Here is a 72,089-nt window from a genome sequence, read left to right as displayed (position 1 = left end):
TACGCGGTCAAGGGGAAATTAGTAACTACAAAAATCATGTGTATGCCCTAAGAGACAAAGAGGGCAACGTCACTTCTATTATGAATAACACAATTCAAATTTTCGAGCACTTCTTCGCGTCTCGTTGCAGCAGTCGGTATATTCAGGATACTAATGGGGTCAATGGATCGGACATTCAGTCGGTAAGAAAAGAGGAAATAAAGAAAGCCTAGCATGCTATCCAGAAGAGGAAAGTGGGTGGTGAGGCTCAGATAACTGCAGGTTTGCTTAAATATGCGCAAATATTCTGCTAAAAAAATTGGGGGAGGCGATGAACTGTATTGTTGCGGTGAAAATATAATAGAATTCTTCTTTGACTCGCCAATTCATTCCAATTCATATTCTATTATAATCGCGGTTCCAATCTAATGCCGGGTCTACTGTTTATCCCTCCACAATCTACTGAAAATGAGATTATTTTCAAATTCCGACAACGCAACTACGTAAAATGCGTCACCTTGTTGATAGCTCCAAGTCCTCATACCAGGAAAGGTACCACTTCTCTGGCCCATAGCTGTTTCAAACAGAGCCATCGGTTGTGCTAGTGAGACCCTGGTTGCTCCTCATATAGGTTATTTTTGCACAAATAATTTTTCGAGAGGTTATTTATTTTGCACGCAGGCATGCTATTGTCTCAGTCGTTTTCTTAGAAATTTTCGTTCTTTGCTGATTCATTCTGGGTCAGGTGACTCCCTCTTCTCCCGTACATTGGAGAAAGGGAAGAAGAGAGAGGCAGAACAGACTGTTTCCAGGTGGCAGCAACAGAGAGGCAAATTCCCCTAACCACCATCCAGGAACGGGAGGCTTCACAAAGACGCCGACAACACCGGACAGTTTTCGCCTTCTTGACATTGCTAAAGCTATCGCATTATGTGATCACTCGTCACCTTCCCCATCCCGGCAGCTGGGAGCTTCACACAAGTACCGACACCAGACAGTTTTCACTTTCATGATCCCCCGTAATGCTATCGCATTCCAACTTGCCGCCCTGTAACTAAGTGCCTAACGACCTCAAGACTAACTGAACCTTGGAAGGTAACATCACCTCATTTGATAAGACGGAAGTCGTGAAAGACCTGAAGAAGACAGATCATAGCTTGCTGTCTTTTTTTGAGATGTTATTTAAAGGTTATTCACTAATAGAATTAAACCAAGTTTCGACGTCACAGACCATAAGGACAACGCTCAATTTCGGAACGGCTACTGCAGAAAGGATGATATCCACATAATCACTGCAGAGAAATCAGCACAATAAAAACAACCCTTTTATTTAGCCATCATAGATTGCGAGAAAGCGTTCTACTAAATGTAAACCTCCGCTGTTGTGCAATTATTGCGTCACTGAACTGAAGAACAAGCGAAACATATGAAAAAGTACTGAAAAACATCTATAGCGGCTGCACAGGGAAAATAGCTCTTCACATAAAATTGAAAAAAACAATCAAAAAAGGTGCCAGGCAAGAAGACACGATCCGTCTAGCACTATTCGTCTCCTGTGTGCAAAAATATTTAAATAACTCGAATGGGAGGAGTTGGGGGCAGAAGCAAATGAAGATTACTTCAGTAATCTGTTTCTTGGTCACACTGCCTTGCTAACTATAACTCGTGGGGCGAATGAAAACGATGATTGAGTAGCCTGACAGGCAAAGCAAACGGGTATGTCTCAAAATTGGTATGAAAGAAAACCAAAGTGATCAGGAATAGCCTCGACAGGGCACAGAAATTTACGATAGGCAGCGAAGGATTCTAGGTTACATTCAATATATCTACTTAGGGAAGGAAATCACCAGAGATCCGGACCTTAAGAGTCTTATAAATTGAAGAATAAGAATGTCCCACAGAGGAAAGTTTATAACAGCTGCATGTTATCGGTACTAATCGAAAGAGCATGAACGTGGAGGCTAACGAAAAAAGTTAAACTTAAATTGTGGACAGCGCAGCTAGATGTGGAAAAGGAACTTTCAGTTAAAAATGGAATAGTTTCAGCAGAAATTCAATTTAGGGGAAATGCTATGGCTTGTGGTAACTGGTCACCACGTGGGAGTCACATTAAGAGGCTGTTTTGTTTGATAGTTCTTGGAGACCTCCCCAAGTTGTTGTTTTTTCTATTCTTTCTTCCCGCGTTCTTTGCGGAGTATAGTAATGATGATCGCATACAAAGATGAACAGAACAAGAGTAAGCATGTTCTTTAAAATCTCGGAATGAACACGCGTAAGCTATTTTGTCTCCAGTGCATTTTTCTTATCGCGTTGCGTCCTTCTTCATCAGTACCTTGAAAAACTGCAACAATTGAAGCTCAGTGTCAAAAGACAGATCGTCTGCTGAAAGGCTGCTCCGGCCTTTCGTAATAGCTAGCCGTCGCTGCTTGCAGTCTCGCTTTTGCCTTGTTTGTAAGCACGCATACTCTCAGCCCAAAGTAAAATAATAGTCGCCTGCTAACACTGCCGAGTGATGAGCGTGGTAATCAAATCATGAATTTGATTCATTTATACTTGCGAAGAAAATGATAACGAATGAGCACTTATGACAGTCACGCTCAACGAAAACTTCCAGTCCATGTCTGTTGCTCATTCCGATGGCACTAACGGTGCAGTAGGGTCCGGAGAGGATGCGCTATGAGGCAAATGAGGTTGGCGGTACAGAGACGACCGGAACCGGCGGATGGAAAGCGCATCCAGCACAGAAGGGTTAATGACCAGTCCAAAAGACAGAGCTGAGAAGAAAAACGCCGCATGCGAAGCTTTCTTCTCTCAAGGTCCTGCTGACGTTGCGGACACGCTGCTATTGCGGCCCCGTAATTGCATTCACGCCTCGTCATTAGGGCCACACGTTTTACGCAAGTACATTCTTACTGCTTCCTTCTACAGGGCGCGGCTCAGTCGGACATCATTCCAAATACGAATTGCCGAGAGCAGTCCGAGTGCGTTTGCAGGGCAAATACTCATTTGGTCGCCCCTCTGATCACATTTACACGGTACTAAACATCGTTCCTAGCGCTGTGCTGAGAACGTTTTACGCTAGACATACAGCTGTTGCGCTTGTCATAATGGTCTTCACGTATATTGCGCACCATACTTCTTCAAGCTCCAGAAAGAAAGGCAGGTATGATAAATCGCAGGGATATTCACAAAGGAAGCAAAAATTCCATTAGTGCTTTTTGACTCTAACGTGAGACGTGCTTCACTAGGCGATTCTATTAAGTGTCGTTCTCAGCAGAATGACAGCATACCTCCTCCGAAAGCTTTCATCACACGAAGTGCAGCGATGCCAATGCAGCTGACTGCATTTGCGGCCCAAAAATTGTAATTGTGGCCATGCACGAGGCCTATTAAATATTTACTAGCCAAAGATTTCAGCTATCCCGTGAAATCTGCCGTTTCGGTCGCCAGAATGCGAGATTTCCAGGAGGTTGCTTTCTGTTTATGAGATCAAATAAAAGTATTTGGCGTACCATCGAAAATTTACCGCTTGGAATCTTGTAGCCAGAACCCACACCTACCGAAGCACTTGTGGTCTGACTGGGTAATGTACCAGGTTGGTCGACGAGAGTTAAACACCTAGAAGAGTGATGTTATTGGAACATTTTTCTGTGTTTGTCCTGCGTCGGTAGGCAGTGTTTAATGCACGCACCTGCACTTAGCTCTTCCCAAACATCTGTCACTTTAGTTTTCCAGACCAGGACGTGGCGTTTTCTCTTCCGCTGCTGTTTATACCTTGCTTTTAAAAGCGTGATGTCGTACTCTCTCACGGCGCATCGTGTCGACTGCTCACCGAACGTGGCCGTGGCTTCCTCTCCGGAGTGGTTGCCAAATTTCCTCGGTTGTGTTTTGTTCGGCTCCAATTCACCACGGTTTCTCACATTCAAATGAAAGGCTCTCCGGAATCCCTCCGCCGCAAGCTCATAGACATGTTCTTCATCTTCAAGAAGACGAAGTTGTTCCAGACCAGAACGCTATCTCTTTTCCTCTGAAGTTTTATCGTTTTTTTTCACAATCAGGGAGGCGCCGCTCCCTCTTCGTGACGGCGATGAAAGTGGAGGACGTCAGGCCTCCTCTGGAACCCAGTGGGTCGGCGGCAGCCGCCCAGAGGAAGCGCTTCCACCAATCGAGCGAGGCAAGCAGCCAGGCCACCATGCTGCACTCAGCCAAAAGCGAGGACTCTTCCTCTGACGACGGGTTCGTCCCAGTAATGAGCAAGAAAGCCAAGAGAAGACTTCGTAAGAGTGAGGACTCATCTTCATCAAGCACATCTACAGTCATCACGACGCGTGGTGTATCGGGGCATACAGTCCTGCTTACGCCTGAATCGCCCACCGACAACCTCAACCTGCTGAACAGACAGGCTACGTCGGTGTTCCTCGTGGCTCGCATCCCCGGGGGGATCAAGGGCGTCAGGATCAACAGCCGAAGGAACCTCCTTGCCATCGATGTAACGGAGCGGAGCGCCTTGGAAAGTCTAGCCACCATCAAGACTATCCGAGACATCCCCGTCCGCTCTCTTGTTCTTGAAGACATTGGCACAACCGCTGGCGTCATTTACGACATCGATGCCAACATCCCTGACTCCGACCTACCGATACTCATTAAACCTGCGGCGAACAGCATCGAAATAATCAAGGTTCAGCGCCTCGGCAAGTCACGGTGCGTCAAGCTCACTTTTAAGGGCGATTGTATTCCATCGCACGTTAAAGTTGGCAACATTCGACATGCAGTTCGCCCATTCATCCCGAAGCCGCTTCATTGTCGGAAGTGCATGAAAATTGGGCATGTAAGTGGTGTTTGTAATAACACCATAGCGTGCCCGCGCTGCTCTGAAGCACATAGCGGTGACAGCTGCCGCGCTACTGTCTTGAAGTGCGCCAACTGCCGTGTCCCTCATGACGCCTCATCGCAAGTCTGTCCCCGCCTGAAGAAAGAACGGGCGGTGTTGAAGCAAATGGTGCGAGACCATTCAACGCACAAAGAGGCCGCAGCTGCGGTGCGTCGGCGTCGTTCGCGTCGTCGACGATCTGCTAGACGAAAGGCCGACAGCGGCAGGGAAGCCCCCATCGCTCCTGCTACTTGTACTCCCCCTTCACCGAGTAATGTAAGCCCGGTGACTGGTGAAGCCGGAACGAGTGCCTCAGAGGTGACATGGCCACAATTGCCGAAGCCACGCTCGACCTTGGTGTCTGAGCATGCACCACGCCCCACTGTCCCACGCCTACAGCTGAGCGAGCCCAAGGCAGAGATCCAGCCCAAGGTGACGAAGTGCAGGTGTTCGCCATCTTGAGGTCTCTTATGAACGCCATGCGTGTGATGCTGTCTAGCTTTCACTCGCCAGCAGCACGGAATGCATTGCAGGTACTGGAGGCGCTAAATCCAGTTCTTTTAGCTTTCCAGTAGCAGACACAGTGGCTCTCCCAGCGTTGTCATTTGAAAGCCAAGTCAGAGAAGCGTCAGTTTTGCAGTGGAATGCTCGTGGACTCAATTCCCGCATTTCGGACATTCGCGAATACGTCTATAAACACAGATTTCCAATCCTTGTGATTTGTGAGCTCAATTTACAAAATCCCTTCCGAATTTCTGGCTATGAAGCGTTTGCATCCTCCACGCACAGGGGAAATAGCAAGGTCATCCTATACGTTCGAAGGGAGTTTACTTACGTGCACCATACGGGTCCCCCTCACGACCATAACCAGTACGTCTGCGTAACGGTGAAAAGGCGCACCCTGACGTTTACGCTTGCGAGCGCGTACTTATCTCCAACAACAAGGTTTGACGCCGACAGACTGAGGGACTTGTTGGCTGCAACACCTGGGCCTTCGATAGTCACTGGTGACTTTAATGCGCATCACGCCTTGTGGTGAGGCATCCGGATGAATTCGAAGGGAAGAAGTCTTGTCTGTTTCACATCTGACCACAACCTACAATGCCTTAACGACGGTTCTCCAACGTATATTCGCGGGCTGTCTTACAGCAGTTGTCTGGACTTGGCGTTTGTGTCTCGGTGCCTTGCGAGACGCATCCGGTGGTTTGCCGACGTGGAAACGCATAGAAGTGACCACATCCCCACATATATTATTCTTCCTGGTCTCGCTGGGTGCAGATCTGCCAAACGTTTGCAACGAATAGACTGGTCTATTTTTAAAACCTATATGGAAGAAGACTGCAGAAAAGACACTACAACATGCATTAAAGAGCGCATCAAGGAGGCTTTGAAACACGCGAGATGCTTCTTCACTCCAATGACAAAGTTCACTGACTTCGATGTGGAGCTGCAGCGCTTCCGATCAGTTCGGCGATGAGCAGAGAGAAGATACAGGCGCACAAAGTCGCCGCACGATTTAAGGGATGCAAGGCGCCCACGAAAGAAAATTCAGCGCAGAATTGAAATCTTGCAGGCTGACTGTTGGAAAGAATTCTGTGAATCACTGGATCCTCGAAAGCCTCTCTCACGCATCTGGAGTGCGGTGCGTGGTTTGCGAACATCTCCTCAGCAGCTCCAACCATTCAAGTCTCTCGCACTTCACCAAAGACATAGCGACGCGGAGATTGGTGAAGATTTTGCGCAAGAATAGCAGGTCCCAGAACCAATCCACAACTCTGAATTGCTGCGAAGTGCCTATATCTAGGGATTCACGAATGGACCTTCTTTTCTCCATGGAAGAACTAGACGCCGCCATGGCCTTTTGCAGACGGTCTTCATCGCCGGGGCCCGATGGAGTAACATACTCTGCACTTGCAAACCTTGGGCAGGAGGCTCCACGTGTTCTTTTGGACCACTTCAACGCATCATGGTGTGTGGGTACAGCTCTGAACGTGTGGAAATCAAGTCGTCTGGTTCCAGTCCTTAAACCTGGAAAATCTCCGCTTGACCTAGCATCGTACAGCCCCAATCGCATTGGCTAGTTGCGTGGGCAAACTCATGGAAAGGATGGTGCTTACGCGAATTGAGTGGTATCTGGAGCGCTATCAAATATACCCAGATGTAATGCCCGGGTTTCGGCGGGGACGTTCTTCTATTGATAGCGCGATTGACTTGGTTTCATCAGTTCAACATCAGAAGCATCTGAAGCGCTTGACCACGGCGTTGTTCCTGGATGTTAAAGGGGCGTATGATAACGTCACTCATCAAGCTGTTTTGGACTCTCTGGAAGCTGCCAAACTTAGTGGTCGCATGTTCTGCTGGATACGCAGTTATCTATCCAACCGACCACTATTTATGCAGACTGAGGACAGACCAACATCTTCACATTACAATTCCCGTGGGGTCCCACAGAGTGGAGTACTCAGCCCAACGCTTTTCAATCTTGCCCTTGTCGGCGTTGTCGATGTACAGCCACAGTCGGCGAGAGTCTCAGTCTATGCAGACGATATTTGTATCTGGGCATCAGGAGTTACGCGACCACAAGTTCGAGCAAGGCTTCAAAAGGCGGCAAGCATTCTTGCGGCCTACCTCCTCCTGCAAGGCCTGAAGATTTCTACTGAAAAATGTTCCGTTGTTGCTTTTACACGCAAGGACATGCCCCTTACCCCGTACGCATAAATTGGTCAACAATACCCTATGAAAGAAGCCATCGCTTCCTCGGAGTAATCATCGATCCAAGTCTAACATGGAGCCCACATGTCTAGTACATAAAAACGCGACTGACATCGATCGTTCACGTTCTATCCTTTCTCGGAGGGAAGTCGTGGGGAGCATCAGTGCACTGGATGCTCCAGCTGTACACCGCATTATTCATGGGATTCCTTCTGTACAGTATCCCTGCACAAGGAAACTTGAGGAAAACTAACATACGGTGTCTGCAAAGTGTTCAGGCTCAAGCTCTGCGGACGTGCCTAAGACTGCCAAAATGCGCGTCTACAGCCGCAACAGTACTCATCGCTCAGGAGAATCCAGTGACTGCCTATGTCACAATCGAAGCCTTGAGAGCGCATATTCGTCACCTCTCTCGGATTCCCGCACACCATCTTGCCAGTCTTCCCGCTAACGGGCCGAGTACATCGTTTGCGAAAATTATTGATGCCCATCGAGATGTCCTACCTACCCAATTTACACCAGCCTCTAGACCGTCTTCTTCATTATGGAGTCTGCACCAACCTTTTGTGCTTCTTTCCATACCAGGCCTCAAAAAGAAGGCTGATTTATCGACGGCAGCACTAAAACAGACAAACTAGAATATTTGCATGAGAAACACGGACACCGACTGCACGTATACACCCATGACTCAGTGACCCCTTCCAGTTCCTCGGGCTCCGTAGCCATCCCCGTAAGGACCATAGTTAAGAAAGTGAAAACATCACACCGTACTTCATCGACTGGCGCAGAACTTACTGCTATTCGTGTCGCCATTGGGCATATCAGTGAAGAAACACCCCAGCAATGGTCTATTTTCACTGATTCAAAGGCAGCCCTCCAAGCGTTACAATCTGCTCTTCGTCATAGGTCCCATGAACAACTTGTCGCCGAAATCTGAGAGCTCCACCACACAGCCATCAACAAAGGGCACGATATTGTTTACCAATGGCTGCCAGGACACAGCGGCATCGCAGGAAACCACCACGCGGATGAGGCCGCGCGAACTGCTCACCATGAGGGTGATTGCGTGTTCATCCCCATCTCGAGAGCCGACGCAGCAGATAGGCTTAGACCACTGTCGCGGGACATCACGCTTGCCGCATGTAATTCAGGCCAATTCTCGCATTCGCGTTTAAAAAACTTAGACCCAGATCTGAAGCTTCGGCTTCCATCCGGCCTACCACAACGTGAAGTAACTTTGTTGTGTCGCTTGTGGCTTGGTGTAGCTTTCACCAAGCACTACTCCTTCTTAATGGGTATAGCTGACAGGCCTGCATGTGCCATCTGCGGGCGTGATGAGACAATAGCCCACATTTTTTGTGAATGCTCTGCCTACAGCGCCGAAAGACAGTCTCTCTGCCGTTCACTGGAGCATCTCGACCTGCACCCACTCACGGAAACGAAGATTCTCGGCCACTGGCCGCGGTGGTCGTCGGCGGTGAAGGCGTCCAAGGCACTGCTCCGCTTTTTGAAGACTTGTGGCCTGCACGATAGGCTGTGATTTTAATGAACGCTGTGACTTTACATAGTGACTTTAATTTCCTGCAACGGTCTTTTCTCCTTCATCTTTTTCTCCCCTCACCCCTTTCCCCCCGTGCAGGGTAGCAAACCGGCTATTCATCTGGTTAACCTCCCTGCCTTTCCTCCTCCTCCTCCTCCTCCTCCTCCTCCTCCTCCTCCTCCTCCTCCTCCTCGTGTATGCACCCGATGATGGCCAAGGTTGGAAAATTAGCGCACCATTTGTGACCTTCGCTCATAACTCTTCTGGCAATTACGCCACATGGTACTCTTCCTCCTATCTTCTCTTTGAAGGACACCCGGCATGGCCCTTCGACTTCTGACATCCCGCCTAAGCCAACTCCATCACTATTTATACTCTTGATGTCGTCACCAAACGTGACACTAGCTGCCATTTGCTTGCTTGTCATAGGCTGCCTGCCTTTCGATAATCTTAGGAACGCCGCTAAAGCAGTCACCACTGCGATGTCCACTGTTCTCCAGGACCTTCGTTTTGCTGTGCCTCCCGATCCGCCGTGTGGGCCTGTGCCGACAACTTCTGCCGTGTTGCACGGGCCCTTACCGCGTTTAACGCGCAGTGACCCACGTCACTTATGAGATCGAACTGCTCCTGCCCAAGTCTCTCCGCTACAACACCTCCCGAAATATTGAATGTGACACCTCTCAAGTACTATTATGCCCACTTCATTTCACCAACCTAGCACGCGCCGGGATGATGGCTTTTCCGAAGAAGCAGTCTAAACTAGTGGAAGAAGTAACTATCTGTGTTCATGAACTGAACCCTGAAAGTGTTTTTTTTTTAGGATTCTTCAAACCTCTGGCCTTATAGTTTCACACAGGGCAGCACAGGCCTTCGCAGAAACATCACCCTACCGATATTACGTTAAGACGATGCTGAGAAATGCCTGATAGCTCGTCATTTTTGGGACTAAAATAATTTCGGTTGCACCTACAAACGGCAGAGAAAATATCCCATGGCTGGGATTAAAGATAGCTATAACCGTATTATAACCCCGATCACCTGCAATTTCTGTTTTCATATGTGCGCATGCCACTTCCTGCGCTAAATGACAGAGTGTCTATAGTAGCTCTGTTATGAAAAGGTGAAGTAGTGAAGGTTGTTCTATACCTCTTCATTATGCTCCGCTTGTTGGGTTGTAAATAATATTAGTATTAATGCTCACGCCGCAATGCCAGAATAGGAGCATGGATAAATAAACAATAATTGGAAGGCAACGAGGTTAAATAGGCACTGCCCGTTTTCCTTCACGTCACGAGAGTGGAATGAATACAGCGAAAGAAAGAGGTAGGAAATGCCAAAGAACAGCACAGTATTAAATGCACTTGCGTGATCTACGTTACTCGATGAGAACACAGGATCCGCACAGAGAGTCTGCAACATTCTGGTATTCACGAGCGGAGGATTAGTAGACACTTATTTGATTTCTAATTTTTTTTAAACGTTTGAGGACGAAAAGCCCAGTGTTTGAATTTTCGTACGCGCCAGATACCTTTCGTTGTTGTGATGTTTCAATGAGATTGAACACGACCATCGCATGTGGTCAGAAGCGCAGACGCAGAGCGCGTCTCTTCTTTCTTGAAAGTTTACCCACGAGCACAGATGTGTTGCTAAGCTCCGCGGCTTCTGCACAAGCTATTCTGTTAAGCGGCACCACGAAGTAAAATCTTTCCAAAAAGTTACGATGACTTCCGTCTGGCTTACCAAATTAAACCATTGAGGTGGGTCTAAATATTGTGGCCACTATCTGCATAGGCAGTGTGTATAGCCCGAAGAAGCCGTGGTCACTGCAAGCATAAAAATAGAGTAAGCAACAACACTCAGTTGACAAGAAAAATCTGTCATAACCCACCGCAGAAGAAATCTTAAGAAGGCCGAGCCTCAGCCATTTAGACTAGACGAACTAAGAAGTGCTGAAGCACTGCACTTCTCGTATCTGGCACCTCGTCCTAGCGTCAGGATTCACAGCAGCTGTCGTTCCGCGCCTGGATGCAAGCGTCGCACAAAAGCTGAATAATTCCCTTCGTTCCACTTTGCAGTCAAGACTGGTGCCGCAGCCGTAATTAATAAAAAAAAGAGCCAACACGACTTGTTAGCAGCGGACAGGTGCGTCGCCATGCAGAAGTGACAGGGAGACGGGGAACAGCCGCACGGCGAGTGAGCGTCTTTTCGGTCGGCGTCACGCCTCGGGAAATGCTTCCTTCGTTGCATATGCGCGTGAAGTCTTTTCGCCTGGCTGCGATGTACAATTCCGAAAAAGTTTGAGATGGGAAAGTTTGGCTGAAGCCATCGCGCGTGTTCGCCTTTCGGCTCTCACTGTCGAGAAAAGCGTAGGCGTCTCGTAGTTGAGGCCAGTGAATAAATTATTCCTGAAAAAAATGAAAAAAAAAATAACTCCGAGCATCCTGTTTCTTGTATTTAGTGCAGGCTACGCTTAATGACATAAAATAAGAGGTCAGGTTTCGATTGATTCTGACTCTTGTCAGAATAAATTTTTATATTATCTGAGAACAAGAGAAACAAAATTGCGATCAACCGCACTAGCGATTCCACATATGCGGAACACCCCCCACCAAACACGTTTTCGTCGCTCAAGTGTGGCGCCGCCTCCTTTCTAATTCATGCATTCATTTCTGAAAACCAGCCCACCACATGCATGTGAAAAAAGACAAGAAAAAGAGGCATATTCCGCATAAAACTATTCCTGCTAGCGGGCGTAGTAGTTGTCGCTGTTATTTTTTTTTATTAGCCGTGTTTAGAGGGCGCAAGGTTACTGCCTCCTCCTTACATTCTGCCATCATAAAGAACTCAGCATGAGCTCCTTAATGATCCCGAAAGAGAAAAAGCACGCAGGCAGAGTACGAAGCCAGTTATTCATCATATCTATCTTTTAGAAACAGATATTACCGACGCCAAACGAATAACGAGCAGCCACGGTTAGTGTTCGAAAAACAAGAATAAGTTCATAGATAACCATAGGCATCGTGATGTTCAGTGAATTATTATTTTTTATTAAAAAGGGGTCGTCACCCTGACGAGCGCGTAAACATCGTAGGTTTTGAATGGAACTACACCACATGTGGAATAGACAGAAGCGTTAAATGATAATAGGTTGCTGCGATGGCCGAAACGCAATCAGTGCGAAACGGATATTTTATCAGTATCTTCAAAACACAACGTAAATTATGCCCGGGCTTTGTAGGAAGTAAACTTTATAACAAATTATTGTGTCACACAATGCTTTAAAGTGATGTGGACGTGAGTACCGTGTGCCAAAGGCAAAAAGTTATTGGACAGTTTAAGAAGAAATCTTCCATCGAAACCAAAAGAAGAAGTGCTTTGCAGTAATATGCGTGCCTCAACAAATGCTCTAGGAAAACATTTGGTATTAAATATACTTGTCTCGAATCGTATGCTTGAACGAATATTAATATCGGAAAATAACACGTGGCATTCTGCCATACCAAATCAGCATCCTCACAAGCCTCAATTAATACAACGACGCATCTTTACCAAACTAAAAGCAGCTCGTTCCTTTCTACGGTTTTGTACTGTTACGCTCTTGGTATTGTAGCAATCCAGGGTAGCAGATCTTAAGAAAATTATATGTTGAGTATAGGACAAACAAACAGCACTAGTTCCGGAGCTTCTATGTAGCTCATTGCCGTTCGCTCGTAGTGTTTATCTGAGCGTTCATGTCCAGTAATTCAGGTAATTTTGCATGGTCTTTTTCTGAAAAATCAAGTCAACCTTTATCCCCAAGCATGTGAAGTCCACAAAGAACGCACGTGTATTGTAGTCCATTTGACTTTCTCTTGTTGTTTCGCGCTCAAGTTTGTCGCCACAGATAGAATACAGCGATCACATTTATCCAGTGCTTTCTTTTGCTGCCGCACCTGTTTGCTTCCACAGAGAATATATAAGCACGCTTTCTTTCCTGCTAAAACAGAACAATTGAATATAATTCCACTCCGCATGTAAATGACTCGGCACCATTCATTTAGTAAACCAGACGCTAAGGCATTTCTTCACTTTTATAGACTCTTATGTCGACCCTTAGACTCTTATGAATAAAATGTAGTGCGTAATACAAATTCTCGGTTTGTTGGTTCAAAATACTTGTAAGCGACGGTGCGTTTACGAGCACACGGCGCAAAAGACTGAAGAATATTAGCAAGCGGAGGATAACAACTCCGTTTTTATTCAAAAGGACTGAAACTTTAATGCTCTACAATGGTACCCGAGAAAAGTATGAAAAAATGCACAGAAAGTATACCAAATCAGTTCAGAGAAGGATAATCTGGCCCGAATATTCCAGTCAATATTTTTGTGCACTCTCGACGACGCGTACAACAATTCGAGGAGATGTTTGTGCCATGGGTTGCTATGGCATGATATTTATTTCTCGCAATATTTTTACATTGTTTTGCTCCTCTCGCAGTGCATGTAATCACGGTAAGTGAAATAAACGTACAGATTTCGGTCGACGGTTTTGGTAGAGTTAATCGCTCTTTCGTTTCTTGAGTTGGCGTGCGTGTTGCCATTAAGAAAAAACTAAACGATCAAGCTGCACTGTAAAATGAAATCTTACAAAGATGAAAAAAGTGAGAACTGTGATTCAAGAGCGTGCAAAACGTAAAATACAAATAAATAACGTTGGGATGGTTTTTATCAGACAAGGTTCGATGATTGAGCCTTGCAGGCCACCTCTCCCTGCGGTTTTTTTTTCTCACAAAGGTTTCTCCCGTGTATATCTAATAAAAAATCTATGCTCAAATCAATATTAGCCCTTTGTAGAGAAAAATTTCTATACCATATATATTTCACTCACATGTCATACTGCGGAGATGATAAGCGCAGTAGCAGACTGGTAGACAAGACATGAAGATGAATACATGAATGCGTATATATTACTAACGAAAGAAAATAAATTGTTCCACTATGGCACCGACACACGTGATTGGCAATGTATTCAGTACTATAATGACAATCCTTCTACGCCTTACTTTATTAGAATACGACGCATACCTTTCCGCGTAAAATGTGCCTTTGGTTTAATATTCCCGGGATGATCGCCAAAGCACACGCGCATGGCATCGATCAATCCTAAACGCATAGTTAAACCATCGAAGCCCAAGATTACACCGAATTAGCATATTTTACCTTTAAGTGAAACTGCGCATGACAACCCCCTGAGCCTACTGGAATAACTAAATTAAACAAGCTTAATAAACCGTTCCGCAGACATGGGCTCCTCTTGTTACGCACACTGATGTCGGGAGGCAATTCAGTCGGGAGGCACTTGGAGCAAATAATATTTTTGCTAATGTGTTTTTAAAAGTTGTCTTCCATCATGAAGTCACAAATGGACTTCTAATATCATTTTATATGACGCAAAATATTGGCTATATGCTGAGTAGTGCGCTGTCACTGATGTTTTCTGTTCCTCTTTTTTTAGGGAATAAAGAGGCATTCAGCTTGTGTGAATAAGTTCAAATTATATTATAAATCAAGCATACAGGGTTATATTATTTAAAATCGTTGATTAATGAATAATCTTCGCCTGCTGAGCCCCGGAACCCAAGTTAAACCTTGGTCAACGTCGATTCCTATCAGTGAAATTGTAAGAATAAAAATTCGTATATTGAGGTTTCGGTGCGTATTGATTAACCATGCAATTTGAAAGTTATCTAAAAGCTCTTTCTACGACTTGCATTTGAGCCCAGCGTTCTTATGTCACGTACTATTATTTCGCCCGATTAATAAATGACTGAATTTTTAAGCAGTTATACTGCTTTTTTTGTTTGACTTCTGCAAGTGGTCTCTATATTATCACGTGGCAAGTCGGCAGGCCACGTTTTATATATAAAACCCAGGAACATCAACAAAACAGAACCTCTTCTAAAGACCGAAGCGTGGCGCACCGGCTTTGTGGCGAGCAGCCACAAAGTGGCTACGTTTGCAGACGCGGCAAAATGCCCCCTTATGAAGTTACTACCCCACTTTATATTTTTCCAACGGCTATAATAGATAACGAGAGAAAATCTGAGGACTATTATCGTAAATCTTTACAGCTGCCAAATATACCGTCCGTTCGTTTCTCTCATTTTCTACTTGACACCATAAATATCTTGAGACGAGCGCTATACTCCACCTCACAAAACGTCGACATGGGAAAGGAGACTATGGCTTCCAGATAGGTGACATTGACTCACATGCGCAAGGGGAAGACACACTTGCGAATGCCATCTCAATGCCGTGCGCGCATCTCCCACCACGCTTGGACCAAGTTGTGAGATGGGCTGTAGTTTCATCACTCTCCGTATAAAAGGGACATGAATCCATGCTACCTGTATTATGACACCAGCAGTTCCGCAGTTTTCTTCTAACGCGACCGCGTTTAGGAACCCATGTCGCAGAAACGTCGGCGTTGCCGTCACAGGCCGTGAGCGACAAATCCACAGAAATACCCTGAGAAGTGGCGTCATCACAACGTGTCTATCGTATTGCGGGCAAAGAAGCCAATTTGATAAGTGGCAGTTAAATTAATGAATGGTCGCAACAGGTTACTCAGGAAGAACAATCAGAGTCGCATAAGTCTCGCAGGTAGCCGCATCTGCAATCGTATGGAAGTGGTGTATCGCTTACAATCCGCACCACTGGGCCAGTGGGAGTATGAGGACCCCCAGGATCAAGAAATTTAAATTAGAGTATGACCATTTCCGCGCAAATGGGCTTTAAGCAATGATTGCGGTCCCGTCATTCATTAAGGAGGATTTTAAGCGTCTCCTGCGGTTTCTGTTACTTCGTCTCACCACCCACGCGTTCGAAATTTTATCGATATGCGGACGAAAACATGAGAAGGATCAAAGGGAGGCCTAATGACACGTGTGCTGGTGAATCGACGCGGGGAAAAGAGGCAATGAGGGAAACCGGGAAAAAAAAGGAATTAGTGCAAATACACAACGCGCACTATTTAATAAGTGCGGGTAAGAGTCCACATCGCATGCGTTCCTCCCGCAGGAAACTCGGTAAGAACAAGACGGCGTTGTGCAAGCAGCTTGCGTCGATAAGAACTAGCCTACAGGATGGTCCTACTGCCCGAGAACTCCTATGCAGCTAGTATCGGTGGGCCCGTTAAGCGGCGTAGTACTATACCTAGGCGAACCCAACACGCAAAACTATGTCCATTGCCAGCGTTAAGATGTTGCGCCAGAACTTCCTTTGGTTGCAGACAGCACTAGTAAGAAGCAATGAAAGCGCAGAGACTGTCGCATTGAGGTGGTAGCGCGGAGAAACAAGGCGGCCAGCCGCTAATTAGCGCCGATGGCTTTGGCACTGCGCTGAATGCTGCGCGGCGAGGACGTCCGGCTCTAGCCCGGCTGTTTTTGGCACAGCCCTAGACGAAAGCGAGTGACTTCGTGCCGGAAGGAAGGCTGCCTTTGACAATGCAGAACTCGTTAGGTGGTGGGGAGTGTGCAGTGTAACGAGCGCGGCTATTCTGCTCAGCGCAACTAAACAGCATGCCGTCTATGACGCACCGCAACAAGAGCTTATTGGCATCCTTGTCTTTTCAAAGCAGAATGCTTGTCGGTTTCTGATTTGGTTCTCCAGCTTTGAGTTAAATTATTGACGGTCTTCTTCCAGGATTTTCAGTGTGCATTCATTGTTCGTATTTTTGTATGTGCTCTAAATTAGAACAAATTTTTGTAATTGCTTTGGATCGTTTTATCTGAAATGCATGTATTCTCTAATACAGTTTGAGCTAAACACGGTTTTAAAAATCGTCTTTGGGGCTAGCTATATTGCACGCAAATAACAAGGTTTACTTTTGAGACATAAAAACATGTCTTACGATTGTAAACGCACTGCAACGAAATGATTTCAGGAAGCAAAGGCCCCGTTACAGGCAGCCACTCTTCACCGCTTGAAGCACTTTTGTATGTTTGCTTTCCCCAATTTCTCAGGCACAAACTAGTTAATATTTTTGTAGCAAGCGAAGCCACCACAATTACATTAATGTTCATATGTATGACCATCCGCAGCGTCGTGGCATTATTAACTGCGTACATAATGCAAACGGAAATTCAAACAAGTCCAGGTTTTGCGGCATTTCCTTTAACTGTAAGGCAATTATGAAACAAATAAAGTACAGTTATAGATATGTTTATGATAACGGTCTACTCCTGCGATGCATATCGAAATCCTTCTCCTAACGTTTGTGCATCACTCGCATCATGTACAAACAAATGGAGAACGCTTTTGACAATAACCAAAATATTAATAGCAAAACATTCAAGCCGGCGGATAACGAAATCTGTGGCTATATTCTGCTGTTATGAAATTTTACGATGTATAAAAAAACTGGGCTCGTAAACTATTTCACGCTGATAAGGCGCTTGTTTAAAATCTCTGGGTATGTGGAACATTCTCGACTCCTATAAGAGAAGTATTGCTCAAAATTTGAGAAGACCATTGTACTGAAACGCACTCTTGAATACTCATAACTGTCCAGTCCATAGCCACCTCAGAAAAGGACTTGCCTAAGGTTCTTCTTTCATAATATGTATGAGAGCTATTTCCTGCTGCAGTATACGTAACCATCTCTGAGCATTCAATCGTAAGACGTGCACTCGTGAGAATACGCCAAGAGTAAGGATTTCAGGAAAGCATGAGTCGTGTTTTCAGATATTTTAAAGAGGCAGCAGTATCGACGGCGAATGTTAACATCAGTTTGCACGTACGACTAATGTCACAGTTTCAAGAACGAAGTTAAATGCCACAGTTGCTACCAATGATTGCGAACATATAGTTAATCTCTGCCTCGTTGCTCTAGCTGACCTACAATCGATATAGTGATCAGACAGTTAAGTCTGATTATTTATCAGCATATCGAGAAAGCGGTAGCTATTTCTTGTTCACATCCTTCGCGTGCTTTGGTTCAAAATAAATTTTCACCTTAGGTTAGGTCTCCTGGATGTTAAGTAATGGTGGTCACTCGAAATAACTCGCAATGAAGACGCAACTTAATGAGCACATCTCATGGCGTCGTTCTTGCGCACGCCTGAAGTCTGACGTAAATCAGAGCCTATCGCATACACTGACACACATTCCACACTCGTTTTGATTGCACTGGTTCGCAGTGTAGGCACCGAGTCTTGTAGTCGATGGTTGTTTTGGTACAGGAAGAGGCCTAACTTTACGCATTTTTTCAAGCCGCGCATCTTGTTCTTCAGCGTTTTTTTTTTTTTGTAGCGCCGCTGTCAGACTGCTTGTCTCATTTCTGTGCTTCGCTTCGTATCACGGGTTCGGAGGTCGAACGTCCACGCTTTAACGCTATAGTGTTAAGGAGCTCGTGTCGCACAAAAACCGGCCTCTCCATCGGCCTCGAAGCAGTCGGCGTCATCGGCGCCGCTTACCATAAGCGAATACTCCTCCAAATATCTCCAGAGAAACAACCTAGGAGGTAGGTGGGCTACCTAGGTCACGTGACCTTGCGGCGCAATCGCAACCTGCCTCTCGGATGGTGAGCTAACTGCCCACCATTGCAGGTGGAAGTCAAACTAACGATTGATCGCTTGGGAAGAGGAACCAGGGTCGCACTAGGCCCACAGGTGGGATCATCTGCCACCCCAGAGCAGTGGCGGATCGCTTAACCGCTGCACCACTGCGCCAGGAGTGCTATAGCAGGATTCCCAGGGATATGTGAATTTAAAGTAGAAAATGGCCAATTCTGCATAGATAGGAATTGACCTATTAAAGCTAACGCGTTATACCCTTACGGCGGAGCTTAAGTGGCACTTCCAAGTTTTCTTTCGCCGCAAACCGACTGGACGAACGCTAGGCGAGCAAGTGCGGTTACGCGCCGGATACGCCGCGAAATGTGAAGGATGTAGATTAAGATTGCTTCGCGTCAAAATTAGTTGCGCGGAGAAGACTGTCCAGGAACTGTCACTTTCAGTGGATAACTGAAGCGCCCTTTGAGAGGAGGTGAAAAGAGCGAAGGGGAGTGAAAGTTGGAAGTAATCGCTGCGGTAGTGAACGGGTCGGAAATAGTTTCGAGCATATGGTCTTATCTGACGTGTACCCACATAGTGCATCATGCGGGCGTACTTTGCTGGTACGATATAGTATGATATGGTGCGGTATGATGCGCTATCGTACGGATGGTATGGTATAGTACGGTACGGTATGATATGGTATGGTATGGTATTGTATGGTATGTATGGTTTAGTACGGCATTGTACGGTAAGGCATGGTTGGTATGGTTTGATATGGCTTGGAATGGCATGGTATTCCATGACATTGCATGGTATGGCATTTTATGGTACGGTATGGCATGGTATGGCATAGTGTGGAATAAGGAGTTTATTGTTCCAAAGCAGCCCTTTGGCTATGAGCGACTACGTAAGAGTGGGCTAAGGATTACTTTTGGCCCCCTGGGGCTCTTTAACATATCTTACATCGCACAGCAAACATAGTTTTCAAGTTTTTCCCTGAAATGAAACGCGCACGCTGCTGCCGAGGTTTGATCGTGTATCCTGGTACTCAATAGCTGTACGGAAAAGGCACTGGGAAACAATGTCGCATATTTATGCGGGAGTCCACAGTCAGAGTGACAAACGTGTTGCAGGTCGAGCAGAGGACGAATGCTCTAGAGACGCTCCTCACAGCCGACCACACGACAAGTAACACATGTCCTTTCTCACACATTTATAACAACATAAAGTACTCCCTTCTACCTTTCCTTAACCTAAACACAATCGTCGTAGCGTGTTGTGTGCTGTTATCACCGTGGTAATCATTTCAGAAACATGTTATCATTCATGACTAGCCATGCCCTTCGAGTAAAGGGTTTTAAATTTTGCATCAAGGCTAACAACCGCCCTGGCATAAATGGCCCGAACTCCATGGTCATTTATACTGGACCATCATTTTGTAGCGATAGCTACATTTCGATCCTTCAGCGCGGCGGCGCCGCCACGCTGTCACGTGATTAATCACGTGGTGCGAAGCAGCTGCCGGCGGCGCGGTGCCGTGGCTGATCACGCGGTTCGTCACGTGGTTGGTCATGTGACCAAGTTCCACTCGGCCAGCTGTAGCTATCGCGTCACTTCATGTTTAACCAGAGCTAAACCACCGCTAATTTTTTTATTGTTTATGTTTCAGGCTAAACGAAAGCCACCGCATTATTAGTGTAGACTACATATGTAACAAGCGTTTTTTTCACGTTAATAGTGATTGCGTATCTTGAACACTATTGCAGTGCACTAATGCTGGCCCGTCTGGCTTTCCTATGCATGTGGAAAACCAGGAAATTCCTTTAAAAGACAAGCTTTAGCGTGTTTCCAATTAACAACCCTATACCTGGCTGTGTCAGTCGCTTGTGCTGTTTGCAGTCAAGGTACCGAACATTAAGGGCAGTTTGCTGCTTTTTTTATCTCAGGTACGTAGGCGCTGGATGTGAATCACTGCGCAAGTTGTTCTTTGTGTCATAAGGAGAAGCGCCTGTTAAATAGTCCCTTTCTCGCTTCGGCCCATTCGATGCAGATTCTGGTGTCAGCACAAGGCTTCATGCTATGCCGCGGCCGTTACTGCTGGCGACACTGGGCACATCTGTTGGGTCCCAAAACAAAAAGCACAAACGACTAGTAATCATCTGGCGCATTAGGTAGTCTGCACCTCACTTTGCATGCGGCCTAATCATAATATTATGTGGCCGGACTACTTCTCTCGTTCTTATGGAGTACCAGCAGCTGTATCTGCGACTCATAGATAATTCGCTGTCAGTAAAATGCGTTGCCAGTAGTTATACGATGCGTTCTTACAGTAGAGACTGAGAAGATCTGCAAAAAAAGGGAGTAAGAAAAATGAATCATTTTGCTTGATGGTTTGTCTGCCATCATGAACTTCACATATATATCATGAACTTCACGCGACTGTAATAAAGAGGTAAGCTCTATGCTTTATTGCCTTTCAGGAGTTCGATTTCTATTATTTTTTCGGAACCTTCACTTCGGATGGCTTGGTGGGGTTGTCCAGAGAGCCTGAAATGTTGAACGTTGAAGGTAGGCGCAGCTGCGGTGGAGAACGAGGGATGTTTGTCTCTTGAAAGCTTGTGCAACAGTGCACACAATTTTTAAAAAATTAAGTTAGCCCTTTAATTTTTTAGTTATGATGGATAAAATTTTGGACTCATTTTATCGAACCTTCACAAATTTTGACAGAATTCACCACCAGCTGTCGTACAATATTAAATTTCAAGAGTCAACGCTGGCAAGAACAGAAAATTGGCGAAGTAGATTGTTGCATTGTTCGGTGAGAATCAGTATGAATATTAGTGTCTATAGTAAAACTCCGGCTGAAAATAAGCGCTAGCTGAACCTACTTCATCTTCGCGTCCTAAATTTTTTTGCGCTTTTAAAATGGTTTGTGAGACGGAAGCCCTCATGACCATAAATATACGCGCGTTCTTAAAAGCGTTAATTTCTTAACGAGAGCTTCCGGGCGCTCCATGCACGAGTGTTTCTTCTAAAAATTTCTCCTCACTGCCACCAATTACAATGTCAAACACGGCGAGTATTTTCTTATTCCCGTTTTACTGTATAAAATGAAATCCCTTTTAACGCAGTGAAGTGAACGGTGACGTAGAAGCTCTGCAACGACAATGCGTTGTCCATCACATCTCGTACGACCATCAGTGTGTTTCCTCCGATAGGATGCACTGAAAACCTATGGGGCAGGAAAAACAACCTTAGAGAAGGCAACGGCTCTAAAAACAAGATTTTTCAATGTTTTTGTTCGGACTGGTATTGAAATAGGACAACTCTGAGCGTTGTTTACACGAATGAAGCCACAACAAATCAGAATGCCTAGAAGATAAAAGGACTCGTGGCCTAGAAATTCTGCCAACGTGAATGCACCTTCTGTTAGTGCTAAAACCTTGAAACGTGCAGGTAATTTTGAAGTGAATGCAACACTGTGACAAGCAGGCCCCCCAACAAAACAGAAACAGTGTACCCGGGTTTTTATCAGTCGTAATTCTCATCGCGTTTTCCCCATCAGCGTCTCTGTTTTCATTGTCATTCTGAGCATTTGAGGAACGATTATAACACTCTTTCGATTGCTAAAATAAAGTGCCATTCACGCACTGATACTTTTTCATAGCATCGTTCTTTCATCGCGCACATTCATTATTCTCGAACTTCCCTCAAAGGGGACCGTTAATTATCAATTAGTCGAGCGTCGTACTCCATACGCCCTTCATTCGGCACTGCCAAAGAAAAGCGAACGTCGACCCACTCGACTGAGTACAACACTGCGACCTGCCGCAAGGTGCCAGACGGCAGCCTATGAGTGATGAGCTTCGCTATTGGCTCGCCATTATCGCTGTTGTCATTAGGAGGGCAGCACTGAAACTTTGAACGCGAATTTTGATAAAGACATGACGTGCAAATCTCTGTTAGAACAGTCAGCGCAATATGCAGGAAAACAAGCATTAACCCATTATTTGTCACCCATTGAAAACGTCATGCAAAAGTTATGAATTTCCAGGAATTCATCATTAGTGGTTCCTTGGTTGTAAAAATGGAAGAAACTTTGAGATCTGTTAAGAAAAAGTTAGATAAATAATAATTGATTTATGCTAATTTTTATAATGTTTGAGTGCCTGAGGTCCACAAAATGATCTGCTAACACGCAGCCCCAAGCAGGAATGAAAGTGTGAAATTCAAAACTCCTCTACCACCTGTGAATGCAGCATTACGACCACATAAATTTTACGCTGTTTTGTGTTAGGGCTTGATTTTGCGTGAATTCATTCCTACTCGGACCTCCTACATATCTGGCAGCTTACACTTTGTCCTTGAATTGATAAATATGTAAGAGAAGAGCGTTACTTGAAGCATGCTAGCAGTTCAAGTAAATATGCGCGCAGAAATTAAATTTATTCAACTTTTGCGCTATCTATCATATACGCAACATTGTGCGTTAGAAATAAAATGTTACGTACGACTTCAAGTGTAAAATTGTCGCCTCAAGCTATGATGCGCATAATGCTTACTGGCGTTTGTTCCTCTGGTTGAAATGCAATGCACATGAGGGCACTGAATATCGTAGAGATACTAGTATCAAACTGGAGGGAGCATTGACTTCTAGGCGCCGACAACGTTTCATATGAGTAATTAATGGGTGTTTTTTACCCATAGGCACCCTGCTGAAGGTCAGTGGCAATAAAGCAAACACACTGCTCACCTATAGTCACACATCTATGGAACGTGTAAGCTCATCATGCATAAATAGGAGCGCTTTCTATTAATTGTGCGCCTCATATCTAACGGTAACATAAGAAAAAAATGGGGCTTCTATATACTACACAGTGAACCGGCCGCCACGTTGGCTCAGTGGTTATGGTGCTCTGCTGCAGACCCGAAAGACGCGGGTTCGATCGAATCTTCGGTGGTCGCATGTCGATGGAGGCGAAATGCTAAGGCCCGTGTACTGTGCCATGTCAGTGCACGTTAATGAACACCAGGGGATCGAACTTATCCAGAGCCGTCTACTATGGCCTCCCAGATAGCATGACTCAGTTTGGGACGTTAAGCTCCGTAAAATCATAAAACAAAACGGACAGTGTTGTGAGCTGCGCACATCCTCTATCATAACTCAATAACGTGAAAGCGTGCGGATTGAAGGTACATCTGTATACTAGGTTTATTGTGAGCCATAAAACCGATACGCACCAAGAAACAGTGCTCACAAAATGCGAACGATCCCTGCCTTCATGCGTCGCAATGTCGATTACCTTAGTAAAATCATAAATATTTCTATTACAGTCCGCAGTTGGTGTAGATAAAAGAGGACAAACAAGATCTAGACCATTTTTACGGAAATGATAATAAGACGCATTGTTTTTCGATTTTGATAGAGAGGCACAACGGATTTATTGCACATAACTCAACGAAGACCTATCAGTAAGGACAGTGTCGAAGAATCAGAACTGAGAATTGCGTTGTTGAACAAAGAAAGCATAGAAACCACTTAAGCAAATAAAAAACAAAACAGCAGATGCCACATAACTGTCGCGTTTCGCCGTCGGAAAAATGCTTTGAATTCTGTTCATGCAAACTAAAATACTTGCATATCGTAAGCAAGGTTCTTCAGTAAAGAGTGGCTAATTGCTTCTGTTCAGTCGAGATTGATAAGTTTTGAAAGTACGTATGTTTTAAGCAGTTCTCTGTTTCAAAATAAATGTGATAAAGTGCAATGTTGACCTGCTGGAATTATTCTAGGTGTGACCATTTCCTACAGAAATGACGTGCTCCTTTCTACACCCAAGAGTTAAGCTTAACTCTTTCGATGTTAATAGACAAGTGTGGCACGTAAAATTATGCCACATTTCTAACTTCTGAAGCTCTGCAGCCCTACTTTTATCGAACACCTAAGGATCTGTGTAGTTTAAGAGAAAAAAATATTTATATACTCTTCTTCACTGCCACTTTTCAATAATATTTTTATAGTACTGTAATAATGAAGCTAGAAATATAAAAGCAGTTAAATAGAGGAAAAAGTATATATTTTTCGATCAGGAGACCGGATGCTACCCTGTCTGGTGAGTTTCCTGTGCAAGATGAATCCTGCCTTGTGCTTACTCTCGCATGTTGAGTCAGGATAAAAAGCAATCACTGTGAACTTTAAATAAACAGAAAAGAAAAGCATTGATGTAAAATGTAAAATATGCAACACAAATATGTTGTTTTAAAACACGGGGCAGCGAAGCAATGCGTCACTGATGTTGATTTATTGCAAAAGTGCAAAGAGAAATCCATGGCTCGTCCAGTTTTCACAGAACCGTCTACTCGAGTAAGATGAACATATACCATACTTAAAGGTTTTTTCTTTGTGTTCTTGGTCGGTGGTGAGATAACTGATCGAGGTGTTTGAATTTCCGATGGTTTTATTTGCCTGTAACACCTTGAAGCTGTGGCGTTTATCGCGCCAACGGGAGAACAGCAAAGTAAAACTACAAGGTTATAAAAGTACATTCAACTCATAAACGGTATTAGGACATAAACTGTATAGAGTAACTAAATCTAATATACCCAAAGACACAGCGTTCCCAGCAAAAAGCATGATACTATGAGCTCAGCCAGTAACCTGTAAGATTCGCTTCGTAGAGCGTACCGCCATTGGCCACGATTTATTCGACACTAAAAGTAAACGTACTCTACGAAGAGAGCTGTCTCAGAACAGTATTGGAGCTGGAATAAGGCACGAAGGAAAATGAAATTGCCTGCCGTTCTCATTTCAGACCCCGAAATAACGCTTCCACCATTCACAAAAAGACAGTTCCTGGGGCTTATCCTTCGAAGAGAGCATCGTTGAAAACGAATGGTTCTCCTATGCCACCAAACAGTTGAGCCATTACCGAACAAAAACTGTGTCTCTCTATGAAAACGAAAAGGCCTGCGCGCAGCCCATGAAAGGAATAACGTGGTCCTCCTACCGAAAATTTTGTTTGGAATGAGTGCTCCTAGTATTGCTCCGTCCTATTTTATGCTCCTCCACAGCATAGAACCGTTATTATCTCTATATGTAATACGACGTTCGCACGCCACATGTGAATAAAGGGCCACGTTTGTGAACTTATTTTAACGCTGTTTTGAATCATATGCCCATTCCTTCACTGCCTCGCATTTCTACGACGCGGAGCAGTTCTTCGGTCTCTGCATATCAGCTGCAGTCTCTATTAGGTTCCCCGACAACCATGCCTTATCCGGTTTGTTCAGTAGAAACCCTCCCCCTACCCTCTCTCCCCTTTCTATCTCTCGCTCCGTTCCCCTTCCCACGTGTAGGGTAGCATACCGGGCGTTGCCTAGTTTACCTCCCTGCCTTTCCGTTCGTCTCTCTCTCTCTCTCACTTGCACGAAGATCTCTTTCTGCTCCTCAAGGAGCCTACTTTCGTACCGAATACCGTAGGTTGGTTAGTATCTCTTCGGATATGTGCCTCCGTCAATGTCGCTGTTTATGTTTGTCACTAATTAAGGGCTGCTTTCATGGTTTTCACGGCTGGTCATTAATTAATACGAATTTAAGCCAGCAATGTGTTTTACAAGTTGTAAGTTTCGTCTTTTCTTGTTAGTGGGTTATATTTCGGAAACCTAAATGAAATTACGTATTTGGGAAGCACTGTAAGAACTAGATGCGCAAAACTTTGTGTTGAAAGGTGACAACGAATGCAGCACTAGCGAGTTGAGACTGGTGAGGCGGCTCAATTGTTTCGCCAGGCAACAAATGGAGCGAAAAGAATACTGCCTAACCGTAGCAAATAACCTTATCTACGCTGCGCATGACCATTTCGGCTATCAAGGCGGCAATTGTGGTTATCAAACTTTCCTGGGTGCCTTCATGTATTATTCATATGGTAGCTAACAAGTGCATACAATCCCCAAATGTGGAAATTCTTATGAAGCACTTTATTTCTAACTTTTACCACTGATGGGGACGTACTTGTGTTCAGTGTTCAGTTCATTGGACTATCAGAAAAAAGTAGTTTAGGTATAAGCTATTTTCTCTTATTGTCTATACAATGAGTAAATTTAATAAAAGTACTGCTCACGAGCTGCAGCATAACAATTTTGTAGTAAATTGCCAAGTGAGTAAATGCGAAGACCTGTCACCTGTCTGTAAGACTCTATAATCTAAGAGTTTAGCGCAAACAGATTCATTCAGAAAGAACCCGCCATATATGACAAGAGGAAACGAAGATGAATTTGAATGGACGCTATTGAATGTTGTACATCTGGAGCATAAAATAAATTTGAAGCTATTCAGTTCGAGGTTGCCCGATGAACGGGAGAAGGCTTCGGGGAGTGTCGTTTCTTGTCTTAAAGATAGCGTTAAGGAGCGCGTGTCGCAGAAAATCCCGCGTCGCCGTTGGCGCCTTTGAGCGTGAGTGAAAAATACCCAGAAAATCCCGAGTGAAGCAACCTAGGAAACAGATGGGCCACCTAGGTCACGTAACCATGTGGCGTCATCACAAACTGACCACCGCATAGTGAACAGACTGCGCACAGTGTAAAGTGGCAGTTAAATTAACCTTTGTCACGAGAGGTCGCTCGGGAAGAGCAACCTGCGTCGCACAAGCCCCACCGGTGGCAGCACCTGCCGTCGCAGGGCAGTACCGCATCGCTGAACTGCTATACCACTGCGCCAGGAGTAGTAAGTTTCATGAGTAAGTTCCTCTAAACTTTCAAGCGCGCAACGTTGCGCAACAAATGCTTTTGACACTTGTAACCACATTTCTTGTTCTGTTTCCTCAGTAGTCTCTTTCTTGACTGCCGACTATTTATTGCTCTACACCGCAAGAGGAACAGCACTTCCTTACCATCAATTTTATTTTTCTTAATGTTACCTTAATGTTTTTATTTATTCAGTGACAGATGATCCTTCTGAAAACAAAGCATTGCTAAAGCCCTGCGTTCAACACGCATGGCACAAGTTGTCAGAAAAAGTACCCAGCGTTCGCTTTACTCTGGCCTGTGAAAAAATAAAGGAAATCGAGGTCCGTAAACTATAGAAAACACACATTTAAGAAAAAAAAAGAAAAACGTAAATTAAAATTTGTGGTGGTTAACCTCCCCATGCGACACATGCGACTTAAGGGACACCGTGTTGGAAGGCTCTCTGTTCATTTAAACATAAACATAAATATCGACGAGAGCAGCAGATTGGACAGCCGTCGCCGTAGCTCAGTTGGTAGTGCACCAGACGCGATATTCTGAGGTCGTGGGTTCGGATCCTACCGGCGGCATGGTTGTTTTTTCTGCTGCTTTATAAGTAATTTTCTTTAAGCGATAGATTAATCGAAGTATTATTATCCCACCACTGATCAGCACTACACATTAAAAAAATAATTATTAAAAGCATTCTCCTATGCGCCTTGGTTTCGGTGACTGTTAGCTCCCTTCATACGTGTATATATATATATATATATATATATATATATATATATATATATATATATATATATATATATATATATATATATATATATATATATATATATATATATATATATATATATATAGTAACGGGATAGAGCGTTCGGCAGACAGCCTACAGAGTGCGCTGCGTCGACGAAAAGGAGGTGCGGAGGGAGCGAAAGGTCCACCTCGGGCGCACCGAGTCCGTCCGCGGCGCAGCTCACGGAGCCAACAGCCGTGGCCGCCCAGGCGTCGCCGTTTCTCGGAGGCTGGCGGCCATCCTCGAGCGCCTCGACCAGCGCCTGTAGCGGCTGTTCGGGCGGCTGGAGAAGTTGGAGCGCGATGTCGGGTATGACGGTACCCCGTCTTTGAATGACGGCGCCAAAGCCTCGGCGCAAATGGACGCCGCGGGCGCGAACGAGGAGACGGGTCAGACGGCCGAAGCCAAGTCAAAAAACAAGAGAAAAGCAGAGGCTGGAGTCCTGGAGCAAGAATTTGTGACGATGAGTCAGCGCCGAACTACTCGAGTACGCAGAAGGTTGTGGCAATGGATGAGCAAGTGGCAAAGACCAAGCTGGCTGGAGGTGGCGACGAGCGTGAGCGTCAGCGGAAGGGTATGGTGCGTCGGCCGGCAGGTGGAGGTGAATCGGTTGCCTGTGACTGTTCCCCTGCTGCGCCCAGTTGCAACGCAAACACCTACAGCAGAAGTTTCTACTTGGCCCTGAAGCTGCCTAGGGGCGCTGCCGAGCGGTGACGTGACCACCACTAGGATGTAAATGAGGAGGAGCGCGCGTGCTCTCCGCGATTCTTTGGAGAGCTACACTTTCCAGCTGTCACTAGTGTCGACGCAGCCTGCTTCAAGGTCGGCATGGGGTCGGTTGTCCCGTACCATGTGATGCTTGCCGCCTCGCTCACTGGATTGAACCGAGCCGGTGTGGGACGTTCTTCGGCGACTGCAGACGCCTTCACCCGGGCCATAAACTTTAACGTCTACGCTCAGTCTGACCGCTTCATCTCTGTGGGCCCATGTTGCATCATCCCACGTGACCCTGAATCAACGACCAATATGACATCGCCGCCTAAAGGTGAGTGGCGCCATCCAATGCACGGCAGTCTGTCGGTCTAGACTGCCGATGTGGAAGCACCCCGTTTACCACGGGAACACAGGAAGAGGGCACGCACTGCGGTGAGCCTCCAGAAATAAACACGAAGAAGCAACAGGAGACACAAGAGCCGGGGGCAGAGAAGGCTGTTGAAGACGATCAGTCGATTCACCTTGAGATGATAGTGGTAACTGATAAAGTATCCTGGACGGAACAAGTCGTTGAGGACGACGTGTGCAAACAAATTTTTCAAGAGGCACGTCGAGAAGAAGAGGTGAATGGGTGTCCTAGTGTGGATACTCTTGCCGGAGATGCGATATATATATATATATATATATATATATATATATATATATATATATATATATATATATATATATATATATATATATATATATATATATATATATATATATATATAAATATATATATATATATATATATATATATATATATATATATATATATAAATATATATATATATATATATATATATATATATATACGCACACGCACATACATACATACATACATACATACATACATACATACATACATACATACATACATACATACATACATACATACATACATACATACATACATACATACATACATACATACATACATACATACATACAAGCACACACACACCTAAGTGCCGATGAAGGGGAAGTACAAGAAGTCAATGTACTGTGTGACGTCAGTTCACCTTCAAGAACCCCCGGTGGTCGAAAGTAACCAGAGCCCTTCACTATGGCGTCTCTCATAACCTTAATAGCTTTGGGGCGTTAAACTGTACAAAACTAAGCACCGGTGCTGCTTGCCCACAATTCGATGGATCAGTGAGCAGCTTGCCACAAAGCAGGCGTCAGACCATCAAACACGCAGTGGCTAAATGCGGGCTATGGCAGCTATAAGTGCTTACGCTCTGAAATCAGCCTCCGAGGTTTAATTAACATTTATCTGGTAATAAAAAATAATAAAGGCTAGCATTCGACCCAGTTTGCAATATAGAAGCCTTCTCTTCTATTCGACCTGCACAATTAAGCGGAGGACAAAGACCTGATATATTTTTTTCCTCATGCCCTTGGGGTCCAGCCAAAGTGCACCACTGTGCTTCTAAGCCTAAGTGTAGAATGTGTCACAACTCTCCAATCTGGGTAGTTATGGGCTGCACCAAAATCGGCTCTTTTCTCGAATATAGATCACTGTAAACTTTTACAGCTGACAATTATGCTCTGATACGCGTCTGGCCAAATCACGCTGCACACGCAGGCGTTCATGTTACAGTTTAGGTTCTTTGTTAATGAATCGACATATCTGCACAAGATATCCCCCCCCGAACACAAGGTTTTGCTCTCATATGATATGAATAACCTCATATATTGGCCCAAGAGGATTAGGTTTTTTCGTACTTTTGCTGCCAACACTATTTACGTCATCCTATACACTACTGATACCAGTCTTTCAAGGCGGCTTTGTCTGCGTCGTTCAAACTGATCCCATGCAACCTCCTTCCTCAAGTACACATCGTACACCTAGATTGCGTGCCGAAACTCCGCTTCGAAGTATCATTTACGTATTCTTTAATTTAGCTGGGGCCCGATAAAGAAAGTTCCAGCTAATCCTTTTATTGAAAGGGCGCTGGACAGGCCAAACTGGCTTATTGAACTTGACGACAAGCACCTTGACGGTGACTGGCGCGAAACATTCTTTTAATCCACCCGATGTAGTTTTAAGACTCCGCTACCTAGGCAGCTTTAACATAACAAAGACACGAAAAATTTGTAGCTGCATACCAGACAATCGCTTGTGGCGTTTCCAATCTTACATTTCTTCATCTTGTTTATCTATTTTCCTCCAGAAGGGATGTCAGCTGCGGTGACTTAAACCGTTTTTTTTTATTGTACAGTTTGGCATAGTTAGCCGCAATTGTTAACAGTAACATGGTAAACTTACAGTTGCAGCGAGAAATTGCTCATTCGGTGCGGATATTATCTGGAGGGTCCAAACCACCTAACGTCAAAAGATAAGAATGACGTGAACTAACGTGCGTTTCGCACCGTTTTCTCGGCCCGCGCAATCACTATCTCCAGTTAACTAGCCTGTGGTCGCGAGTAAGGGCACCTGTTTTAGATCTATTCTTTCGAAATTAACAGCGCGGAAACAGACAGGGACACGAGAAGAAGAAACACTGACGACAGGACGGGCGCTGACTAACAACCCTTTATTTTCGGGGAAAACACAAAACAATATATGCCTAAAACCGCGTGACAGTCAGAGGGCCAAAGATTACAACCTAATCCACAGTCATCAAAGGGCGGCCAACACACGTATGAACCAGAAAGAACCCCCCCCCCCCCTTATAAATGAAAAAGGGCGTGAATCTTCATGAAGTGACCATATCAAAAAAGCACTTTAATCAGCAAAAAAAAACAAAACAAGGAAAACACACGTGCCAAACAACATCGTGGCCAAAGGGCGGTGTCAAGAAAACTTTAACAGCAACAACGAGCGAGCCTAAAAGGGCACAAGAAAGCGAAGCAAAATCAGAGTCAGAGATCTAAAATCAGATAAAACGTCATACAACCCTACGGATGCCAAAAAAGCTAAAAACAAACGAATACCACCTAAAATGAACCAAAAAAAAAACTTGTCAACGCTAAGAATGTAACAGGTAAAAAACAGTCTACATGCAAAACACAATTTGGGACAATTACAACTTTTGAGCCGCACCAAAAGCGCGAGGAGAAGAATGCGCACCGGCTAACATAAGAAAACTTCATGAGCAGACGGGAAGTGGCAGGCGAACATGCAAAATCAGGAATCTTTAGGCATGGTCAAGGAATAGGCATGGCCAAGGTCATTTCTTTCTCGCTCAGTGAAATTGAGGGCGTGCTTACGCAACTGTCCTCTGCCTTAGCAATAAAGTAGGCCTCTATGGCCTCTCTTTGTTTTGTTTTTTGATGTTGCTAAGAACCTTGTATCCTCTAATATAGGTTTACACTCGTGGCGCGGCTGGTTGCAGTGGTCTGCTAGATTACCTCCAGACCCTCTATCTACGTTGAGGAAGTGCTCCCTGGCCCTGACTTTAAAGCATCTTCCCGTCAGGCCTATGTATACACACCGCACGTTAGGGGTATCTGAGAGACAACCCTAGTCCGGCAGTGTTTGTACCGTTGCCCGTGTCCCGTAGTGCAGGTCGCCTGTCTTGCCTTGTTGTTCAAGACACATGTCTTCGAGAGCTTGCACGGTGCGGAAAAGACGGGCTGGACGTTGTACCGCCCTACTATCTTTCTTACGTTATGGGACATCTTGTGAAGGTGTCCCACAACACGCTTCTTGAAAAGGTATTCTGAATGGATGTCCTCCTTCTTGGTAATTATATTCCGAAAATCACTCGTAGCTCTTTCCCTGCCGGAAGACAGGTGGTTTTCCACGCCAACCGCACAGTCATGAAACACTACCGGCCTGTGTCACTTACTTCAATCTCCTCTAAGTTTATAGAACCTATTATTGCGACAAATATTATCTTTTTGTTAGAAACAAACGGACTACTTTCTGAATGTCAGCATTGATGCTGTCGAGGGTTTTCAACAGTGATACAGTTAATTGAGACAATACATGACCTTTCTAAAGCTATATGACCGGGGGCAGATTGATGCTATTGATGTCGATTTTGAAAAGCCTTTGATAATGCTCCTCATGGTAAATTACCCTTGCAACTGAAAAGGGCTGGCATTAAGGGAGATGCCCTGAAATAGATTGAAGAATATTGGCTGATCGCAAACAGGTGGCACGTGCTGACAATTGCGTGTCTGGCTTTTTGGATGTGTATTCTCGTGTGCCGCACGGTTCTGTGCTGGGGCGACTGCTGTTTCTAGTTTACATCAATGACGTATTAGCTGCTGTTAGGAATCCTGTGAAATTAAAACTATTTGCGTGTGATTGCCTCATTTTTGCTCCTATCACCTGTGAAATCTATCAGATTAACATTAACCAAATCTTGCAGGCTTTTACACTTTGGTGTGAGAAATGAGAAATGAAAATTCACTTCAATAAGACCACATTTACCCGTATAACTAACAAACTAAATAGATTTTTAAGTATGATACTGCACGTCATAATTTGGTTGATGTCAATAAGTTAGAGTATCTTGGGGTGTCAATATTCCACAGTCTAAGTTGGCGCAATATTCTTGAATATGTCTGTGCGGTGGCAGATAGAAAATTTTGTTTCCTAAGAGGAAAATTGGGGAGAAAACAAAGGACGTCAGAATTTTAGCATACAAATCTCTCGTATGGCCTTCCCTAGAATACGCGTCTGTACTATGACCTCCTTACTAGAAGATTCTTTCAACCGAAATAGAAAAGGTTCAATACTGTGCGGCGAAATTTATTTGTTCAAAATATAGAAAAACAGATTGGGTAACGGAGTTGTTTAAACTCGTGCAGTATAGAGACATTAAAAATAAGACGTAACAAGCAGATATTAGAAATACTTTACCAAATCATTCAACGTGAAATTAATATCAATAAAGAAATATATCTGCAGCCTCCAGGCAGACATAGGTTCCGCCTTAATCACCACAAAGTGATTCAGCCATTCTTGACCTGAACTGAGGTCTTTCGCTGCTCCTTTCCGGATGCTATTCAACACTGGAATAAACAGCCCGCTCATGCTGTTGAGTCTGCAGGTGTAGCTGCATTCGTGAATGCACTAGGTGACTCTGTCTGGGCACGGGATCCCTGTGGATGTGCACGCAACTGACTGTCAATATTTATTTTTAAATAGCAGGTGGCAGTACGGTGGTATGAATTGTGTGGCGTTTTTATGCTCTCTTGTATTGAATGCTCGAAGAGGTTTGTTCAGTCTTGTGTATGTTAGGCCGCCGCGGTGGCTCAGTTGTTACGGCGCTCGGATGCTGTCCTGAAAGACGCGTGTTCGATCCTGGCCGTGGCGGTCGAATTTCGATGGAGGCGAAATTTTAGAGGCCCGTGTACTGTGCGTTGTCAGTGCACGTTAAAGAACCCTAGGCGGTCAAAATTTCCGGAGCCATCCACTACGGCGTCCCTCATAGCCTGAGTCGCTTTGGGACGTTAAACGTTTAATGAGGGTACCCTCACAAACCAAATCATTTTTGTGTATGCATGCATTTTTTGTTCTTCATTTTCCTTCCCTCTAATGACCCGGGAGTGAGAACTGACGGCATTCATAAATAAAAATAAAATAATACTGTATTTCATGCATTAAACTAGAGTCACGGACCCATCACGTTCACTTGTTGATTGATTTTGAGCAAAAAAATTGACTACGAAATCTCTCGGGAACTACAGACCATATAAGGAATCAAACCTTTATTTTTGGCTAAAAGCAAATCAAGTTTTCCGCAATGAATTTATTTATCAGAAGCCTCCAGGGAATGGTAAATGCGTATATGACCACCAACTTTATCTTCAAAAACTTTGGTGCAAAGAAATACTCCTAAAGACGCTTGCCCCGCAGGGGGGCGCCTGCAGCTTGCAGGCGTCGCGACGGTGAGTGGCGACACCGCGGGTTCCCAAGCATCCGCAGGGACATCCCCGCAAGGGGATGATGGTGAACTGTGCATCACCACGGACCCGAGCACCCGCGCCTCGCCGTGCGTGGCATCGCCGTGTCCGGGGAAAAGGGGATCCTGGTGGTTGAGCCGATGCCGAGCGTTTGGACCCTTAAGGCCCCTTGGAGGAGGCAACACACCACTTTGGCCCCAGCTTCCTGCAGACGGCACCTCCGGCCTGACCCGACCAGGGGGAATCGGCAGTCGCCTTTTCCTATCCTCCTCTCCATCTTTCACTTTCCTATCTCTGTCTCACAACTCTTCTATATCCTACTCACTTCTTGGTTTTTCCTGTTTTCCTGGCGGCGAGGGTTAACCTTGTGTGACCAACTACCCTGAGTTGAGTCATATTTGGTTATAGTTAAGGTGTACAGCTGGCGTGGGCAGGACTTGCTTTCAAGTTCCTGTCCCGTCCCCTTGTTGGACTCCATGGTGGGTGGCTGGCACCATGACTGAAAAACTTCATTTTTTATGGCTCCCCCCCTTTCAAAACCCGATCGCTCTCTCAAGAGAGGGCGGAACGAAGCAGCTGATTTTTTCTCAAAAAAGAGACAAACATTTTCAAAGTTCCACGTAATCCACAGTGAAAGTGACAGAATACAGGCAAGAATAATATCCCCATTCCTTGTGTCAAAATGCTTAACCGATACCTTGGGCCCTGGCTACAAGGTCTCAAAAATGTCCAGCGGTGACTTACTTCTTGAGCTGCGCGACAGCATCCAGTGTTCAAAACTCTCCAACATTGCGTCTATAGGGGACATCTCTGTCTCTGTAACCCCCCACCGATCTCTAAACACAGTCCGAGGTGTAATCTCGGAATCAGACTTTATCCATATCACAGAAGCTGAAATGCTTGAAGGGCTTACCGACCAGAATGTAATCGATGTTCACCGAATCAAGATCCGCAGGGATAACAAAGAAATAGATACCAAACACATGGTCCTCACATTTAGTACCAGTACCTTGCCCGAAACGATCGAAGTTGGATACTTGAAACTCAACGTCAGACATTATATACCCAATCCCCGCCGATGTTTCAACTGTCAAAAGTTTGGCCACGGCTCACAAAGTTGCCGCGGCCGCAAAACCTGCGCGAAATGCGCTTCGAAAGACCAGCATTCTGAAGAATGTGACGCAGCACTGCGCTGCGCAAACTGCGAAGGAGACCATGCAGCGTACTCCAGGGCATGTCCGTCCTGGAAAAAAGAAAAGGAAATAATTACCATAAAGACAAAAGAAAACATTTCATTCAAAGAAGCAAGGAAGCGTTTTGCGCTTACGAACACCTTCTCTTTCACAGCAAAACCCAACTTCGCTGATGTGGTGCGCGGGGGCGTAGCACCACACAGCTCTACGGCACCTGCCGAGGCTGCTTTCACAGAGCCAGTGGCAGGGCCATCCACGCCCCAGGCAGGGACAGCGAAGGCTGCTCTGCCACCCTCAAAGCAGGGAGCGCCGGTCCATGGGTCGGCATCCCGCAGGACCTCCCCCCGTCGGGAGAGGCCTGAAACTAACACAACCGCGGGCCCTCCGCGGTTCTCCAGCACCTCGGTTGAGGTGATGGATACAGCACCCACTCCGCCTCCACTACAGAGGCGGAACAGCTCTCTTGAGCGGAAAAAAGACAGGCCCCTCATAACGGGCCCACCTCATAAGTAAATCTCCTTTTATTTTCACTCAAAAACACAAGCATGGCTTTTTTAATTCAATGGAATTGCAGAGGACTTGTGCGGAATTTTAGTGACATAACACATATTTTAGGGTCAATGTTACCCATATTTTTATGTCTTCAGGAGACCAATCTTGGTCCACAACATGTTCATATCCTGAAACATTATCAAACTTTTAGACGCGATCGCGAGCAGGCAAATCGACTTTCAGGAGGCGTCGCAATTGTCGTCCAAAGCGGCGTCCCTGCTCGAGAAATCAAGCTCAATAAAAAACTTGAGGCAGTTGCAGTCAGCATCGTCAGTTATAAAACACTAACAATCTGTTCCGTATACATTCCTCCACATTTTACACTAACAGTCCATGATCTAGAAGAATTAATAGATGAACTTCCAGAGCCATATCTAGTAGTTGGGGATTTTAACGCTCACTCCCCTTTTTGGGGAAGCGAGCGCTGCGACTCTAGGGGGCAAACAATAGAAGATTTTATCTTCTCAAATAACATCTGTCTTTTAAATACAGGAAAAGCAACTTATTCTTGCCCAAGCTCGGCAAAAATGAGCTTTCTCGATTTAGCTTTCGCATCACCATCGCTTTTTACCGATTTTAAATGGGATGTTTTAAATGACCCTCTGGGAAGTGATCACCTTCCTATTATCATCAGCCTCTCATCGTCTACTGCAGTCATCCCCACAAGACCACGGCGCTGGAAACTTCACCTCGCCGACTGGTCACTTTTTACAGCAAGTGCCACACTAGAAAAAGAATTTTGTGAAGATCTCAGCATAGACAAAATTAATGGAAAATTTACTACATGCATAATATCGGCCGCTACACTAGCCATACCACAAACAACAGGACTCGTACACAAAAAACATAAAGTATGGTGGACACAAGAATGCACATTGGCAAAAAAACAACAAAATAAAGCTTGGGGCTCTCTGCGTCGGTATCCCACAGCGGAGAACTTGATAGCCTTTAAGAGGGCCAAGGCCAGAGCGCGATTCGTTCGGAGAAACGCCGAGAAATCCTCGTGGCAGAAATATGTGTCCTCTATAAACAGCTCAATAACCTCAAAAAAAATGTGGGAAAAAGTTCGAAGATTCAGTAGTGACCATACCCCTTTCACACTTCCTCTATTGACTACACCCGGGACACAAACATCCTTAGAAGAACAGGCCAACATACTAGGTGAGCATTTTGCTGAAGTTTCCAGTTCGTCCAATTACACAAACACGTTCCAGAAGCACAAAGCAATAGCAGAAAAACAAAAACTTCCATTTGCAGCAGGTATGAACGAGGACTACAATCAACCCATCACACTCCAGGAATTGATTAAGGCATTATCTTCTGGTAAAAAGACAGCAACAGGCCCAGATAATGTGCATTACGCTATGCTTGCCCATCTCTCTGAGGCTGCCGTGCAGGCATTGTTGAACTTCTTTAACAAAATATGGATGACTGGCAGAATACCTGAGGAGTGGAAGAAAGCAATAATAGTACCTTTTCTGAAACCCGGAAAACAACCAACAAGTCCTAACAATTACAGACCGATAGCCCTCACTAGCTGCATCGCTAAATCTTTCGAAAGCATAGTAAACATTAGACTGACCTTCACACTTGAATCTCGTCGACTCTTAGATTTACATCAATGTGGATTTAAGAAAGCATGCTCGACCACTGATCACCTTGTCCGCCTAGAAAACACCATCCGAGAGGCGTTCATCCACAAACAGCACTGTATCGGTGTCTTCTTCGATTTGGAGAAGGCATATGATACCGCGTGGAAGTTCGGCATCCTCCATGACCTAGCAGATCTAGGGATCCGCGGCAGGATGCTGAACTGCTTGAACGACTTCCTGACTAACCGCACATTCAGAGTCCGTCTGGGAGCAACTCTATCAACGACATTCACCCAAGAGAATGGCGTACCCCAGGGATGCATTTTAAGTACGACACTCTTTATAGTAAAAATGAATTCTTTGGCCAAAGTAATACCTAAGTCCGTAATGTATTCAGTTTATGTAGATGACATACAGATAGCATACACTTCATCCAACATACTGTCCTGCGAGAGACAAATACAAATCACACTAAATAAACTGGCTGCTTGGGCAGAGAAAAATGGATTCAAGTTCTCCCCCGAGAAAACAATAGCTGTTTTATTCTCATTACGACGAGGCCTACAGGTCGATCCCAATCTGTGCTTGAATCAAACCACACTGCCAGTCAAACAGGAACATAAATTTTTAGGCGTCACTTTTGACAAGAAACTTACATTTCTGTCACACATTAACAACCTGAAAAAGAAAGCATCCCAAGCCCTCAATGTATTAAAGGTACTCTCGCGAAAACGGTGGGGGTCCGATAGAGCATGCCTATTGCAAATATATCGCTCTTTGGTGCGCTCCAAGCTGGACTACGGGTGTGTGGTATATGGTTCGGCAAGAACATCCTACTTGAAACGACTGGACCCTGTTCATAATCTTGGTTTGCGCCTATCAACTGGAGCTTATAGAACATCCCCGGTAAAGAGTCTTTACGTTGAAGCTAATGAGCCCACACTAGAGGATAGAAGAGTCACACTAACATGCACGTACATCCTAAAAACCCGTTCTCTCCCTAAACATCTCTGCTATCCCATTGTTACCAAGTGCCCATCTAGGAGATTATTCAATAATAAACCACATTTTATCAGGCCACTAATAATGCGCTTTGAAGATAAATGTGAAGACTTAGCAGTGCTGGACGCCCTACCTAATATTGCACAAAGACATGAATATCTACCACCATGGTACAGCCTTCCTTCAGTATGTGACTTCACATTGACACACTTAAACAAAGAGAAAATACCACACGAGCACATACTGCAAGAGTTCTTTGCACTACAAGAAAAATATGACACTTACACCGAATTTTACACTGATGGCTCAAAAACAGAAAGTCATGTCGGAAGTGCAGTAATTCAAGGAACAAATGAAAAAATGATACGATTGCCACAGTATGCATCGGTATTTACTGCGGAGTGTTATGCCATCTTTGTAGCTGTAGAACAAATAGTAAAACAAAACATAAAAAATAGCATCATTTACACCGATTCACTCAGTATGCTAAAAGCGCTGCATTCTACAAACGCTGCTGAACCCATAATAGGAAAAATCATACATAACATAGTTAAAATTACAAAGCAAAATCATAACATTATATTCTGCTGGGTCCCTAGTCATGTTGGAATTTTAGGTAATGAGAGAGCAGATGCTTGCGCAGCACAAGCTAGAATTGGCCATATAAAACAAGTTAACATACCACAGAGGGATTTTTCTAAATTACTGCACAGTAAACTCAGGAATAAGTGGCAGATTGCATGGGACGAACAAACAAACAACAAACTACATTCTATAAAACCTGTTTTGGGAGAATGGAGATCATGTACACATTAGGAGCGTTTCATAGAAGTTATTTTGTGTCGACTACGCATTGGACACACACACCTTACTCACAACTTCTTACTGACAAAAAAAGGCAAACCTCTCTGCGAAATGTGTGGCGATGAACTCACGGTAAACCACATTTTAATTGTATGCAAAAAACTGGAACAACTGAGGAAAAAATATTTCACAACATTGTACAATGAATACATACCACTACACCCCAGGTTACTTTTAGGAGATCAAGCACTGGTTGATTTTTCTAGCATTTTTAAATTTCTCAGAGAAGCCAATGTTTTATACAAACTTTAGATATAAAAAGCGTAACCTTTAACAAAAGGTCTAACCGTGTGTTTGGCGCATCATAGCCTAAGTTGCTTTTGCGCCATTAAAATCAATATAACTAACTAACTAAAGACGCTTGTTTTTTTTTCATTGCTCTACCTTTTTTAACACTTCTTGCAGTAAAACAGACTGAAAAGCAAAAAATAGAGCGGATTTCTCAAAGCAGCCTGCGACATTTTTGCCTTTTATTTGATTTGATTTACATTTTTCATTCTGATACTGCAATAGGAGCAGGATTCAAACGCGAATTGTCTGACGATGGCTCTTGCCCCTCACAGATTTGGCACACGCACACTTGCATAATGCCGCGAATATTTGCAGTGTTTGTTCGCTTTTAAAATCTGCCGCGACACCACCTTATCACTTTGTTTGCGACGCAAGACGCGACTAGATTTATCTCGATTGATCGCAGCCAGGCAAAGCTGATTCTACGTTGTTCCGGAATGTTCTAGTAACTTTGCGCCCTTTATCTCGAATGTTCGCTATCAGCTTTAAATTGAGCACGGCCGACAGCGGCGGGCATTCTGTTCGACGACCGCCGAGCACGCTTGTCGCTTCGCCGCCGCCGAGTGATTCAGCCCGTTTTGGGTGCAAGGCAGCCCAATAAACAGTTTTCTTTTAGAAGACCCTCTTGTCCGTCTTCATCGCTGCTTCGACTGCCGTCACCACTACGTGACAATATACGCGCCTTACAAATTTCGATACAATGCGATATAATACAATATAAAAATACTAAAACGATAGTCTAACTAAAGAAAATACTAACTAAAGAGATAAGCACAACAATTAAGATCAGTTCTGAGCTGCTTCCAGTCAACAGAGCTGTAAGCATATATTTGGAGATATTGTAGTCATAGCTAAATTACGGTAGCATTTCGAGCCTTCAGCATGTGGTTGGTCACGTGGTGCGGAGCAGCTACCGGCGGCGCGGCGCCGTGGCTTGTCACGTGGTTCCTCACGCGGTTTGTCACGTGACCGGCCACGTGGTTGGTCAAGTGGTGCGGAGAATGTGCTGCTCTGAGCTGCAACAGCTGCAAACCAAGCTGCAACAGCTGCGCGCATGCGCCGTGTCAAGTGGGACGAAGATGAAGAAGGAACGCCCGGTGAAACGGAGCGACGAAAGACTGACTTTGCAATTCAAGTGAGAAAGTTCCACTCGGCCAGCTGTAGCTATCGCGTCACTCCAGGTTTAAGGGGGGATGCGGGGCTAAAGTACCAATTTTCGGAAAAAAAATGTTTTTAATTTTTAGTTCTTTTGGATTGCTGGTTTAATGAAGAATATTCTGATATATTTTAACTGTATCTGATAAGAAGAATAAGAGAAAATTATTTCTTTTCACGAGGTGCTGGCACGCATGTGCGTCGGAGGCGTCTTTGAACGGACTTTTCGAGACGCGGCCGCAGAACCAGAACGAGCAAGAAACTGAACGCGAAGTGAATGCCACCGATAGAAATCTTGTTTTTTCAAATTTTTTAATCATTAAAGAGCTTTAATGAGAATATTCAAGGACACTAATGAAAAACCAAAAAAAGAACGGCATACTTCTGGCTGCACCAACTGCATAGTTGATGGCATACCGAATTAGGGGCTCGGATTGGCGAAGATGTACCGCGTGACCACTCAACGCTATTTACGCGCTATTCGGAGTTGCTGCCGCTTTGGTTGTGTTCGACGCTTGCTATCTGTTACCTTTTCTTCCCTCTCTGAGTTTATTCCGATCAGCCGGTGGCTGGTGGTGTGACTGAAAGATGCTGGCAATGAAGGCTTCGACTCGGAGAAGCTTCAAGAAGAAAAAATGCACCACGAAATCGAGATCATTACACAGCACGTGCGATCTTCAGCATTTGAGCGTCTGCTTGTGCATTCGCCAGGCCCAATCCTGCCGCCGAAAACCGATGCGAACCCTCAGAGCTGCGATGATTGTTCATCACCCGAAGGCCGAATGTGCATCACTAAGAACCGTGGAGAGTGCGGCAGCTTTGGCTGTACTAGAATTTAATGAGGGCACAGGCAGCATCAAGAACGTTTTTGGCAAGCTAAAACTAGAACATGTAATCCACACGATGAATCATGTCGAGCAAGCAACCCATCAAAGTATTTCACGAAAGAACTCAAGGGTGATGGAAAGCTCTTAAGCTGAAAAAAAAAACAAAGAAAGCTTGAAGCATTAGCCACAGAGCAGCGTCGTGTTGAAGAGGAGGGCCCGACCTATGGAGCAGCGCACTTTGAATAATTTATTCTACCCTAAAAGGAAATAACATCTTCTGAAATCTTTGTATTCATTTTTCTTAGTTCGAACTTTTTGAGAAAACAAAACCATTAGGAAAACTATCATTTCCAAACTGCATCGACAAAAGCTGCTTTCAAGGTAATTTCTCGACTAAAATGTTCTCAGGAACAAGATAAGGTACTTTTAGGGTCGCTAAATATCTTCTAACAGAAAATACTTTCAGATGTTTGGCTTAAAATGACAAAAAAAAATTGAACTTCGTTTTTAGAGTAATGACATTTTTATAGAAATGGTAAAAAAAATATGCGACTGGCCTTATGCTGCACTATGAACCATGTAGAAGATATCTAATCACGAACAATTACCATATCTTCATTCTTTTTGAAATGATAGTTTTCCCAAGCTAACACACCTGATTGCTGAATAGTACAGCTATGACGTTTTTTTCTCTTTGAGCTAAGGAACTTAAATTTAGAATATAGTCTAAAGAGAAGAAGATAAACTATCCCTGAAAATTTTATCACATTTGGTGCAGTAACTCAAAAGTTGGCTCTTCAGCTTAGCATCCCTCCTTAACCAGCGCTAAACCACCGTCAATTTTTTTTTTCGATTTTCATTCCCTATAAAGCGATAACTTGCCTTTCATATTCCCTAAGTAATTTGAAAACTGCTTACTGTGCTATGTGTTCGCTTTTTTGCTTTTTAAGTAACAGCAATTTTACGCACTAAAACTGCGACTTGCTTCCACTTATTACTAAGCTATTTGCAAGGCGCAACAAATGTACTCTATTCCTAATTAATAAGAAAGTGATTGCACGCAATACTTGTGTTTTCACTCACGATAAATGCGACTAAAAAATTCATCTTGGTATGTGTGGCTTCCTTTTTTGTAATCACAATAAAAAAGTCAGTCTAGTCTTCCCCGTCAACTATCACTTACTTCGGCAGTACTTCGTATGCACCAACAACTCTCATCAATCAAGGATGCCGAAATTCTCTAAAAGTGAAGGCAATCATCTGCTGCAAAAGAATGAAAATATTGGGACAGCCATTCACCGGGAAGCCTTCGGTAGAACATATTATACCAAAATTTTTCTGTGCACCTATTTCACACCGTCTGCTCGACATTCTTGCATATTTTCGCCTGCCATCTTCTTATTTATTCAATAGTTTTCAGTGCCAGGCCTTTTTCTTACTCTGGCGGGAAAAGAAGTTACTTGCCTTTGGCCTCGTTCTGGAACTTGTGCGCGTGTGACTTCATACGCTAATGGGCTGTTGACTACATGTCAGAAAGGTAAAAATAAAGCAGCACAAAGAGGAGACGTACGGTAGCCTGCTTCGAATCACTTTATTGGCAGTTTTTTGCGGCATGCTGTAAGCCAAAAGCATTGAGCGGCTTGAACGCAGGTACGCGATACATGTTCTCAATTATGTACGACGAAGTGAACGTTTTGAAATAAGCGTCGCTGCTTAGTCTCCGTTTAGGTCACGTGCATTTAGTTCAGTTCTGCAACCGATCTTTTTAACAGGGGCTTTTCTTTTTTTTCTCCCCGACGACGCTGCTGAAATATGAGTTCAAACAAGGACTTGAACTTGAGTTCTTTTTCTTTTTTAGACTTGGCTTTAGGGCTTTCTTTTAATATTTTTACAAGCCACGCATATTTTAAAGCGTAATTCAGTGGTAGATGTTATCCGGTAATATGGATTTCGCCATTGGGAAACTGTCGTGAAACTGTTGTGAAACTGTTGTGAAACTACGGGGGCGTTGTATTAGAACGGGGCTAAGGTAGTACCAGCGCTATACTCTCCTGTCTAAAGTCCTCATTGTGAAATATTAATCCCTCAAACAGAGTAGCGCTTAAGCTTGAAAATGGGCATGAACTTTGCGGCTTACATTAATGGCATCTTTTGAGAAAAAAACTGCTACTTTAGATGTGCTTTTCCACAGCATATTTTTTTTTCTAGAAAATTTGGCAATAATTAAGATCCTATAACGTCCCGATTTTTACAATTATGAAGGTGGCGTACCCTCACTAGTTCCTAGGCATTACTAGAACTAGCTATGCCAATTACTATTATGATCGGTGGATTCACCTTTTCTCAGTAAAGAACACCGCCTTAACACTATGAAGACATTTGAAAGCAAATTCTTGAACAGCTGCAGGCACTCTTTTTTTTGTTCACTTTTTCTCGGCCCCGGAAACCAATGGGCAGCATGGCCAATAAGACACTACTTGTGGCGAGATGATATAGCCACTATAGCATAATATAGCATAACCGAACTGAACATCCCCGTACATTTCATGATTGTGATGTAATGATCACCATCTCTCAAGTATATGTTTCAGAGATTTCTGGGCACCTTACGGTCACAATATTGTCAATATTTCGATTGCTGGAATGTGTACATGCTCAGTGTATAAGTTCCAATTCATAATCCGGTCTTCAGTGAATTTTTCCAATGGCTGTCTCGTTGTCACTCTGGGTCCTACCTCGGACACGCGATCAACGCAACGTATTAAGGTACACTGGGCTGTACAGTGTGACTATTGTGCACGGTCTTCACTGCTACTACCCCACATCAAGATCTACTCATTAACATGTATCTTTAGCTAGTTTGTTATTTAGGTGTAACTTTACGCTAAGAACATAATTTGACGGAAACTCATTTTGCGGGAATATTTGTTTCGCTTACATGTGTAGTAGCTCCATCTTACAACGCACATAAAAAAATCTCAAGCCGAAATTCAGTGGACTGCAAAAGAAAAAATAATTGACCAAATGTTTTCCACACTGCAATAGTTGTAGCTAGAACACTTCGCTGGTCCCAAATCCAGACGTTTAAAAACATGTTCTGCCGATGTTCTACTGTCAGAAAGTGTTTTGATACGTAATCAAGCGGCCAACAGTTGACTTTTTGATAAACTCTCATCTTGGGAGAAAACAATGCTGTTTTATCTTTCTTTTTTTTTGAAAACCTCACGGCAGCACCGGCGAATCGCAAAATCGCGTTAGTGATCACTCCGGAAGAAGCTGCTGACACTTTGAAACAGCTTGCAGGTGGAGCTTATATTATCACATATCTGTCAACATCGGGACACGCTGTACAGTAAGTATCGTCCGAACTCAGCGATGATAAGCTTTATACGATAGTTTAGTCATTCTTGAATAGTTTGTGATATCATCTGCTAGTAACCTGAGAGAAGTCTTAGTAAAAAAAATTAAAAATTCGCTTCTGAGGAAACGAAAGGGCACTGTAACTGTGTCACTTCTCGGTGGACACCTGAACCGTGCCATGAGGGACATCAGGAAGTTGGAAATGAAAGAAGAAAATGAGAAACACATGCCGCAGTGAAGGTCTGCGGTATAATTTCGACCTCCAGGCGATATTTACAGTGCTCTGACATTGTATAGCAAACTGGTGCTTTTAGTGTAAAAGCATAAGATACCTCGGTAGCAAACATTTGTCCTTTCTTCTTTCACTCCCACCTTCCTCCCTTCCCTTGCGGTGAGACTCGGGTGTGCACCGAGGTGTGAGACAGATACTGCGCCGTTTCCTTACATCAAAAACGAATTTTCAATTTCTGCAGATGAGGTTTGGGTGTAAGGCGGGTAAGCTTAGAAGAGCATCGCGCCAGCTGCAGCAAGTGAGAGGAGTGCGTCACACTAGCTGCACTCAAGTGGAGAGACGGGTCTGAAGAAGAGTGTCTAACGCGGTGGCGTGCACATTCAGACGCCACACCGAAGACGCTAATTATGAAGTCGCCGGCAAAACGTGGATTACAGCAAACGGTACATCAAGAAGTAAGCCGATCCCTCGACAAATTCCGAAGCTGAGCGACAGGCATGGCGAGATAAACAGCAACGCAAAACAAAAGTGCGCCAACGTGAATCAACCGATACAGTGTATATAGCGATGCGGCAAGCCGAAGAAGAGAGGCCAAGACAGTATAACCTTTCTAAATTTTCCGCGGAAAAGGATGAACAGCGAAAAACGCATTGATGAGCGAGGAAGAAGAGAATGATGAAGTCGCCGGAGGAGGTTGCTGGAGGAGCCCTTGCAGCATCTTGGCCTTAGTTTGAGCAGCCCGCTCTTGCTTTCATTTGGCGCCACCACATTTGGGTTCAGTCACAGATCTGTTTGTACCGCTGTTCTAAATTTCCTGATCGAATCTCACCGACTGCCTTGCTAAGTGTTCCAAATTAACTTTTCTTTTCTATCAATTATTACATTTGTCTTAATCATTATCCTTTAATCTTTCTATTTATTATTATTCTTATAATTTTGAAATCAAAACTCTCATCCCTTTTCTATTCATGAGGAAGAACTCACCGGTGTTGCGCTCCCACGTGCTTTTCCTTTTTATTAACTGCGTTCAGGTGAATAGCCACCCGATTCTTGGCCGATCACCCAGTGTGGGTATGAGCCATCTTTTAATAGGCTAACAACAACAACAACGTCGAGAAGCGTGTGCAAGTGGCTTCAGAGACCGCTGAACAGAAGGAACGGCGACTGTAATCGGAGGGGCTCAGGTGACTTATCGCAAGAGGAAATCCGGGGATCGACTGCAAGAGTATTTCGGTACATCTCGAATTTTTCAAACCTATAAAATGCTAAAGGAACATAAACAAAGCTAAACCTGAAATATGCTAGCGCACTAAGTTGCGTTCAGCTTGACTATAGTAAATAGGAGGCAATTTTTTGCATTTCGCCTCCATCTTAACGTGGCCACCAAGGCCGGATACGTACCAGAGTACTCCCGCTCCGTAGACGAGTGCTTTACCCACTTGACCTCCTCTGCGGCTGCCACAGCAGGGAAGTGATGAAGCAGAGAGTAAAAGATCAAAAATAAAAAAATTAGCTGCGGTTGAACTACTGATCAACCTGGTCAGAGCGAAAGGTGTGGTGTATCGGGCAAGTAGACCAAGCTTGGCGCCTGTGACGTTGAGTGCGTGTTCCGCACGCTGTATAGATAGCGCTTCCACCCTGCCACCCTGGCAGGTGGCAGTTAATGCTTGATCGCGAGAGGTTGGTCACCCAATGAACGCGATACGTGCGCTCCTCGCCGCACTTCTAAATGGCGTGTAAGTCAAGCGCACGGCTCCGGCTTATATTCCCCCAAGACTGACGTCACAACAGCATTTTTTATCGCCCGACATCGTGCGATTGTCACGTGACTATTCTATAGCCCTGTACCGGCGAACCGAGAAGTCAAACATCAAAGGTCATGACCATGCGGTGTGACACCATGATGGTCCACAAGGTTAATAGGATGAATGGCTCAGCTGTGGTGCGACTTATAGCCATGCTTGACCTCTAACTAGGTGAAGGTCAAATTTAGTACCACGCGAAGCGCGGCTCTATTTAGAGTAGTGAAGCTTTCGCATAGAAAGAGGAATCCGCAGTGGAGGGATGCAATGTAATTGCGACCATGCGCTGCGTAAGGTGCACAAATGTTGCGGGGCACATGGAAGGCCTTTCTCCACAGCCAAGGAAGGAGTGAAGCAGGCAGAAAAAAAACGAAGATACGACGTAGCGGAGGGCTGCTAATAACATTGACTGCCTGTAGCTGCCCAACATGTACTGACATTAAAAATCAGAGGAACGACGATTCTGTTACGCCTTCATCGAAACGCGATCGGCAGGGCCGCGAATTATCCGATGTCTTCATGATCAGCACGCTAACGCAGAAGAACACTAAGAACAGAATTTCACCCCATGTTCTGGATGACACCTGCTCATTGCCGTAAAAGGCGCTGCCATAGGGGTAGTGTCTATGGAGAATACAGATATAATGCTGACACAAAACCAACCACCATCAGTCACACAGTGTTGAGTTAGATATTTGGGAACGATCTACGTAGTGTCTACTATCTGCATTTAACGACACTCTGCGGTTATAAAGGGTCTATTAAGTACAGTAACAAAGTTTGCATAGCCCTGAAGTATGCATTTGGCCGATTTCAATAATTAGTACGTATGCTGCAGAGCGTGCACTGTCTAGGATATCGCCTCAATCCTTTTGCAACACACCACAAAGAACCAGGAGTTTTTCCAAAGTAGTAGCAGCATTTTAGAGCGAAAGCACTAATTCGCAGGTTGCGAGCCTAGAGAAATACTCTCATCGACTGCATATCCGAGAAGCGCAAAGGTTCCGTCCCGGGCCCAGCCCGTTCATCGTCGTCTTCTACGCAGCTCAAATACTTGCTTTCGCGCTCATTCTAATGTAGTAAATATTCTCTGTCATTAAAAAAAAACTAGATGAACCCAGCCTGTTCGAGCCTTCACATCAGAAGACCTATGCACAGATTCTGAGCTGCCACGTGCTGTTCCGTGTTTAAGTTTTTTCTGCAGAGGGAATGCGTGAAATGCACGTCAATGTCATTCCTATATCATATCATTTTTAATTTCATGACAGGGCCCGATCGCTGGTGAGGGTATCATCTCCTTATACCCGCTTATGTATCGCCGTCATCCCTAAAAACCATCAATCGGAGGTGTCCCTTGCTTATCACTGCTTAAATATTAGCTCGCCGACCACCGTACAACGCCCTTGATAAACAACGGCTCTCTGATGGAACACCCACTCGCAGCACACAAAATATTGACACAGCCGTGCATATACTACAAAATCGCTCACGAAAGAAAGGCATTAAGCAGTGTCCGATATATTCCAAAAGACATGACTGAGTGGAAAAACAAGAAGCAGACCTTTGGAAAATGTTGAATTAGGCTGTCAGGAAGATCTGCTCAACGGTTGTTTTCTGACTTGTTTGTCGCCGCCACAAGAATAACGTATGCGCCATCCAGCAGCGGTCGGAGTGAACGCGGTGGTTTTTCATAAGCAAAAAAAAAATACAGCCAATCTTATTGCTTCACATACAATGTTTCCGAGTGGTCTCAAATCACGAAATACGTCTCTGCAATGGCGGGCAAGCCGAAATAAGCTAGAGGCACAAGATCAGACGGCGCTTACGAATGAACAGTGCAACTGCTTTGTTGCGTTAGCTAGCAGTGCAGCAGGCCATAATATCTGAAAGCGTGGTTTAAAGTTGGTGCACAGCTTTATTTAGCTTGACTATAACGGCCTTTAAATAGCTGTAGTGTGTGCTAACGTGCTCATTGTTTTTGAAGAAATGTCTGTTTTGGCAGATGTCACTGAAAACTTTTCTGGTCGTGTTGTTTCCTTCGGGGATCGGGTAGCAGCTGCTATCCGTCTTGAAGACTTCCGACAAAATTAATGTTGTTTACGAACATGGTGATTTCTCCTATGAGAACCTTAAGACACGACCTGTCTGTTAGCAAAGAATTGTTCAGGTATGAAGCCGCATGTGCGCGCTGGCATTTATATTAAAGTAGGCTGCAGAGACTAGGAGTCGAGTTGCACTGCACCGACGTCACTCACGTCATCGCAATCTTGGAACAGGTCTAGCGGCAAGTCTTGCACGCCGTTGCGTATATGCCTACGCCGGATGGATGAAAACGGTTTCTTAAACATTTTTATGACTTCGATGAAATGTTACCGGGGTGACTTGATCCTAACTTCATTGACCTGAAATGTTCGCCACAGGACATTTACTGGCTTCTAATTACATTGGATTTCAACCTAACTCCACTGTACTGAAATGCACAAAGGCAGGCAATTCACGCGCTCTTGACATAAGGCGCGAAGAAAACTGCGAAGAAGAAGACAAGAAAAGTTGGAAGTTGACTTTCACTCAACATTCGCTTAAAATTGATAAGGTATAAGAAAAATTGGTGTTCACTGCGCAAATATGATTCGGTTAGCCCATGCTTCCCAATCCGCTGGCAGGCGGTAAAATTATCGGCGGAATCATAAAGACGTTGCACTGTGGTCCACCAGCAGCACACCTGAAAGTGAGTGCTTATTTCGTGTTGACAGCATCATGCATCAAGCATCAAAATGCGCATTTTTTAGTTTTGTAAGCACATGATCGCGTTTACAGCGGGTACCATCGAAGCGCTGGCCTCTCACTTAATCCAGAGCACTGTCCTGTGGTTCTGTTCTTTAGTTAAAACGTAAAGCATACCAAAAAATTCTGAAAAAAGGCGTTTTTGAGCAGGGAACCTTATATGAACGCAATTTTTTTCATTTAATATACGATTTCCCTATCGCAATTATTATATCCGCATATCACCCGACGGCAGTCTCATTTTTTTCTGTTAATTTTTTCGCTATCTTCAAAGGTGTTGTCCATTGGTTTTCTATGACAGTCTTCACTGTTAAACGCGATCAATGGAAACACTTTAAAAGGACGATTTTCCTACACATAACAACAATCCACCATAAGGCAATATTTTCATGACATTATCTTACAATTTTTCAATTTTCAAGAATTTTTCTCAAGGAATGTTGCATATGAATGCTTGTACAAATCCAAAGAACATTTAAGAGGCAATATTCGTTATTTATGCCAAAAGCACTAACCTAACATCTCTGAGCTTTTCCATTTTACTTTCAAGCACATTGCCCTAAAGTTCGTTGGCGTGAATTGACTTTTTCTTTTCTGGTTACTGCTCTTGTGAATCTGAAGAATACTTGCAGGTAAAACTTTTGATGTATTTTTTTATTTTCTCAAAACACATGGCGCTGTTTTACCCCCGCCAATCCACTTGAATATTTCAGCAAGCGATCCGTTGAGGCTGTGCTAGAGTTCGGCTTTTTCTACCTTATGAGAAGTTGTGCTTCACAGACGTCGGCACATAAGACATAAAATTTACAAACAACCATCAATCCCCATCACTGTTTATTAAAACTGCATGTCATATATTTGGAACTGTACAAGAGAAGGAAGAGGAAAGGCAAAAAAAACATTGCGATATCTGGAATTTATCCCACCCTTCCGGGATATATCCAGTTCGAATTCCTAAAGCTCTGAAGAGATTGAAAGGGCATGTACAAAAATATTCTGCACCAAGCACAGCCAAAATATTCCCCGCACCTAATAATATATAACAGTTAGAAAAAAACTTCTCTTCGCTCGATGGCACGGACACCCAAAGAAAAATAAATATCTACCTGTTACAATGGAGTGAGTTTGTTTTTACGATTCTCCCAGCTGTAAAACTTGCCAAGTGTTTTTCATGTCGTTTACGTTACCCCAGGGGCAAGAAAGCCCATCAGCAACTTCGGCTACCTTACATGTCTTTTCGTTGTCATTTTTCTGAGGGGCGACGTAGTTACTTTCTTGCCTACCTATCTGTCTTCGGGACGACCATCAAAGCTCCGCTCGGCAGTTGTTGCATTTACTTCTGGTTCCTTCATGTTTTACTTTATATTTGTTGATAGCTTTTGCTCGTGCTTTATTGAATGGAGTTTGCCCCTGGAATAGCTTTCTCATTAGAAGAAATGCAGTGAATATTTGACATTTCTGTGAAAAATCTTGAAACTCTGAAATAACGTTTCTGCTTTTCTCAGTTTTTTTTTTGCTTCAGTAAATTATGTAGTGAGAAAATATTTTTTGACAGGCAATGTCACTATCAAAACAATAAACACAGTATTTACTTCTTACTTTATGATCCGTACAAGTATTATTGCACTAAGCATTCTGTCCCCTTTAGATTTGGTATCTTTGCGTCAATTGTGAGAATCTCCTTCGTGTCATTTCAAGACTGAAGCGCTGAGTTTACGCTCGAAAGGAGAACGGAAAAAAAATTTATGACCGAACAAGAAGGTAGAGTGAATTATGTGGCCGTGGCACGTCTAAGAGTCGGGCTCCATCCAGATTTTAATCAGTCTTCATCGGCGTACGAATGGCGTACGTTAAAGCACTGCCTCCACTAGGGTGCGCATGATGATTCGAGCCCGTTTCACGCCGCGCAAACTCGAGAAGAAATTACGGCCTGTCGAAATTTTAGGATGGCAATAATTTCGGAAAACCTACTAGGGTAATCGTAAAGTAGGGGGGACGATTATGCATGCGGCCAACCGGAGCAGCGCCGGTAATAGAAAGGAGCGCAGCTTTTGTCAGCAGTATTATGCACAAATATGAATTTCTGTCACCAATTTAGCAATAACGGTGCCGCGAACTCCGCTTTTTCGAAGCCGGAAACCTTAAACTACAACGAATTGCTGAATTAATCAAAACCTTCAAGTGTTTATAAATAGGCGAACTAAATTTAACCCGTAGCTCGTCAGGTGGGTTTGTCGGGAGTTCTGGATTGTTATCACCACCTCTGAAAACCAAGGTAAGCCCTTTGTGAAACCAGTGAAAAAGGCTGGCTAGTTTTCCCTGACCAGCGATTACTCTCGTCACCAAAAAAATCGGCACGTCTTCACGAACGTTCCCTAGCAAGTTTCTCGGCAATAAGACACAAAGAAAACTTCCTTCCCTTTCCGCCTGCAAAGTTATGAGAAAGCAGTGCCTGCACTCAGCCCTTCTTGTTACGGCCCCATGGAAGCAACGACTAAAAGGCCAATATCGGTCAAGGCACTAGTCGAGCGCGCTTGAATCATGTGATAGAAAACGACGAATGGCCAGCATGTGAGCATAGAAGTTTTCCCTTATAGCATACTGCACTGAAAGTAACACCACTTACTTCAAATATAGTCCCCATGAATATATTTGTTCCTGTAACCCTAAACATAACTGCTACCTGTTGGTTACGTCCTGCTGAAATACATCAATTGTGTGGCATCGACAAAAAATGGTGCGCTAAAGCGAGCTTTTTACTCGAGGTGGGAGTGTATCCACCAGTTTTTTTCCTATTTATTTACTGTAAATAAAGTTTCCTCGGAGGGCGTTTTTATCAACAAAAAGTATCAGCTGTTGCAAGATTACCCGAGCTTCGGTATTTCAGTTAAGGGCAAAAAAGAAGATTTAAAATAATGCACATTGAATTTTGCTGCCGCAATTAAATCAATATCTCCAGAAGAAAAAGAGAAGAATTGAGATATAGCTGCTAATTGTGACCTGCATTTTGAAGCCGTTTTATTACTGATCGAAAAACAACAACATTGGGATAAAATGAACTGTCCGCATAATGCATGTTGAAGCTGTTACAGAAAAGATCGAGAACGTAGCAGCAAAATTTTACAGTGTTCAAGACTAACTAAAACAGAGAGGCGAATGAAGACAATAAATTTATATTATATCTTGCACATGCTCATAGTACTACCCACAGGCGAAATTAAACATAATGAATAGGTCCGCAATGTAATAAAATGACCAAGTTTCCATCCAAAAGGCTTCAAGATAAGAAAAAGGTGAGCCTTAAGTTTTGTGAAACAGTTTATCAACTAGCAACTTTCAGGCACGAAAAATCAAAGGTGGAGCTTCTGATATCACAACAAATAAAAAAATGAAAAGCGCCTACAGTGTCTGACTTTGTAAACGTCACCAAATTTAGCTATGACTTCAGCTAGAAAGATCTTTTTCATAAATTACGACTACACCGACAGAAAGCAGTTGTACACGCCGCATACTTTTTCAAACTTTTACCAAAAAGAAAAGCAAATATGGACGTTTGGCCACGGCTCAAGAGATAGGAACCTGATTAAAGATAAAGCGCATTAGCAGATGAACAACTTTGAAGTTTTTATTCTTTCCCTTTCTTTCTTTTTCAACCACCCAGCAAACCATAGCCTTGTATATTTTCTATGCCCGATAATCGGCGCAAGCATCAAAGGATGTCGACCGTCGCGCCTAGTTTCAGCGCTGGCAAAGATGAGGCTTGCCATCCCGTACTTCACCTTCATGCGCTCATTCCGCAAGTTTCTGTATATAAATCTCAGCTTTTCCGGTGGTTCGCCCTCTGTACCGGGGCTTGAATAAAACCTTACGGCACCAGCATGAGGGTCTACATGAAGAAAGTTCAGGCAAATGTAAGGAAAGAGGTTTAGCCTCCAAGCACTGTTGAAAATCATGCATTATAGTGGATGCCCTAGAACATAAACGTCCGCGACCAAATGAGGCTGTGTGATAGCCGTAAGGAAAACCCAAGTACAATCCCTGGCCCAAATGACCTTTGAAGGAGAGTAACTTCACTTATCGCAGAAAGTGAGTTATCAAACAACCACAGATGTATGACTGATTTAATTCCCAGTGGATCACAGGGGGCGGGGTTGTGCCAGTTTATCCAGGGGGACTATCTAACCGCTTGCGCAATTTCCCATATAATTTGTTCCCATATTAGTTGCTGCACGTGAATTATGTCATCAAGCTTTATGTTGCTCTCCCAGTGAGCTAATTCATCCGGAACCGCTGGTGAACGACGCCTCCAGGATATGACCCGCCAGCAAACAAATTGAGGTCACCTTCTTGGGCTCGTCTCATAATTCACCTTTGGTAGTAGGTAAACTTCATTATTTTTAGATTATTTTTCGACTTGACTAACTCTGCATTGTTCTTTTCATCCACGCTGGTATGTTGCAGTGCCATATGTTCGACAGATTTCGTCATTTTAGCGCTTTCCCAATGCCGTATTCCGTCGAAATGCGCTAATGTAGGCGGCTGCATAGTATTTTACGATTATACATCACTACAAGTTCTTGCAAAGCGTTTGGAATGTAGGCGAACCACCCTGCTAACATAGGCGCGCTCAAAATTATTCTGGGATACTAGGGACCCTCGCGGGCCAGGTGCGAGGAGGTCAGCGCATACGGTTTAACGCGAGTACCGGAGCGTATAACCGGACGTAGATTAATATTGGAGGTCAGAGTTAAGTAAAATCAGTGGTTTAAGAGCCGCAACTCTACGCCTCTGAAGCTTCCCTCAAATTCACTCGTTAACAGAGCACGTCTATACTTCGAAGCCTTCGACAGACATCTAACAATTTTGCCTTCTCAACCCCCTCCCCCCTTCCTTTTTCACTTGCGAACAAGTCGCGTACAAATGTCCACCCCTGCCTTCTCCAGCTCACGCACACCTTTGCTGCAACGCAACTTCCCCACAACTTCTACTAGTCCTGCCCTGGACCTCAGTCCTGTCTCCAGTACTCTCTCCTCTCCATTCTTCGCTCCAACTGTCCCATTTCTTGTAGGAGTGGCCCTATCCCCTGAGGTCTACATAAAAAACGCATCAAACAAAGACAAGAGACCCTCCGGGCACGTCTTCATCCGCAGCCTCCAGTCCTATACATCAACTACTGAAAGCGCCTTGAACTCAGGACCCGAGGAAATGAACGTTTGGTCCTCTTCCTCTTTACACTTAGTTGCACAGGTCCTACCTTTTCTCTAATGCAATGAACTATGTTGAAAAATCGGCAAGTACCAATGAGCACGTAATGAGGTCGAATTTATATTTATTTTACCCGATTTCTTTCTCAACGAATGCAAAGATCTTAAATTTGCCGTTGTCAGTACCGAGTATGCATTCCGGTTTTTCTCTGTAATCTGTTCTTTTTTTTAAGACTTGCAACATGTTTACGCCAAAAAAAAAGCGATCAAATGCTGCGACTGTAGGTGGTGTTCTATAGTGTGTGCTCCTGGAACGCATTTTATTTGCCATTCTTTAATCATACCGGCTAGCGGCGTAGCATGAAGTATCGCGCGACACCTAGCCTTCGCCTGCGAGTCTTTCACTGTGGCTGGCACGTAATAACGCGAATACGAGATGGAGTTCCGGGCTTTCCACGTAGTGCGAGAGACGTGGGCGGAGGGAGCTTCTCCCGGGGATTCGACGCCTCCAAGCAATCAGGGTAAGAGCACACCACGCAACACAGTGACAAACAAGCACTGATGGCTGCTTAGCTTGGAAGCCAGGAAAAACGAGCCCTGGCTTGTCGCCTCAAGAGTGTTTCTGCGCTTGCTCCTGTGGTCTCAAGAGAAGTCGCGAGTCGCTGCTTTCGAGGTTCAGTGCCAGACTGATGCGTGATTGATGTTCCCCGGTGCTCTCGTCTGACACATGTATTCAATATTTGGCGCTTTGTTCTTTTTTCTTTCTTTTCTTTCTTACAAATCTTTGATCATCTGAATATATTTTGGCAGCGTCACTTTCTCGTGGAGCAAAAAAGCTATGTTGCACAAAATTAGGCTAAAATGAAGAATAAGCAGATTTTCAGCACTCTTTTGCGGGACAAGTTTTGCTTTTGATTTGTAAGTAGCTTTGTGTGCGCTTGTTGGAACTGTTCTTGGCCAACAGAGCGCGTGCGAGTGGTACAGCAAAAGCCAACAGCGACTGTTGGCTGGACGTTTCAGGGATTGTTTTATTGCTACTTGCGGAGCCCTGGTAGGATTTCATTGCTTATGAAATAACAAAAACTTTATTGCCAAGTTGCTTTTTACGATTGCACCAAATACGTAAATTTCTGCTGATTTTTTTATTTCTGTAAGACGCACACATAGTATTGTTATTTGTAACTAAATTTCTTTTATCAGTAAACTAATATAGCACCACAAGTAACTAAATATAAGGTTATATTCATTTTATCCGGTGTATCAAAACATTGCCAACCACGACTGCCGAGCTCTAACAATCAATGTGCTTGAATACAAGTATCCGCGCTTTTGCATTTTTTTACATTAAGAAATGCTTCCAAGCTGCTGACGTGCCCAGCGGTTCGGCGTTCTTTCGACATTATTTATTTCAAGTGCTTCTGTCGCAGCCATTTGAAAGACGAAACATTATTCATTCTATGTTTTCTTCTCCAAGCTTAGAAGTTTGGATTTTTTTACTTCAGCACATAATTTGTTTCTTAGTATATTTTAAAACTTTATATACAAAATATGCATTATCATTGCCTTGAACGAGCTCTTTGGAATAGAATAAAGCTGATATCGGCGGTAACTGATTCGACAATCCAACGGTTTAAGGTAGAAAACTATGTTTAAAATTTCAGTAAAAGTGCAAAAACCAGAAATTTTTTAGAGCCGTCCCGCTCAAGTCAATGTTGCGTTTAAAAAGTAGAGAGCGCTATGAAAGAGCGGCGTACTGAGTTAACCAGTCGCTTTAAATTCTGGTATTTAGAAAGAAACTATCTTTTGCAGCAATTCCATTGCGGCAGATGAGAACACGTAAACCCGACTTTCATACAGAAAACAGAACAACGTTCATCTTTCATGTCATCCCTCTGTGGAGACGCAGACGTGCTCAAGTTGCACTGACGCGCCCTTGGTTTCAATAACACGTCATCGCTCTCTACGGCCGCGAAGCAAGCGTTGCGTGTCGCCAAAGGAATTCGCATCAATCTGGCGCATTCTTCAGCGCAGCTCTGAATGGTACAAAAGGCGAAGTGGTGTGGAATGATACGGAGGCAGCCATGACGTCCCCGGCTTGCCCTGAAGCTTATACTTCTGTCTTTCTTTTCTATTGTATCGAACTGACAAGTTGGTTCCCAACAATGGTGGACGGCTGGGCTCTCCGCGCCAGTCAGTAGTTCTCCGGAAGTGGGGAGCTCGGAAATTGATGCCAAAACCATCCACTCGAGACGACCACAACAAAGTGGCTCAAAGGCCCACTCTCTGAGAAACTTTTCTAGAGATCTCGTGCGCCAGGGCTTCATCAGAATTGCCTCGCCAGACTGGTATCTAGAGAGTGTCTTCGAACACTCGCAGAATGAGGTGAAATGGCCTGCCACAGTCGCAATTCTCATTTCTGTTATGAAGTTAGCAGACTACTTTCTGATACATATCTCTTCTTTATATATAAATTTTTCAAAGTGTATTCCTTTCGTTTTAAACCATTGCATGAAACAAGCTTGGAATTACGGGTTTGCTCGTGCTCCATGGATATGATACTTAAAGCACATTCAATAGTTTAGAATTAAGAAATAGCAATAGAAGAGAGCGTATGAATAACTGCATTTGTAAAAGCAATAACAACCTGAGCCCTTCAAAGTCCCCTTATTGTTACTTTATGGTTCATGGTTCATGGGGGTTTAACGTCCCAGAGCGACCAAGGATATGAGGGTTGCCGCAGTGAAGGGCTCAAGAAATTTCGATCACCTCGGGTTCATGAATGTGCACTGATATCGCACAGTACACGGGCCTCGAGAATTTTGCCTCCATCGAAATTCGACCGCGAATGCCGGAATCGAACCTTCATCTTTCGGTCATCAGCCGGGCCCCATAACCACTGAACCACCGCGGCGGCCCCCTGTGTTGTTACTGCTCGCGAGAATCGTGATTTTAGTTGCCCCATGAACCATGATGCTTTTTAATTTAAAATTAAGTTCTGCACTACCTCGATGGAAAGGAACGCGAACAACCCAGCGCCAACACGCTCGGCAGATTTAATTTCTTTTCACGTCGCTTTTACTTCAGTGATAGCAAATAGACCCTAAACTCGTCAATAATACATTGTAGGACGACTGTAACGTTTTTTCGTACCACCCAGGTAAAAGCGCGTGGAAAATAAATTCCAACAGCGGGGCGTGTTGGCGCCGGGTTGTTCGCGTTTCTTTCCATCGAGGTAGTACAGTGAACAGAATTTCTTCCAAAATATTAACTGCAAATGCTCGGGGACAGTGATGCACTCAGTGTCCACTTCAAAAAGTAAACTTTTTCAAATCTTGAATGAACTGAAGTAATCTTACTGGTGTGGAGATGCGCCCTAATCAACATTTCGTTCTAGAACACAAAAGTCGCATAAATTGATAACCTTGCTTGTCGTGTTGGGATACCAACTTTTTTTGTTACAATCAGATCTAGTATCCTATTTTTTCTCCACAAAAATCCCGTAGAGTTGAATTTTTGTAGCGGCCTAAAAAGCTGCAATTGACCTGAGATAGTGCTCGTTGCATAACACTTAGAGGTATTAGCCAAACGAGGCTACAGCCCTAGTATCGAGCAGTAACGGCAGACAGGGTGCATTTTCGGACAAAACTTGCAACCATATACCATACATCTTGCACAGACAGCAAACATTGAAAATGAACCGAAAATTAAACTGTAAATACATGAACAAGCATATAAATTACATCTAACACACGTAGCCCATGCTCAAACAAGAAGATAAAATATTGTAATCTAACAAAGCAACATAGGGAGAAATTATAAATTTAAGTATTTATTATTTCACTCTCCAGCAGGAATCTCCTTAGAGACTTTGAAATACATGCCCTTAAATCAAACGTGTTTCCTAGGTTCTTTAAAAATAGGGATACTTGGTAGTTTGCGTGTTGCGTGCCATAGTTTGTACGTATGCGTGATGTTCAAAGTGTTTGTTTCCGTAAGCAGTACCGACTTGGTGTCTTATGTGCAACGTTATCATATAGCTTATTTTTTATGAATTGTGCGAGCTTGTAATAGTATATCTCACTAGGTTTAAGGATTTCGTGTTTTAAGAAGAGGGGTTTAGTTGTTAAATCTTACCTCTGTAGCTTTCAAACATTCTTAAAATTTTTGCTGTAATACTGTTAATCAGGTATAATTTTTTTCACTCGTGGTACCCCGTACTAGGCTGCAATATAGATGGTGGGGAATAAAATAAGCTGTAGTACAACGTTTTTTTCAAGCAGAGAGGAATCCAGTTTGTTAACCTACAAGGGCACCCAACAACCTTACCTAATTATGCACATAGCTTGTCTACATGTGTGTTCCAATGTAGATCGGTCTCAAACTACACTCCCTAAACTTTCTGCGTCGCTATTCGCTCTACTTTAATATTATAAATAAATGTAGTAGTCGTTGTTTTTGCAGGTTTACTAACTGGAACAAAAAATATATAATATTTAGTTCTAGCCTCTTTGTATGCAACCATGCTGAAAGTTTCTTCAAATATTCATTAACTGTACATTCTAGATTTGGAAGCGAAGTACACGTAATATACATTAGCATCATCTGCGTACATAATCAGACGAGGAGAATCGGGTATATCAGAGAAATAATTTATATAACGTTTAAATAAATTTTGGCCGACTATAGGCCCCTGCGGGACACCACTGACTACATTGACTTCGGGCGATACATAAATGTTGAATTTTACGAACTGGTACCAGTTAGTGAGATAATGGCGCTTCAAACCTAGTGCACCACCACGTATGCCATAGTTGCTAAGTTTGATCAATAGTATTTCATGGTTAATGAAATCAAAAGCTTTACGTGGGTCTAAAAATACTCCAAATGTGAACAACTTATTTTCAATATTGTGGAGTGTTTCATGTTTGGTATTTAGTAAAGCTTCCTCGGTACATTTCTTTCTGCGGAAACCATATTGATTTAGCAGATATAATGTTATACTTCCCAATGAAACTTCTAAGACACTTGCGTTTAACAATCTAAAACACTTTGGACAAAACTGGGAGAACAGAAATCGGCCTGTAGTTATATATAGCTGGCCTCACCGCATCGTTTGCTAACCGGGCACACATGAGCAATCTCAAGCTCGTCGGTAAAATGCTAGTTTCTAGCATGCGGTTAACAAAGCAGGTTAAAAGTAGGTTTAAAATGTCTGCTACAATCTCCAAGGGATGTGCCTCAATGTCATGAAAGCCAGCCGCTGTTTCGTTTTTTCAGATATTTAATTATGTTTTCTGGTTCGGTTTCTGTCACAGAAGCCATGACTATAGAGTTCTAAATGCTAGGTTCTTCCAGTCGTAGCACACTGTCTGGCACATGATATTGTGATGGGCAGAACATTCCAGAACTTATGAAATGTCTATTTCGTTCTCCTGCCATAAAAGATTGTGACATACTTGTATTAGCTGGGGAATCGTGGTATTAGGATTGCGAGTAGGTTTATGTCTAAGAGTGGTAACTTCTTGCCAAATTTGTCTAGGGTCATTGCGAATACGTGCAAACAATCTTTCTTAGTATTTTACCTTTGCTTTCTTAAGTACAACATTAAGTTCATTTCGGTGGTTTTACAAAAAGATAAATACCATTAAATGTGCAAAAACAGAACCACCCGACAAATTTCTTGGATAAAAAACAGTTGGTGGCTTTTTGGTGATGGCATATTTGTGTCCGGCATATACAACGTAATGGCTACTGCAATGGCCATCACCATGACCATTTTCTATGGTGAGACGGCAGAACGAAGTGAAAGTGTGGTGTGTGTTTATGATGCTGTAAGTCGTCTGTATCCGCCACCAAATTGTAAATATATGCACTTTTGCATACAATACAAAGTTTATGTATTTTTTTGCTTGCAAATGGGGAAAATAGGCGCATTTTGAAGTGTACTTGTGTAACAAGAAAACTTTATTCAGCTAAGCTTTATGCTTCGTGGCAGTTTTCCCTACATTTTGTACCTAAAATGGGGTAACGATGCATGACCTTTGCAAAATTAGCACATACTAATGCGAATTATTGACCTTCAGTTTGAATCTGAACATAGCTTTGCAGTACAACCAATTTGGGGGGTTAACGGTCACCATGCTTGAAGGATGCTCCGCTCCCTGTCATTCCCCTTCAACTTTAACCACTCTGTATTGTTACGTATTCTGCACTACATAAACGATTCGCACATATTTTACTGGAACTCTGAAATAGCTTATTCTATTACACGCGGGAGTGAGGTAGATCACAGATATTAAGATTATTTTTCTGCAATTGTTTCAAAGAGGATACATTCACCTTGGATCAATTAAATGCTATTTAAGTCTGTTTCTACCAGTACTTGGTGACTTCAAAAAGATGCCAAGTTGGTCTAATTGGTGCGTACGCCTCTTAGAATTGAAAGGTCGCCAAGACAGACACAGCACTTGTGTTACTCTATTTTTCAGTTTTATATTGCCACTGCAAAGATGAACCGCGTTTCTCTGTTCTGAATATTTTTCTTTTGTGAAACATAATCTTAACTTACACATTAAAAAGCAAAACCCCTACTCATTACATCGTACTGGTGACATGGCAGGCTGGAAATCATTATTTTTCTAAATTTTCTTGAACTCAGTAGTTCCCTTGCATCGACTAGCCTCTCACGTTATCTCATTGTTATCCTCACGCTTGAGAGGATAACAATGTTCCTTGTGTGGTAAACCCGTCAGGCTCGAAACTGGTATCCTCTCTCTGATTTCTCTGTCCACGTCGGCTTGATGAAGGCGTTATCGGTGCTTCGAGCTTGTTGCACCATTTTCTTGAAAATGAATCAGGAATTCTGTTTTTTTCAGGCAGATAAACGCCAGAATCTCAGGATAGCTTTTAGGCAACAAATAAGAACACATCGACTTTTTTCTTCCTTGCATATATTTTAATACGTTTACTTAGTCGCAATAAAACAGCAAATAATATTGAAAGAATAAAGAAATGAACCTTTAAAACAAGCTTTCCACTGAGTTTAATCATGTCTGGACCACTCACTCTCAGTTGAAAATGAGCGTGAATCTCCACATGTGCATAAAACACCAAAACTTATGTCCACGTACTTGTTACAAGTTGTTATTTTCGAGAAACCGCGTTACGCTGTCGAACAATACAATTCGCCAGTCTTGAGAAAACAGTATTAGCGATATAAGATGACTCAAAGGGCAATGTATCGAATAACGAATTAAAAAAAAAACTTCGTATAAATGCAGTTGCATGCGCTTAGGTCACCCTGAGCAAAGCGGGCGGAGGACTTCTGCCTTCGTAGCCGTGTCTGTACAGTGGCAACGCTTTTCGGGGCCATCTTCGAGTAGATGGCTTGCCACGGGGGGCAATTAGTGCCTCACTAAGCTCCCTATATTACGGGGGAGCGCTCGCGGAAACTTTGCCGCTGCAGATTAGCGTCATTCGTTTATGGGACTGCGGCACTGTACCCAATCGCCCGTGACCTGATTCGCTCGTGGATTAGCTGCGCGCGCTGCATAATGGCCGCTCGTGCGTGAACGCAGGAGCTTACCAACTGCATTCCCGGAAAAGGACCGAACGTCTTAGTGCACCGTAGGGCTGCTACCTATTGTTGCGTTGCGAACAATTCAGGACACTAATAGTCTTTCGGAGAATGCCACCACAGAAACTAGATATAAAGCCGCGCGAAAGCATTGCTGTGCCAAACAAATTCGGCCTACAGAGCACCTTAATCTGACAAATGAAACTTTCGTAAAGCATAAAAAGCTAGCCTTACGTGTAAAAAACGAAATGGTTATATAGCATGGTTGAAACCTCTATGATTATCCTGGCACTTTTTTATTAATTGAATTATGAATGATTCCCCCCCCCCCCGCTTCTAAGCAAATTATAATCTTACATCTAAATAGAAGCAGGAAAACTCAATGTTTTTCGTGGCCCTGAGATGTTAGCCGAGTGTCTTGAGACGCTAACATAAAAGGACAGCAGCTTGTGTTTTGCATCGTAGACAGCTTTCTCGATTACAGGGATGCAAGAGGACAGAAATATATTTCTATGAACCACAGGAGGGCAAAATTTGTTTATCTCTCTAATAGAACAATGAAACTCATAAAAATCTTGTTTTTTGTCGGCCTAAAATATAGAGATTATAGAAATATAGAAATTATATAAAAACGCAAAAAAACTAACGAACAACTAACTAGTGGCATGATTCTCTCAGTTCTTGTCTTTTGTGACTTAGTCCTTTTTGTCATTCTATAAGAGCCGAATTTACTATATGCCAACTCTTTTGCAGTGAAGGCGTATGATGTTTGTATGTTTGTTTGTTCGTTCATTTACTTACTTCGGGCAACATATTCTCACATCCGCTATAGCTAGCAATCGAGTGGTGATGGTACTTTCAAGAACCACGCATGCCGCAACCTTCTTACTTCCGTGCATAACAGAACCAGAATGTGGTGAAAAGGGCCCACCTCTACAGCTAACCAGGTAAAACACGGGTTCGCTACGTGCCGAGCGAAGATCACTCTCATTTTGTGCAGCACAAAACTTCTGTTCAACGCTTCGCTAAACGAAGCGTGTATCTGGAACGTATATCCTTAAGGAAAATGCAAAATAGGGCTTTAAAAAATCTCCCACCTTGTGTAATGTCATTCTGCACCGAAAATACCCTCCTTATCTCATCTAAGTAAATGGTGTACACATAAGTTGCGTGCCATCTTCTACCTCTTGCAACAATCTAGGTAATAAGGCCAATATCAAAAGCGTATGCTACGTACAACTGTCATCGGCGTTTTCAAGCATTTCTTCTTAAAAAAATGTCAGATTCAATTTAGCCATCACAAATACCAAACGCATCATCAGGCGAGTCTCATCTACCGCATGACATCAGCGGTGCACCGGGAAATCCTCTAGAAATTCTCTAGTGGGCGACTGCTCATGACATCTGATGTGGAACGTGCCGACTAAGATTTTCTGAAAAGTTATGTTTGTAAACCGAGACAAAATTTTCCTTTTCATTAAAATCTGTAAAATTTGTTTGTTAGACAATTTTTAAAGATTATGGTGGAGTTAGAAAGACTACTCTAAGATTTTGACACCCCTACCGACCATTTAAACCACGGTTCGAGTTTTGAAAGAGCATTAGCTTGAAAGTTCGATCGCAAACAGTCGATATGATTTCTTTCATAGGCGTAAGTAAGTTTTACTCGCCGGCGTTGAGTGCAACAAAATTTAATTTCATTTTGAATGTTCTCCCAGGAGCCTCTCAAGCTTCCCACCCGCTTTGAGTGTTGTGAAGATGCACTTGAATCAATAATTGTGATGTCACCGAATTCAGTGGTTGTTTACAGGTACAACCAGTGCATGATGGAAATAGACTGCATTCGGGACACTTCGTGCAACTTCTCTCGGACCTGACGATTGAAGAAGACGAAAACCTGGTCTTGTTTGACGCGGTGTCTAACTGACAAGCATGTCAGTTAGCTCGGCTCGATTCGCAGCGCTCCTTTCCGCCTAAACGGTCCGACGCGATGAAAGTCACATGGGTGGCGTTTTTTTTCATACTTTGTTTTCACTGCATGATCGTGATACGCCACAGCAACCGGAGCATGGCCGGATATCGCTGCGCTGTAATGATTGTTCGCGTGACGCTAAGTCAAAGAACAAAAGGCCATGTCTGTGGTGTCCAGTTTTAACTCAACGTTTTCGTCTACTGCTGCGGCACCGCTCGGCATTTCGCCGAACAGCAGCTCGACACATCAAAAGGAGCCAACTGACATGACTGCAGATATGATGGGTCCCCCTTTGAGCTGTCTCGACCCCTGTTGCTAGATGGCGTTTCGACGCAGTTTTCCGCCGCCACCGACTGCGTGTTCTGTACCACTTTTGCTCACGACTGTACATAAAACATCATACAGATTTTCCATGGTGAGCTGAACAATAAAACGCGAGGACTAAACCAAAAGGAACCTGAGAAAAATTCAATATGCTCACATATTAAACTGCACACCTGCAAGCGCTTCTTGCATCACTCAAGATTTGTGGTTCATACGGCTGCCGTGAGCCCTGAAGTGAAGAAGGGTGCTCAAGCGGATAGCTCGCTAGCAGAAACAGAGAGCAACAAAGCTTCATTTCATTTTTATAGCTTGAACAGGCGGCAGGTTGAGTTCTCTTAGTACTTATCTAGCGATCCAGTTGGCCATCACATTACATGTAAATAGCTGCTACTCGGAACAAGGAAAATTGCAACCTAATCCACCGTTCGGGGAGAGAATTGTAACGCTGCATAGAACATCACAGTAGAATACCCGTCAAGGTCTGGCGCATATTGAGCAGTTTCTATACGCCCTGATGTTTTCGAATACTTTGGCTATACATATTAGGGATGAGTCATATTTTCTGTAAAAGAGGGTAAAGAAAATATTGCCTTCATGAATGTTACATAAAAAGTCACGCCAAAAACATTCATTGCAGACAGCCAAACACGTCTTGTGACCTCGCTTTCCCTCGGCCCCTGAATCCACCCAGTGTGCCGATTTGCAAAACCTAAAATATTACACTGTGCCCTGACGTGGAAAAGTTTGCTGTGCACCTAACATCCAAGCGGCTGTTCTGCGTCCACACGCGAATGCAAAAGGGGTGTGGGACATTGATCGCTTTCTGTCCTTGTTGGTCGCGGTGCCAATTCCTGCTCGGTGAAATTTGTTGTGCAGTACAGTCACGTTCGCATCATTTACGTCTTTGAAAGAAGCAACCGCCTCCGTCCTCTCAGCGGAACAGAGCTGCAGCATGGGGGTCAGACGATAATGCTCTCGACACGAAACAGCTGTTGCAGCCTGTGAACGTGGTGCCCCTGCGTGAAGGCGCCTTGAGAAGATAAATAATTTCTTTGAACAGCCAGAGCCCAAAATAAAAAAAGAGTGATTGTCCGCAGTGTGCTCTGCGTTTTCTAGTGAAGCAGAACCATTTATGAAATGAAAATACGTGGTGCGTAACGGTACCCTGCTTTTCATTTCTTCAACGCGGGCGAGATTCGGGCAGAATACCCGCAGTCATCTCTTCGTTGGAAGGCGCTTTCCAAAGAACTCCTCTGATTGTTCGGAGAATACTTATCATTCAAAACACACAAAATTGTACTAAAGCTTTGTCGGAAATAAATTTCAGGAGATAGTAGTATTTCTTTTTCTCCCCAAGAATCTTTATTCATAAAAGTCCCTATGCTAGAGCACTAACTGTGACCTCCTTATTGTGCTTTCTTTCTTGACAGTATAGTGGCTAATAACCTCTTAATTAACTTTCCACTGGATATGCTTACCTGTTGTGGCTCTAAGAAATTAGCGATTGGAAAACAAAAATACGTCTGAATAACGTCAGCGTGTGAAACTGCTTTCACACAGTTCAGTTCAAACAAGTCCCTTGTTGGCAAAATGCTTTTACGTTTCGACATGCGCTGCCCTGCAGCAAGAACGCTTGGCGTTAACAAATGGATCCATACATTCAGTAACATTGTGCATGCTTTCCTCTACACAGTTCCTAATTATTACCGAGAAGTAGATGTGGGGCGACCACCTATGCGAGTTTCTTAAAATGGGCCTCAATCACCATAGGAATGCCGGGGAGACGAGGTCTCTCACTTTATTGGCCAGTGTTAGTTCTAAAATATAAGTACGGGCAGAGATATAAAAAGCTTCGGGAAAAAAGTTTGCAAGAAAACATTGTTTTGCAACCAGAACTTCATATTTATTGTCTGATAAATATACATTGTAATAAATGAGGGAAAGCCACATAAATGTAAATGATGTTCTGGTACGTGAATGTAAACGAGCACCCATTTTGCTGACTGTCAAAGGGCTTCCTCCTCATGTCGCCAAACATGGCTAAACGTCAAAATCAATTATATGCTTTCAGCACACTCGCTTTTTATAGCAAATATTCCTCCAAGAAAATTGTTAGCGCTAAAACTAGAGCACTTGAGAAACTTTCGTCTTGGCACTGTGAAAAATAGAAACATTACATAGGTGTCGTCCGTTATTGCGGGTTCGCGCGCAATGTTCTTGCAACGAGCAACTTGCCCGACTGCTCATCCTTCTATAAGAAAGTTGTTTGCGTGCGGAAAGTGCCGAGTTTCACTATGTCCTGACACTGTCCTTATAAATTTTGCGAATAAAAACATTAATTAGGAAGCGAAAACCTGTTTCGGCGCGGCAAACGCAAACGAGGCGAGACGGCAGGCACGTTTTATGATGTGTTTCTTTCTGCACTCTATTCCCTGTTTGCCGATTCAAAGCACTTTTTCAACCTTTTCAAACACAGGCTGAAATGAACCCCGCCGATAGCAGTTCACAAATCAACCGCGGACTTGTGCTTATAATCCAGAGCAGTTCATGAACATGCTCTTCCCAGAAATAGTATATCAATGCAGATACTCAGGATACTCAGGAAAAAAAGCTGATTGGCGAATGGGTTATATAACTTTTTTTTGTCTCGATATAAAGAACATGTGCACTACTTTCGGGAATCAGCAACTCGAAGAAGTTTCCTCAGCAGTCATAATCATTTACGACGTAGACACTGTGAAGTCAGATCAATATCGCCAGCCTCTCATAGGAGCGCGCACCAAGGGGAAGAAAAATTACTTCCATTTTGCGATCGCATACGCAGAAACACACCACAAGGGGGGTAAGCTCATGTGCGAGCGACTTCACGTGAAACGATCGACGCTCTCTATAACGAAAGCAGATGAGATCTCTCAATTTTACCACCCGGCAAGCACAGTTGCTCCGCCTGCGCATTCTTTACGGCAACCACATTCGTTCCAGAGCAGTAATTGCAGCCGTTCGATGCTTCGGGCCTCAAAAAGACTGCGTGCGCAGATCGATACGTACGCCACCATAAAGCGCACGAAATATCAATGAAAACGAAATTGAGAAACCAAAAAATTCGATCCGTCTAACAATTAAAAAACCACCAGATGTCAATCAAAAGCCACATCTTCCCGGCATGCCTCTAGCGTCCTTGCTGGATGAAGTGCAGGTCCGAAAGCTGTGCCTGTGACTGGTGTTTAGAAACTTTATGCTTTCCTCGTCACGGCCAGCTCAACTTCACCAAATGCAGGACAAAGGACTCTCTCATCTACCTCAAAGTTACCATTTTTTAGGCCAGTTGCGGTAGGCTAATGCCCGCAAATCACTTCCGCCCACCTGGCTATCAACAACTCCGTGCTATGTTTTGCTCCTATTGGGATTAATTCTGTTATCCTAAGAAACCATCAGTTATCTTCGCATAATAATATTGCCGCCAATATTTGCAGTGTTTGTTCGTTTTTCAAATCTGCCTCGACACCGCCTTATCGCTTTGTTTGCGACGCAAGACGCGACTAGATTTATCTCGATTGATCGCAGCCAGGCAAAGCTGATTCTACGTTGTTCCGGAATGTTCTAGGAACTTTGCGCCCTTTATCTCGAATGTTCGCTATCAGCTTTAAATTGAGCACGGCCGACAGCGGCGGGCATTCTGTTCGACGACCGCCGAGCACGCTTGTCGCTTCGCCGCCGCCGAGCGATTGTCCATTTTGGGTGCAAGTCAGCACAATAAACAGTTTTCTTTTAGAAGACCATTTTGTCCGTCTTCATCGCGGCTTCGACTGCCGTCACCACTACGTGACATCTGGTGGAGGTTCTTGGTGTCCTTCCATGTTCCGGATGCCCCCTTCAAGTCGTGACGCCACGCCTCTGCGCTTCTCACCCTAGCACGAGCCAGCAGCTCAGCGAGCCAGCCGACGTCTCTAGGGAGAGGAGCCTGTGTTCGCGACCCTGCCGGACCGCACCAGACAGCAAAAGGACGCTGCTACAAGCACCACAACTTCGCTAAAGATGTCGCCCCCGATCATACTGGAGCAGCTGCGGGTGCCGCCAAATTTTCATGCATTCGTAAGCGAAGACCCCGAAGAATGGCCATCCAATATGAGCGCGTGCCATCGTTCAACAACTGGGATGATGCGGCGAAACTCCGACACGTCTTTTTCGCACTGGAGGGCTCAGCACGCACGTGATATGAAGACCACGAGTCTTCCCTAACGACATAGGAGCTATCCAACAAGGAACTCTTGAAGGTATTCACCAGTGTAGTGAGGAAAGAAAGAGCTGAACGACTCCTCAAGTCCAGGATCCAGCTTCCGAATCAGCCCGTCCGCGGTTACGTAGAAGAAATGAAGCGCCTCTTACGGCGCGCCGACCCCGGTATGACTGAGGATGAGAAAGTTCAGTTCTTAATGCGCGGCTTAAAGGAACAACTCTTTGGCAGCCTCGTCCGCCAGCCGCAAAAAACAGTCGACGAATTCATGCAAGAAGCCTCAACAATCGAAAAGACCCTCGACGTTCGGGCGCAGCAGTACAACCGCCCTACCTCTGTCTGTGCAATGTGTCTGGGCACGACGACCACCACCAGCGACAACTTGCGGGAAGTGATCCGCGAATTCGTCCGCGAGGAGCTACGCCGATTACTGCCATCCTCCCCACAGCCACAAGCAGCGACTCTGTTGGATGTGGTACGGGAAGAAGTGCAACAGGCACTTGGCACCCCGACGGCCACAGAACCCCAGGCCATGACGTACGCCGCTGCACTAAGGACAGCTCAGCCCCAACGACAACCCCTACGACCTCCCCGAGATGAGCCACTTGTTCCACAACGCCGCCTCCCAGCCCCATCCCGCCCAGCCTATGACCGACGCTCAAGCCCCAGGAAATGCGACGCCTGGAGGACTTCCCACAACCAGCCGTTGTGCTTCCATTGCGGTGAGGCCGGCCATATTCTTCGTCAATGCCCGTACCGACGTATCGGCCTTCGAGGATTTGCCTTTAAGGCCCCATGACCACGCTTCGAACAACGTCCGCAGGAAATCGACGAGTACCTGCGTCGAGAAGAGTACAAGCCGAACCGCTTTTCGCGCTCACCATCGCCGTCAACCTCGCGCTTTGAGTCGCCACGCCGCAGCTACGCTGACGCGGTATGAGGAAGGTCTCCCAGCTCCCGTAGGCGAAACTAAAGGCAGCAACCTCTGGAGGTGAGGTTGTTCACGAGCGAAGCGCCTCCACCGACCACGCCCCATGAAGACGCTGCACCCGTGATGCCGCTTGAAGAACCTACTCTCGCTGCACCGACGCCGCACAAAATGACAACCCCGACCACGACGCAAACTACCTTCAAAACGACGACGCCACCCAGAAAAATTTCCACCACACGCCCCACCCGCGACTCGCGTACGCGACGGATCCCTGACCAGACGCCGCGAGCGACATGCAATGCAAGAGCCAGGACCTCCCACTTAGAAGTGACTATCGACGGCCGGGAAGTTACCGGTCTAGTCGACACAGGAGCCGATTACTCGGTGATGAATGGAACATTCGCTGCGCAGCTGAGAAAAGTCACAACGGCCAACAAATTCGCACCGCAGGGAGCCACCTCTTTACACTATCAGGACGATGCACAGCGCGAGTAACTGTCAAGGGACATACCTATCCTGCGACCTTTGTTGTGCCACCGCAATGCTCCTGCGAAGTGATCTTGGGTATGGATTTCCTTAATGAGCATCAGGCGATCATCGACCTGCGATCCAAGCTGATCACGCTTTTGACGGATGAAGCCATCGCTTCGATGAAAACTTGGGAATATTGCGTTACCCTGAGTGTCCTGAAGGAAGAAGTGAGCGTCCCACCCCGATCAAGCGTTATCGTGACCGTAGGCGCCACGAAAGCCAATAATGCTGAAGCCATCACCGAGGAGAACATGCAGTTGCATCTAGACAGAGGAAGCAGCATCGCAAGAGGCATCGCACATTTCCGCAATGAACAGGCCAAAGTACTGCTGAATAACTTCAGCGAAGAATACCGGCACATTAACAGAGGAACGACGATTGCTTTTTTCAACGAAATATCCGACGTACGAGACTCCTTCGCCCTCTTCGACCCCTCCGAAGAAGATCCGCCTGACCAAGAGAACTCGCCCACTTTCGACATCAACCCTGCCCTGCACCAAAACAGACAAGACCTGATCCGGAATCTGCTTCAAAGCTACAGTGAGTTTTTTTCGACATTGCCGAAAGTGCGACAAACGCCAATTGCCAAGCATCGCATTATAACGGACCAACACGTCCGACATCTCCGTCAAAGCCCCTACCGTGTGTTACCGCGAGAACGACCAGCCATCTGGGATCAAGTCGAAGAAATGCTTTGCGATGACGTCATCCACCCTTCAAACAGCCCCTGGGCGGCACCGGTTATTCTAGTGAGAAAGAAAGACGGCGCACTTCGATTCTGCGTGGATTACCGCCGCTTGAACAACATAGCAAAGAAGGACGTCTACCCCCTCCCCCGCATCGACGACACACTGGACCGCTTCTGCAATGCCAAATATTTCTCAT

This window comes from Amblyomma americanum, chromosome 4 (genome assembly GCF_052857255.1).
Source record: "Amblyomma americanum isolate KBUSLIRL-KWMA chromosome 4, ASM5285725v1, whole genome shotgun sequence".
NCBI classification, from domain to species: Eukaryota; Metazoa; Arthropoda; class Arachnida; order Ixodida; family Ixodidae; genus Amblyomma; species Amblyomma americanum.
Note: the sequence above shows the minus strand (reverse complement) of the source record.